At 45.1% G+C, this 52,584-nt stretch overlaps 1 protein-coding gene and 1 pseudogene across 4 annotated transcripts; one reads left to right on the top strand and one right to left on the bottom strand.

Annotated features, from left to right (window-relative positions):
* Positions 1-4,819: 4,819 nt before the first annotated feature.
* On the bottom strand, positions 4,820-37,814 carry dalrd3 (DALR anticodon binding domain containing 3). 4 transcript variants are annotated; one of them, XM_080218656.1, is made up of 14 exons: positions 36,980-37,516; positions 33,764-34,103; positions 31,146-31,447; positions 28,311-28,591; positions 26,325-26,377; positions 25,443-25,559; positions 24,335-24,405; positions 19,090-19,148; positions 17,667-17,749; positions 15,586-15,712; positions 14,121-14,179; positions 12,392-12,505; positions 10,129-10,197; positions 4,820-5,667 (listed from the first exon to the last, which is right to left on the bottom strand). In XM_080218656.1, exons 2-14 carry the CDS (start codon positions 33,803-33,805, stop codon positions 5,548-5,550), a joined length of 1,497 nt encoding a protein of 498 aa, XP_080074782.1. In that variant the 5' UTR covers positions 33,806-34,103; positions 36,980-37,516; the 3' UTR covers positions 4,820-5,547. The 4 variants fall into 4 exon arrangements, 3 of the variants coding, with proteins under 3 accessions (XP_080074782.1, XP_080074781.1, XP_080074783.1); XM_080218655.1 differs by lacking the exons at positions 33,764-34,103; positions 36,980-37,516 and adding an exon at positions 37,615-37,814; XM_080218657.1 differs by lacking the exons at positions 33,764-34,103; positions 36,980-37,516 and adding an exon at positions 32,965-32,989.
* LOC145341296 (cytochrome b-c1 complex subunit 8 pseudogene) lies at positions 17,784-19,081 on the top strand (annotated as a pseudogene).
* Positions 37,815-52,584: the final 14,770 nt, after the last annotated feature.

The raw sequence follows: 52,584 nt of genomic DNA, 5'->3' as shown, positions 1-52,584 counted from the left end.
GTTGACCTTTGACACTCTATATCTTTGTTCTACCTTTCACACATTCCAATCTCTTCATGGACACTATTAGCACCATCCTCAGCCTTTAACACCACCATTTAAATTCCCTTTGTCTTCCTGTCTATAACATCTTGTATATATAGCGCGCAAGAAACAATACTTTTCACTGTATGCTAATACATGTAACAACAATAAATCAAATCAGATCAGATCTTGGTCAATTACATAACCTCCACCTGAGGCATAAATCTCATCCTATTTTCTTTGTCATCAGCTCTGATGAAGGGTCATCTGGACTCGAAACGTTGGCTCCATTCTCTCTCCACAGATGCTGTCAGACATACTGAGATTTTCCAGCATTTTTCTGTTTTTATTTGTTTCTGTGATGTTGGTTGTGAGGCGAATGTGGGACACTGGGGAGAACCCTGCACTTTTTCATAGTACCACTAGGGGATCTTTGACATCTATCTGAGAGGACAGGCGAAGTTTCAGTCGAACACCCCATCCAAAAGACAGCACCTCCACCAGCGCCGCTCGCCCCTTCAATACTGCACTGAAGGGTGGCACAGTGGTCAGCAACACTGCCTCACAGCATCAGGGACTGGGGTTCGATTCCTGGCTTGGGACACTTTCTGTCTGAGTCTGCACGTTCTCCCATGTCTGTGTGGGTCCTCTCCGGGTGCTCTGGTTTCCTCCCACAATCTGGTTAGGTGAATTGACCTGAACAAGCACCGGAATGTGGCGAGTGGGGGAATTTCACAGTAACTTCATTGCAGTGTTAATGTAAGTCTTACTTGTGACCAATAAATAAACTTTTAGAGTGTTGGCCAAGGGTTTTTCTGCTCAAATCCCTTGAATGGGTCTCCAACCCACAACTTTCTGAGTCACTCAAACTTGCTACCTGCTGAGCTGTAACCGACACGCAAAGACGAGCTCTGAGCAGATAGTTCTTTTTTCAAAGAATAGTGCATTGCTGAATCAGACTGATATTGTGGGTGTAGATTCATTGAATTAATTTTCTGCTACTGTGGAAATTTAATCAGTCAAAACCAGCAACTCCTCCCCCATATAACAATTACTCTCAAACCCGGCCTTATCACCAGAAACAGGCTCACAGGAACAGGGGTGAGAGCAACTCGATAGAACATTTAATCCCTTACTTTATTATTGCGGTTAATTACCCGTTTCCATTTTTGCAGTAATGTTGGTGCAATGGGATGAAGTGGTTCGGCTAGCTGTGACAAATGAAATGCAAAAGCAGGGAGGTTATGCATCAGTTGTACAGAGCATTGCTGGGACTACATCTAGAGTAGACTACCTACAAGGCAGAAAGAGGCCATTCAGCCCAATGAGCCAATGAGCCTGCACCAACAACAATCCCACCTAGGCCCTATCCCCGTAACCCCACATATCTACCCTACTTATGGGCAGCACAGTGGTTAGCACTGCTGCCTCACCACGCCAGGGACCCAGGATCAATTCCTGGCTTGGATCACTGACTGTATGGAGTTTGCACATTCTCCCTGTGTCTGCGTGGGTTTCCTCCGGGTGCTCCCGTTTCCTCCCACAGTCCAAAGATGTGCATGTTAAGTGGATTGGCCACACTAAATTGCCCCTTAATGTCAGGGGAACTCACTGGGGTAAATGCATTGGGTTATGGGGAGAGGGTCTAGGTGGGATTGTGGTCAGTGCAGACTCAATGGGCTGAATGGCTTCCTTCTGCACTGTAGGATTCTCTGATTCTATGATTAGCAATTTAGCATGGCCAATCAACCTAACCCACACATTTTCGGACTGTGGGAGGAAACCAGAGTACCCAGAGGAAACCCGCACAGACACAGAGAGAATGTGCAAACTCCACACAGACAGTGACCCAAGATTGGAATTGAACCTGTGTTCCTGGCATTGAAGCAGCAGTGCTAACCACTGTGCCACCCTGTGTACAGTACTGGTCTCCTTACTTAAGTTAGGATGTAAATGCATTGGAAACAGTTGAGAGGTTTACCAGGAATGTTCCTTCCCTAAAAGACATTACAGGCACAAATCAGGCAATGTCCCCTGACCTGTATAAAATATAGAATGATTGATGGTAGGTAAGAGATGGGGCAAGGGTGGATGAAACAGTACCTTGATCACTTGTAGCAGCAGTGTATGCCTGTTGGTACACTCTATTTGATCAGGATTTTTTTTATGTCCAATTCAATCCAATCAAAGTCCAATTCAAAGTCTCAGCAAGAGTGACATTCCCGATCCAAACTGACAAGACAGGTATCCCACTTCCTGCCTTGGGCTTGATCTACATGATCTAAGCTGATTGGAGCAGGCATTGCTCCTCCTCCAAGGTAAAATATAATTTGCATCTTAGCCAAAAGGCCGAGATGCCGCTTTAAAATATTGCTTCAAATGAAGCCTCAGTGACTTCAACCAAGTGCAGGATGCCAAAACTACGTTTGATCTTGGCCAAGAGCCTGAGAAGCAATCAGTATTTAGGCTGACAGTCGTATCAGGCTGACATAATAAGTAGTCTCACAACAACAGGTTTATTTGGTAGCATACACTTCTGGTGTGTTGTAGCATGCTCTCTTTTAATTCACAGGTTTTAAGTGGGTCTGCCTTGTTGCCCAATGAGGGGCATACATGTGATGGGTTGTACTAGGGCTGCTCTTGGATGTTTGAGAACAGCCTGGTGTTTCATGTTGTTAGTGTGAGCTTAAACTGGACCAGATGCTGGGCAACAGCTCAGTGACTATCACTGTTTGCTGTGCAGATACCTGGATCTGGGCCAGTGTCTGTGGGAGTTTGTGCATTCTCCCTGTGCTTGAATGGGTTTTCTCCGGTTTCCTCCCACACCCCAAAGATGTGCTATTAGGCTGATTGGAGGTAATAAATTGTCCCTAAATTAGTTTCCCTCAATGTGGAATGCCATAATCATAGATAAGGGTGGAGGGGGGGACTGGTAAATGTTAAAATGGTGGCGCGGGCTCGTTGGGCCAAAGGGCCTGTTTCCCAGGCTGTTTTTGTTCTTTGTACTACCATCTGGTTATGTCTTAGAGATTATTTCTATAGTGTTCTTGGCCTTTATTCTTAGCATTGGCCTTTTGGCTAAGATCACGTGTAGTATCGACATGCTGTGCTTGGTTGGAGTCATTAGGTTACATTTCAGCTTCATTTGAAGCAATTTTTAAAAGTGGCATCTTGGCCTTTTGGCTAAGATGCAAATGAGATCAAGCCTTAGAGGAGGAGCAAACCTAGTCCGATCAGCTTGGATCATGTAGATCAAGCCCAAGGCAGGAGGTGAGAGCCCTGTCTTGTCAGCTTGGATTGGGAATGTCCCAACTTGGTGGGACTCTGAATTGGCTTTAATTTGACTTGATTGGATTGGAATAAAGTAAACAAAAAAAAAACTACCATCTAGTCATGATGTAGCACTGCAAACTGCTGGATCAAAGTGGAGAGGATCTCCAAGCAGATTGCACATATTGATACGGACATCAAGATTGTATCTTGTAATTGAGTTTGTATCTATATATTTTCTGCTTGTGAAGCAAATCCTGTACTCACCTAATGAAGGAGCAGTGCTCTGAAAGTTTGTGCTACCAAATTAGTTTGTTGGACTTTAACCTGGTGTTATGAGACTGCTTACTGTGTCCACCCCAGTCCAATGCTGACAATCCCACATCAAGGCTGAAGTAACAGTTGAGAAAACGAGAGGAAACCAGACATTTAAACACCTCTCCTGCTGGACAACCCATTCGAGACTCTTATTGGGTGTGGTGTCTCCCATCACTCCACTAATTAGCTGGCTTTCCCACTGGCTGGCCGCTAATTGGCTAGCTGTCAGTTGCTTTTATAGAATTTTGCAACACTTATATTCCTAACTTCATATTTAATGGCATTTAATTTCCACCAGCTGGGTTTGGTAGGATTTGAACCCATGTCCCCAGAGCATTAACCTGAGCAACAGGATTACCAGCCTAATGACATTGCCACTGTGCCACATTTCCCCTGACATGCTGAAACAGCAGGGGGCAGGAGCAAGTAGACTATGCACTTCCCATTCTGATAAAAACCACAAAACCCAGCCAACTGTGTCTTTATTTTGCAACATCCTTAATGGTCGTTAACATTTTGTCAAACAGTGTTTTAAAACTTGTGTGTGTTGCCTAGTCAGTGTTTGGAGTTATGAGCGTTGGTGAGGAAAGTTGGATTTCTTGCCTCTCTTTTTTAATGGGAGCTGTTGATACATCACTGTTAGCAACAGCTAGAGGTGCTGGGACTCCCAACTTACTGCCATCAATATCAGTCTCCCCAAACAGCTGAATGAAGCACCCAGAATTCCATCTAAATGGGGTGACACAAATAAGCTCACCTTAGAATGACACAGTGATGAGCACTGCTGCCTGACAGCACCAGGGATCCGGGTTCAAATCCAGCCTCGAGTCACTGTGTGAAGTTTGTGTGTTCCCTGTGTCCATGTAGGTTTCCTCCCACTCCAAAGATGTGTGGGTTAGATTGGTTGGCCATGATAAATTGTCCTTTAGTGTCAAGGGGATGAGCAGCAGGGTACAGGAATCGCATGGTTACACAGGGTTATGGGGACAGGGCCTGGGTGGGATTGTTGTTTGCACAGGCTTGATTGGGCTGAATGGCCTCCTTCTGCACTATGATGGGCAAATAGTTGGCAAATGCATTAACATCACCCTGTGATCAGTCCTCATGGTCACCCATAGCCAATCCATCAAATTGTGCCGAGTGTGAGATTGTCAACAGTGTATAGGAACACTCTGGGATTGGGGGGGGGGATGTACGTTGATGGGTTCTCACCAAAAACCACTTCCAAAGTTTAAAATTCACCTTTATTTTAGTTAAAAACTACATCTCTGAGCACAGAAAGTGGAATGTGTTCAGATCAATAGTACACAGAGAACTGAAATGACTGTTATTACGGTGTTCCCACTGGGTGGGAGTTCTCCTTTGGATAATGAGATAAACTGTAGAGACTAATTTCAGAAGTAGCTTTGCAACTGTGACTGTTGGAAGGTTCATTCTGTGACTTGCATCTGCATCTGATTCTGCTGAGCTGTGATATATGCTCCTGGGACAGATAGCGACCTGCAGAAGCTCCTGATCGCTGGTCTATGGGACAATAAGTCTAAAACAGCAAACTTCAACTTTACACAGGAAGTGCTGGAAATAAACAGCAACTCTGGCAGCATCTGTGGGGAGAGAAACAGAGCCAACGTTTTGAGTCCAACATATCTCCTGTTTGGAAGGTTAACTCTGTTTCTCTCTCCACAAATACTTACCAGATCAGCTGAGCTTTTCTGCCATTTTGTTTCAGATCTCCACAATCTGCACCACTTTGCTTTCATCCAACTTTTGACATCTTATTCACATCCGCAGGAAGTCCAAACAGAGATGTTATACTGACACAGGCTTGTTGAGGTGGCTCTGTTCAGAGCATTTATCAAGTCTGTGGCAGGGTTACTCTGGATGGTGGATTGCCCAGTTATTGGTTTCCACATTTGGGTGACCCATGCTGGACTCTCAGAGCTGGTTTGGTGGTGCAATGTGCAGCGTACCCAGTGCTGTGTGAAACACTTCTCTCAACGCTTTCATCAACTGTAGGCGAGCAAACATCTGGTTGAACAAGTGCTCCAGTGGTTCCTGTGGAGTGAGAAGCATGCTGAATAACAGTAAAAACCTATGCTGCACACAGCAAGTTGGCCAAAGCTAATCCAGAGAAACAGATTGTAGGGTTGTTACTTTTCACCACCTGTAACAGTGGGCAGATAGTCTACCACTCCAGGCTGCTCTATAACCCCCTGCTTGAAAGAGTCGGGGAGGCTGAGTCTGTGATGTTGATTGAAAGGGAGGGGAAACACATTGTGGCCCTTCCACACAACACTTTCTCTCTTCCCTGTCTCTTTCCATCTATGTTTGCCCAAGTATAATAATAACCAGCCTTCACTTCCTCTTAATGACACAGCTAAGAGTTACCTCATCATCTGAAGTGCCTCTTGCCTCTGCTTGGTCCTAGTACACCAGACAATAAGCAGCACAGTGGTAAGCACTGCTACCTCACAGCGCCAGGGACCTGGCTTGATTCCCAGTTTGAGAGACTGTCTGTGCGGAATCCGCACATTCTCCCTGAATCTGTGTGGTGCTCAGGTTTCCTCCCACAGTCTGAAAAACCTGCCAGTTAGGTGCATTGGCCAAGCTAAATTGTTGTTTAGTGTCCAAGATGTATAGGTTCAGGGAATTCATGGGGTAAATATGTGGGTTTCGTAAAATCCCTATGGTGCATAATGAAGTTATTCGGCTCATCGAACCTGCACCAACAACAATTCTACCCAGCTCCTATCCTTGTAACCCCATGTATTTAAGCCCTTAATCCCCTTAACCGATATATCTTGGGACACTGAGGGACAATTTAGCATGGCCAATCTACCTAACCCGCACATCTTAGGACTTATGTCATGGGTCTGTTTTCGGGAATAAGGCCTGGGTAAGTTTAAAGTATATTTATTAGTCACAAGCAGGCTTACGTTAACACCACGATGAAGTTACTGTGAAAATCCTCCAGTTGCCACACTCTGATGCCTGTTCGGGTGCACTGAGGAAGAATTTAGCATGGCCAATGCACCTAACCAGTAGGTCTTCCGGACTGCAGTATGAAACCCATGCAGACGCAGGGAGAACACACAGACTCCGCACAGACAGTGGCCCAAGCTGGGAATCGAAGCTGGTTCCCTGGTGCTGTGAAGCAGCAGTGCTGACACACTGTACCACTGAAGATATTCTGTTGGAGAGATGGTGCTGACTCGACAGGCCGAAAAGCCTTCTTCTGCACTGTACGGATTTTATGATTCTAAATAGTGAGAAACTGTTCCCTCTAAAAAACACACCAAGAACTAGAGAGCACACATTCCAAATAACAGACAAAAGGAATACCAGTGAAGAAAATTATCTCCAATTGCAACGAGCTCTTGATCAATTGGGCCAGTGGGCTGACGAATGGCAGATGGGAGTATAATTTAGATAAATGCAAGGTGCAGGGTTTGCTCAGTTAATGGTAGGGCGTTGGGGAGAGTTACAGAACAAAGAGATCAAGGGGTACATGTCCATAGCTCCTTGAAAGTGGATTCACAGATGGACACAGTGGTAAAGAAGGCATTCGGCACACTTGGTTTCATCGGTCAGAACACTGAATACAGGAGTTGGGACATCTTGTTAAAGTTGTACAAGACATTGGTAAGGCCACACTTGGAATACTGTGTGCAATTCTGGTCACCCTATTATAGAAAGAATAGTATTAAACTAGAAAGAGTGCAGAAAATATTTATTAGGATGCTACTGGGACTTGATGGATTGAGTTATAAGGAGATGCTCAATAGTCTCGACTTCACTGGAGCGTAGGAGGCTGAGGAGTGACCTTAAGAGGTCTATAAAATAATGAGAGGCATAGACAAGGTAGATAGTCAATATCTTTTTCCAAAGGTAGGGATGTCTAAAACTAGAGGGCATAGGTTTAAGGTGAGAGGGGAGAGATACAAAAGTGTCCAGAGGGGCAATTTTTTCACAGAGGGTGGTGAATGTCTGGAACAAGCTGCCAGAGGTAGTAGTAGAGGCGGGTACAATTTTATCTTTAAAAAGCATTTAGATAGTTACATGGATATAAAGGGATATGGACCAAATGCGGGCAATTGGGATTAACTTAGGGGTTTCTAAAAAAAAAGAGCAGCACGGACAAGTTGGGCCGAAGGGCCTGTTTCCCTGCTGTAAACCTCAATGACTCTATATGAGGAAAAGATTTTTCACCCAGAAGGTGGCTGGCCTTTGGAACAAACTTCTTGAGAGGCTGGTGGAGGCAGGTTCAATCGAGGTGTTCAAGAGGGGATTAGATTGCTATTTGAGAAGAATGAATGTACTTGAACACTGGGAAAAGGTGGGGGAGTGGGAATGGATAGAAAATTCTTTCAGAGAGCCAGTGCAGACTCGATGGACCTAATGGCATTGTAAAGATTCTGTGATTCCTCCTCTGCGTGGTTTGGCTTCAAATATTGTTAACTCTTGTGAAGCGTGTTGAGACATGTTAGTTTGTTTGGGATACGATATAAACCCTAAATCACACTGAATAACCTGATGATCATTTGACAAACTGAGTGAAATTTATCATCTTTTTGTTGCTCAGGTTTCCCATTTTGTACTTGTATTGACCTTTCAACAAAAAAACTAATTGGAGGAGGATTTTCACCATTTTCTCCCAACAACTCTGGAGTCAAAGTGATTTGCTTGGGTCACAGTGGGGTCCAGCTTTAGGACTGCAGACTTTGGCACGGTGGCACAGGGGTTAGCGCTGCTGCCTCATAGCACCAGGGACACAGGTTCAACTCTGACCTTGGGTGAGTGTCTGTGTGGAGTTGCATGTTTTCCCCGTGTCTGCGTGGGTTTCCTCCAGGTGCTCCACTTTCCTCCCACACTCCAAAGATGTGCGGGCCAGGTTGATTGGCTGTGCTAAATTGCCCCTTAGTGTCCTAGGATGTGTGGGTTAGGTGGATTGACCATGTTAAATTGCCCCTTAGTGCCAGGAGTATCAGCAGAGTAAATAGATGGAGGTACGGGGATATGGCCTGGGTGGGATGCTCTGTCGGAGAGTTGGTGCAGGCTCGATGGACTGAATGGTCTTCTTCTGCACTCTGGGTATTCCATGGATCTGGATCTAGTTTGTGCTTGGCTATTTTGGATTTCACTTTCTCTCTCCTCTCTAATTGCAAAACCCAGTGGACGCTCCAAGCTTCAAGCTTTTTAAAATTCGATGAGCACTGACAATCTAGCAACACATCTACTTGTTATGGATGACAGTGTAGTGATGGATGATGGGCTGATTGATACCATATCCAATGTGTGAACCCTTTACTTTCTAGGAAACCCTATCCCCACCCTTTACTCTTCAGGAAATCCTATCCCCATCCATGAGTCATGGCCGTAAGCAGATTCTGTTGTTGAATCTGATCTGTCAGCGGGTTCTGTCTCCAAAGGAATTTTTAATCAAAATGAGGAGTTGGGGTATGAATAATAAAGCTGCTGGAGTCCAGTATTGATATTAGGTTAAGACTTGTATCATCCTGACTGCAGCTAAACTACACTCCTGCTTCTGTTAACAATCCAATCTTTAAGAAAAGAACTTCTTCAAAATTCTTCTCGTTCCATCACTTAAGAAAAGTTGGACTTTTACTGGAAGCACTTCAGCAAAGGTTCACTGGATTGTCCCCTGGGATAAGGGGGCTGAGCCCTGATTTGAAGTTTATTGATCAGTGTCACAAGTAAGGCTTACATTAACACTGCAATGAAGTTACTGTGAAAATCCCCTAGTCACCACATTCTGGCCCCTGTTCGGATTACACTGAAGGAGAATTTAGCACAACTAGTGCACCTAACCAGCACGTCTTTCAGATTGTGGGAGGAAACCGGATCACCCGGAGGAAACCCACGCAGACACGGGGAGAATGTGCAGACTCTGCACAGACAGTGACCCGAGCTGGGAATTGAAGCTGGGATCACTGGCGCTGTAAGGCAGCACTGCTAATCACTGTGTCGCCTCACCTTGGGCGAGAGAGGGGGTAGAAGGAAGAGGAGATATTGGCTGTGATTTACGCTCCAGGGCGCAACATTTCAGATCAAAGATGTGTGGTTTAGGTGGACTGGCCATGCTCAAGTGTCCCTTAGTGTTAGGGAGGTTAGCAGGGTAAATGCATGGGGTTATGGGTATAGAGCCTGGGTGGGATTGCTGTTGGTGCAGGCTCGATGGGCCCAATGGCCTTCTGCACTGAAGGAATTCTTTAATTCCAAGACTCAGGAGAGTATCTGTGGTGCTGAGCCTTAGCCAGCAACTTCAGCCAATGGGAAACATGGGGGGAAGAGTCATGAAGAAAATTTAAAACTCCGGATAAGAAACTTAAGTCTTAAATAAAAAGGGGAAAAGAAACAATCTTCACAAGGTGCGATCAGTACTGAGATTTCATATCTTGACCCCGTGGAAATGCAGCTGCTTTCCTTCCTCACGCCATCCACTGTTCTGCCTGGTTACATAGTGATAGTCAAACATTTTATAACAGTGATACTTACTCCCAGGATGTGTACTCGGTTGTAATAGGAGCTGAAATCAATGCTGAGGTTTACTAGAAACTTGCAGACCTAAAACACAAGTTATAATGGGAAGAGAGTATTCAGTAATTGATCAATTCCAGTGCCTTCCACATCCTGAAAAGACCACCGTGTGACTCATGGCCACAACTGAAATGTTTAAAGTTTAAAATTTTAAAAGTTTATTAATTCGTGTCACAAGTAGGCTTACATTAACACTGCAATGAAGTTACTGTGAAAATCCCCTAGTCAAAAGTAAAGCTAAAGTAAAGTTTATTTATTAGTCACAAGTAAGGCTTACATTAACACTGCAATGAAGTTACTGTGAAATTCCCCCAGTCACCACACTCCAGTGCCTGTTCGGGTCAATGCACCTAACCAGCACCTCTTTCAGACTGTGGGAAGAATCCGGAGCATCTGGAGGAAACCCACGCAGACACGGAGAGAATGTGCAAACGCCACACAGATAGTCACCCAAGGCCAGAATCAAACCCAGGTACTATGAGGCAGCAGTGCTAACCACTGTGCCACCGTGACATCCCAAAAATGTAGGAAATACATCAACAAATTTGCGCATGGGAAGCTCCGACAAACAACATTGTGATTTTGTGCATAGAATCTGTTTTAGGTGAAGGTTGAGGGATAATGCTGACCAAGCTCTTCGCACTCCTCTGCAAGCAGTGCTTGATCTTTCATAACTATCCCAAGAGGGTAGCTGGGGGCTGGATATCACATCTCATCTGAACGATTGCACCTACAGCTGTACAACACTCCCTCAGTGCTGCATTGCAGGATCAGCCTCAGTGATAGGTTCAATTCCAGGGAGTAACACATGAGCTTCTGATTCAGTGGAAAGAGTAATACCACTGGGTCATGCCTGATATTTAACAATCTGCAATGAAGTTTAGCCCTTCCCGAGAGATAGAACACCACAAAGGCTTGAGGAAATTAAGGGAAGGAGAGAAAAATCAGTTGGTGAGAAACCTAAGAAGTTTTCAATGGGAAAAGGAGAGAGGGAACCATGGAATCCCTACAGTGCAGAAGGAGCCCATTCGGCCCATCGAGTCTGCACCGACCATAATTCCCCCCAGGCTTTCTTTTCCTATAACGCCCAGTATTTACCCTCACTACACCACTCTGACACTAAGGGTTAGTTTATCATGGCTGATCAACCTAACCCACATGTCTTTGGACTTTGGGAGGACCGGAGCACCCGGAGGGAATCCATGCAGACAAGGGAAGAATGTGTAAACTCCACACAGACAGTGACCCAAGCCGGGAATTGAATCTGGGTCATTGGAATGCTGTGAGGCAGCAGTGCTAACCACTGTGCCACCATGCTGCCCAGGGAACCAGAGGATTTAAAAAACAATTCTTTCATGAGATGTGGGCATCGTTGGCAAAGCCAGCATTTGTTACCAATCCTTAATTGCCCTTGAACTCTCTGGCTTCCCAGCTGCGTGTTTCCCACCGATGGGAAATGGCGCATTGTTGGCCAGCGGCGGGATGTCCTGGTCCCTCCGCTTTCAATGGGAATTCCTGCTAACTTCACCCCATGTCAGCGGGAAACCTGCGGAAGGGGATGAACTGCCGGCAGGACTGGAGAATCCGGCTGGCGTGAACAGCCAAGAGAATTCCAGCCAAAATTTCACTTCAGAGTCAATTGCTGTGGGTCTCGAGTTGACTCGACCAGATAAGAATGGCAGATCTGTCAATCAAATTTAAATTCCACCAGCTGCCATGGTGGGATATGAACTCATGCCCCCAGAACATTCGCCAGCGCCTCTGGATTGCTAGTCCTGTGACATTACCACTGGGCTGCCATCTCCATTAGGGAGAGCATTCCACAGAAGGTGATAATGACTGACAAGATTAACCTTGAAATAGATGATGATCAGTAATGATGAACTATACAAATGCTGTCACATTATATATAACTTCTGCATACTGTCATTTGAATTTTTATTTTACTTGCTCTGTACATCAAAGTTTGTAAGACAGCATTTTTTAATTCTCGAGCAGCCTGGATTCCCAGCATTCTAACCCTCTTGCCTCAGTTGGGTTTGTGTGGAATGTGATATTAAACATTGGTGATGAAGAGTTAGGCTAATTCGTAGCTCTCACAAAGAGATGGCACATGGGCCAAATGGGCTCCTTCTGTGCTGTGAGATTCCAGGACAAGAGCACTGAACCTATTCTGGTTTGAAATGAAAGGCTTGCTTCATTGTTTGTTGGTTTTACTTACTGTCTCAGTGTTGACGGTCAGACGAATCCCTTTAGCTGAATTCAAGGACTGTGTGGTTTGGCAAAGTACTTCCCGGAATGGAAGAATATAATTGTACAGCAGCAGCCACTCTCCCTGCACACAGAGAAAACTGCAGTTACGCCTACATAATAAATATTTGTTTTTTTTAACATCCCAGTTACATCCAAATATTGGTCTTAGAAATGAAAGTTCCTGGACTGAACTGTTAACATCCTTATACTTTTTTCCTCCCACGTCCTAATTTAAAACATTTGTATTTTGATTCCAGTAGACAAAAGTTTAGCAGTTGTTGATTTCCAGAATTCAGCGTCCATTATAAATGACATTATCCAATTATACAAGGGTTTGCACAGTTTAATGGCTTTGCCTAATGACAAATTTAGCCATAGATTTCAACCAGGTACAAAGTCTATGTTTAGCCTACTTTGTGCCTACTACTTTATATACAGGGCTATCTTGTTGTTTAATCTGATCATGCTGTCATAGAAGAATTATACAGTTCAGAAGGAGGCCATTTGGCACATTGAGTCTTCACCAACAACAATCCCACCTATACCCGTAAACCCATGCATTTATCCTAGCTAGTCCCCCTGATGTTACGGGTCAATTTAGGACGGCCAATCCACCTAACCCACATATTTGGACTCTGGGAGGAAACCGAAGCACCCGGAGGAAACCCATGCAGACACGGGGAGAACATGCAAACTCCACGCAGAGAGTGGCCCAAGCTGGGAATTGAACCCAGGTCTCTGGTGCTGTGATGCAGCAGTGCTAATCTCTGTGCTGCCCCTGTCACATCCTTTGTAGGGAAACCCCAGAACTATAAAGTTAGTTCTGATTCCTAGATGCTTCTTACACTGGAGCCAGCTGTAGTGAGAGGGATAGTGGCTATACCCACCCACATTTCACACTAAATCATGCCGCTTAGCTTGTTGCTCGTGCTGAGTTCTTGGTTTCTGTTGTTTGCCCCTCAAGGGCTCACTCAGGTCTGCCCATTGTCCAATGGCCAACTGAAGACTGTGGTGGAAAGAGTGATAGAGTAGAACCAGGTAGGTCTTTTCCCAGAGGACAGCAGGCTTTGGAACAAGATTTCGGTTTGTGTGGCAAGTGCAGGTTCTCTGCATATTTTACAAAGACAGATTCCTGGTCGGGGGGAGGGGTGTATGGGACCTGAGGAAGTTGTATGATCCTACACAGAGACAGTGTGTGCCCCAAACCTGGCAAATTAGCCTTAAAATCGGAGCTAGGCTGTTCAGGAATGACGTAAGGAAGCACTTTCTCATAAAAAGGGTAATGGAAATCTCAAACTTGCTCCCCTTAAAATACTATCAAGACTGGTAATCAATTGAAAAATTCAAAACTGCACCTGAGAATTTGATTAGGTTCCCTTGAGGGGTCAATGGTTGGGACGTGATCCTGTGTCTAATATCATGCACCCCCCCTACCTCCCTAATCCCCAAGCCCTATTAACAGATGTGCCATCAGGGATGCAGTGAGAAGTCTCACAGCACCAGGTTAAAGTCCAAAAGGTTAATTTGGTATCATGAGCTTTTGGAGCACTGCTCCTTCATCAGGTGAGTGAAGGAGCAGCGCTCCGAAAGCTCATGCTACCAAAAACAACCTGTTGGACTTTAACCTGGTGTTGTGAGACTTCTTACTGTGCCCACCCCAGTTCAACACTGGCACCTCCACATCAGGGATGCAGTACCTCTTCCTGAAGAGCAGAAAAATTCAACTGGGATATTTCTGGGAACTTGGGGTACAATCCTGAAAAAACAAGGGAAAAAAATCTATTTCACTTTTAAAAACCTCAAATGCAATATTTGGAATCTGACAACTGACAGGAATGAGGTGTACGGCAGATACATTCTAAGCAAACAGTCTTCTTTTAAACAGCCAGTGACTATTATCCAGTTATGATTAAAGTCCCAATCATCTGTGGGAGCCTAATTTTAGTGATGTTAATGTTCCCCTCCTTCCTTCTGTGACGATTTAGGAGTTTAAGTTTATTTATTAATGTCACAAGTTGGCTTACATTAACACTGTGAAAATCCCTTAGTCGCTACACTCAGGCGCCTGTTCAGGTACACTGAGGGAGAATTTAGCATGACCAATGCATCTAGGCATGGTATGGCACAGTGGTTAGCACAACTGCCTCACAGCAGCAGGAAGCTGGGTTCAATTCCCACCTTGGATTGCTGACTATGTGGAATTTGCACATTCTCCCCGTGCCTGTGTGGGTTTCCTCTGGGTACTCCAGTTGCAGTCTAAAGATGTGTGGGTTAGGTGGATTGGCCATACTAAATTGCCCCTTAGTGTCAAGGGGACTAGGGTAAATGCATGGGGTTATGGGGATAGGGCCTGGGTGGGATTGTAGTCGGTGCAGACTCGATGGGCCAAATGCACTGTAGGGATACTATGATTCTAACCAGCACATCTTTTGGACTTGGAGGTGGGTGGGGGGAGTATGGTGCGGAGAGTGGAAGAAGAGGGTGGGGTGATAAAAACTGAGATACCGTATTCCGGCTGTCTCCCTCAATAATCAACTAACTGTGAACCATTTTGATGCTAGTGTTATTTGCTGGCTATATGTAAACCATGGGAGTTTTCTACTATTTTATAGACAATAACTCTGAAGTTACATTTACAATTCACAATGCACCATGCAGTGGTACGGAACCAACAGTTCCTGCTGTCCTGGGTTTCTCCTTATATGGAGTTGTCCCCAAAGGGTGATCAAACGCAGACTGACGATCTTGTGCCTTACTACGAGACTTGCTAAAGGAAGGGAGATCCAGAACAGTGCTTCGATTCTTAACTGGACACCTGTCGACAGCTCATGAAACCCAAACCATGTCTGTTTATACAGAGGTTGGGTCATTAAAAGCTGCTGTCAGCAGCAGGAATGGAATACACCTGCCACCAGGAGCACTCCAGAGAATGTAAAGCTCATTTGAAATTCTGTTCTTGTTAATGAATTAGGTTGTGGTTGAAGTGTCGGGTGAACCGATGCTCCTATCTTTGTCCTGCTTGATGTATTTATTACCTTGCCCGCCTTGGATAATGATATCCCTGAAATTCTGGGGTTCAGGAGCGAACTGAATGGTTGTACGCCCCACAGAATAAAACAAACAGGCTGCCTGATTCCCTACCCGATAATGAAAGATTTGTACCTTGTTGAACGGACTTGTTGAAATGATCAAATAACGTTGCAAGCCTCGCACAATTGTACATTACAAACGCTCCACTCTTTGTTCCTTTGGTTGAGATGTTGACTGTTTGTGTCAGGTCCAGATTCAGCTAAAATTCACAGCAGGGATGAGAGAGAGGAAAGTGAATTTCTGAGAGAAATCATTTATGTTTTCATTTTCATCTTGGTTTTAATTTCTGAGATTGAAAATCGAGCAGCTGTGGCACTATAATATCCTTTAACAGGCAGAAGTGCATTACCAACCCCAATAATTTGATACATTTCCCAATGAAAGCTTTTTTCTGTTACAATGCCCCTTCAAGTGGCTTGCAATTTAATTTTGTTTAATTGGTTTCAAAAGAGCATACAATGCCTTTTAAAAGCAAAAGTTAAATGGCTGACTTTCAGCTTTACTGAAAGAACCTCCAGTTACCCTATCTAAAAGGTAAGAGATGGGCTACGAAGGATTGGGGTTGGGGGAAGGACTGTTCAGTCCATCCATTGTAAGAAGTCTCACACTGTAAGAAATCATCCCAGGAAACAGATTTGTCTGTTACAGTATTTGTATCTTAGAGACTGTTTGTCTCCACTCCCAATCCAGGCATTCACTTTGTTTGATCATTTTATGTAAAGAAATAATTTCCAATATTAGCCCTAAGTTTCCATAGTCTGAACCGGTTTTTATACCATTCGCTGTCTCAAAGATCTCTGAAGTGCACTTTTAGTTGCCTACTTGCAATGATGAATACACTAAATGTTGCCAAGTCCACTAACACCTTTTGCAGCATGGTGGCACAATGGTTAGCACTGCTGCCTCACAGCGCCAGAGATCTGGGTTTGATTCCCAGCTTGGGTCACTGTGTAGAGTTTCCACACTCTCTCCATGTCTGCGTGGATTTCCTCCGGGTCTCCAGTTTCCTCCCACAGTCTGAAGGACATAGTGGTTAGGTGCTTTGGCCGTGCTAAATTCTCCCTCAGTGTACACGAACAGGCATCAGAGTGTGGCGACTAGGTGATTTTCACAGTAACTTCATTGTAAGCCTACTTGTGGCTAATAAATAAATAAACTTTAACTTTGGTGCACTGCATCTTCTATTCATAAGAATCATAAGAACTAGGAGCAGGAGAAGGCAATTTAGCCCCTCGAGCCTACTCTGCCATTTGATATGATCATGGCTGATTCAATATCGGCCTCAACCCCTTTTACTGGTCCATTTACCATAATGCATCAACCCTCTTATTAATTAAAAATCTCTCTACCTTGTCCTTAACTTTACTCAAAGTCCCAGGTTCCACCACACTCTATGGCAGTGAATTTCACAGATTCACCACTCTTTGAGAGAATCAATTTCATTGGATCCTTACAGAACAGAAGGAGGCCATTTAGCCCATTGAGCACAATCCCCCCCCAGGCCCTATCCCTGTAACCCCATGTATTGACCCTGCTAATTTCCCCCCCCCCCCGACACTAATGGGTGACTTTGGCATCACCAATCCACCTTGGAGTGTGGAAGGAAACCAGACCACCTGGAGGAAACCCATGCAGACACGGAGAGAATGTGCAAACTCCACCTGAGGCCAGAATTGAACCCGGATCCCTGACACTGTGAGGCAGCAGTGCTGACCACTGTGCCGATTTCTCCTCATCCCTGTTTTAAATCTGCCAAACTTATGAATTGAATAGCAATTGCTGGGGCTTCCCTGTGGGTTGGCAGGGTGTGGGGGGGAGGGGGGGGGGCGCGTGGTGGGGAGTCCTGTTGGTCTGCTCTTGCAGATGAAGTGGGGGAGGGAGTCCTGTTGGCCTGCTCTTGTGGGTGAGGGGCGGGGAGGGTGGGGAGTTCTGTTGGCCTGCTCTTGTGGGTGAGGGGTGGGGGGAGTTCTGTTGGCCTGCTCTAGTGCACCAGCTAGCTGTGAACTGACTTTGGGCACTCTCCTCCTTCCCTTATATAAAAGTAGTGCAACAAGACTTGTAAGGAAAGTGAAGGGTGAGAAAGGCAGGGTAAGATACAAAGAGTTCGTTCCCCCGCCTTGTCGGCTATGTTTGGAACATGGTGGATTACTTACTGGACTGCGATGTGCTGTCGCTAACAGTTCAAACCTGATGGAAGCTGAAGTCATGTTGCTGATGATTTCATCCCAGGAGTCCCCTAGGGAGAAATGCAAGAAACTTAATGGGAAAACATGGTTCAAATGAGTCAATTTCTTCAGCAGGTTGCAATCCTGCCTACCTAGAATCTGATCCTAATCTCTGCTCTCTAGAAACCAGGCTGATTTCTAGTGGTTTTTTAAAAGGTTTCTTTGGTAACTTTTTAATCCACACATTAACCGGAGAACAAATTCCATTATTTTCTCTTTGTAACCCTAAAGGCCTCATTTTGTTTTTGCCTCAGTGAACAATTTTCACCCCCTCGTCCAGCTCTGTCATAAACTCCAATGTTGGTTGCAGAGATGAGCTTCATTACTCACTGCCTTAACTAGCTGAACTTTGAAGGAAGGTTATTTTAAACAGCTGTTCACGGTGGTTAGCACTGCTGCCTCACAGCTCCAGGGACCCGGTTCAATTCCAGCCTCGAATCACTGTCTGTGTGGAGTTTGCACATTCTCCCTCTGTCAGCGTGGGTTTCCTCCGGGTGCTCCGGTTTCCTCCCACAGTCCAAAGGTGTGCAGATTAGGTGAATTGGCCATGATAAGTTGCCCCTTAGTGTCTTAGGGTAAATATGTGGGGTTGAAGTGATAGGCCTTGGGTGGGATTATTGTCGGTACAGGCTCAATGGGCCGAATGGCCTCTTCTGCACTGTAGGGTTTCTATGTAATTCAATCCCCACTGGCAAACAGATTCTCTGGAAACCTTGCCACTGACATCCTCAGCAGTGGGACTGTTTTCACAACTGGTCCAAAAAAAACCATATTGAGACATCCTATTGTCGAGGCCACTGAAGCCAGGATTGAAAGAGAAGGAGCAGGGGTTGGGTCACACTCTTGACTAAGAGGGCAGCCTGTGGGAGAGGACGGACCGCCAGCGCTACCATTAGAGCCACAGCCAAGGAGACGGCAAGAACTTTGGGTTTAGTGGCTGAAAAATAGGTCGCCACTTTGGAAATTTGACCAGGTTATGATGCATTGTCACTTACACCATTTCTCCCTTTGAACAGAAGGCATTTGCAAATTATTTCTCCAAAGGCATTCCCAATATGTGGAGGCAATTCAGGGTTCAAGTGCTCCGGGTTGTTCCTCCCTTTGTGTTATCGTATCTTATTTATGCCCGAGGCAACCATGAACATGAACTGTCACTGAGGAAAAACCCAGCTGACTATGCAAATGATAAATGAACGGGGGTGTAGTATATGGAGGGTATAATTTCTGGGGATGTACCAAGAGTATTCCTGACCAACTGTTCACTTTAAGCGAAAACATTGTCTCTCTCTCTCTCTCTGTTCAAAAATAAACTATTTATAGTGTAAAAAAAACTGGACAGTAGAGCTTGTACCTTGCACTAGGTTTCCATACTTCATCACAGATGCTTCCTGCATTTGAGACCTTCGAAACCTGAAGGAAAGTGAGTGAAAGCTTTAATATGCAATTTGTTTGAAATTTTTTGCAATCTATAATTTCATCTGGTTCCAAATTATCAATGGTTTCAAAGGAATTAAATACTACCCATATTTTTAAGATGAGGCTGGGTTAAAACTTCATTTATATGAAGTAAACTGTGTAAGATTAGTGAAATTACATACTGCATCGCTAGAAAGGTTCAAATCCAATCTTTAATAAGAGCAAATTCACTTCTGTGCACGGTGGTTAGCACTGCTACCGCACAGCGCCAGGAACCTGGGTTCAATTCAGGTCTTGGGTGACTGTCTGTGTGGAGTTTGCACATTCTCCCCATGTCTGTGTGGGTTTCCTCTGGATGCTCCGGTTTCCTCCCACAGTCCAAAGATGTGCGGGTTAGGTTGATTGGCCATGATAAACTTCCTTTTAGTGTCAGGTGGATTAGGAGGGTAAATATGAGGGGTTATGGAGATGGGACTTGGGTGGGACTCTTGTTGGTGCAGGCTCGATGGGCCAAATGGCATCCTTCTGCACTGTTGATTCTATGATTCTGTAATACCCTCCAAAGGCCAGGGTCTATCCAATGCCAGAGATAATAGTTTAGATTCAAGAAATGAGAGCAAGAATTCGGCTGCATTAAGCCATGATTCCTGGACTAATGGCTCTATTCTCTCTCTTCTGTCAGATCTGCTGAGATTTTCCAGCATTTTCTGTTTGTGTTTCAAATTCCAGCATCCTCAGTAATTTGCCTTTAACCTGCAGTAAAGTAGTTTGGTTGCTCACTTTCTCAGACATGCTATGATGTACTGCCAATCTAGAAGTGGAATATTAATAGGCTTAACTTGTTAAATGGGGCATTTGAACATAAGAACATAAGAAATAGGAGCAGGAGTAGGCCATCCAGCCCCTCGAGCCTGCCCCGCCATTCAATAAGATCATGGCTGATCTGTCGTGGCTCAGTTCCACTTTCCCGCCCTCTCCCCATAACCCTTAATCCCCTCTCTTATCAAAAACCCATCAACCCGCGTCTTAAAAATATTTAGCGAGGCAGCCTCCACCACTTTAACGGGCAGAGAATTCCAGAGATTCACCACCCTTTGAGTGAAGAAGTTCCTCCTCAACTCCGTTCTAAACCGCCCCCCATTTATCTTGAGGCTGTGCCCCCTAGTCCTACTGTCTTTTTTGAGCGGGAAGAGTCTCTCCACCTCTATCCTATCCATCCCATTCATCATCTTATACGTCTCAATGAGATCTCCCCTCATTCTTCTAAACTCTAACGAGTACAAGCCTAGTTTATTCAGCCTCTCCTCATAGCTCAACCCCCTCAACTCCGGTATCAGCCTAGTAAACCTCCTCTGCACTCCCTCCAAGGCCAAAATATCTTTGCGCAGGTGCGGCGCCCAAAACTGCACACAGTACTCCAGCTGCGGCCTCACCAATGCCCTATACAGCTGCAGCAAGACCTCCCTACTTTTATATTCAATCCCCCTCGTTATGAAGGCCAGCATCCCATTCGCCTTCCTGACCACCTGCTGCACCTGCAAGCTGGGTTTTTGCGACTCATGCACAAGGACCCCGAGGTCCCTCTGCACCGTCGCCTGCTGCAGTTTTTCGCCACGTAAGTAATAATCCTTCCTACCATTATTCCTACCAAAGTGGACCACCTCACACTTGCCAACATTAAATTCCATTTGCCATTTCCTGGCCCATTCGCCCAGCCTATCTAGATCCTTCTGCAGACTTTCCACACCCTCCGCACAATCTTGGTGTCATCAACAAATTTCGACACCCTACACTCGGTTCCCTCCTCCAGATCATCTATATAAATGGTAAAAAGCTGAGGCCCCAGCACCGACCCCTGGGGCACTCCACTAGTCACCATCCGCCAATCCGAATAGCACCCGTTGACCCCCACTCTCTGCCTCCTATTTGACAACCAATCCTCTATCCACGCTAACACCCTACCCCCAACTCCATGTCCCTCGACCTTCTGTAATAACCTCTTGTGAGGTACTTTGTCAAACGCCTTCTGAAAATCTAGAAAGACCACATCCACCGGCTCTCCTCTATCCACTGCCCTAGACACATCCTCATAGAACTCCAGTAAATTTGTCAGACACGACTTCCCTTTAATGAAACCGTGCTGCGTCTGCTCTATCAAGCAATTCCCTTCAAGATGCCTTGCAATTTCCTCCTTAATGACAGATTCTAACATTTTACCTACCACAGACGTTAAACTAACCGGCCTATAATTCCCCGCCTTTTGCCTGGCACCCTTCTTAAACAACGGCGTAACATTAGCTGTTTTCCAATCCTCCGGCACTTCCCCGGAATCCAGCGACGTCTGGAAAATAACCACCAAGGCATCCACTATCACCTCCGCCATTTCTTTCAGAACCCTCAGATGCATTCCATCCGGTCCTGGGGACTTGTCCACAATCAGCCCCTCCAGTCTGTCGAGCACCGCCTCTCTAGTAACAGTAATGTCATTAAGACCCTCCAGTCCTACCACCTTTCCATCGCTAACACCCGGCAAATTATTCACGTCCTCCTCCGTGAAGACAGAAACAAAAAAGTTATTCAATACCTTAGCCATTTCCCAATCCCCTACCACTAGGTCCCCTTTCTCATCCTCTAAAGGACCAACGTTCACCCTAGCCAGCCTCTTCCTTTTTATATATTTATAAAAACTCTTGCTATCCTTTTTTATATTAAGCGCTAGCCCAGCTTCATAGTTTCATTTGGAGCACTTGATAAATCTTGCATCACAAGCATTGTTTCTCCAGGAATTGAGTACTTACTGCTCGTATTTTGAGCCCATTCTTAATCTTGGTCAGGTCACTTTTGTGTTATAAATATTGAGCTGAAGTGACACAATATACAGAAACCAATACATGTTTCCCTTGGTACAACACAGAGTTAAATGATGTTCTGGGCTTTCACCTCAGAGGACCAGGTTGAAACCCCAGCCCAGAACGAAAGCTGGCCTCATATCTTTCAATTCTATTCCGCCCATCTTTGCCTTTCATGTTGGGCACACTTTCTTTGATATAGTTAAAGAGAAAGAGAGGTTTTCTTTTTGTGTTTTTTCTCATTTTTGCTCTCCCGTGGCATGGTAGCACAGTGATTCACATTCATACAAAAACAGAAAATGCTGGAAAATCTCAGCCGGTCTGACTGCATCCGTGGGAGAGAATAAAGCTAACATTTTGAGTCTGGCTGACCCGCAGCCAATGAATTATTTGTGAAACGCAGCAGTCAGTTTAGACACAGCAAAATGCCACAACCAGTATAAGATGAAGGAATATTGTTGGCAGGGACACCTCTGCTTTTTGAGTGGTGCCTTGAGATCTTTTACATCCACCCACAGGGGCAGGCATGGCCGATTTAGTCTCAACCAAAAGGTACCACCTCTGACAATACATCTAAATTACACTAAATTATCAACTTAATTTTGTGCTTCAGGCAGTAAAGAGTTTTGTGTTCTTCAGATGCATAGCCAATATTATGCAAGAGAACTACAAGTATTTTGTGACTTTTATTTTGAGACAAGGGTTTACAATAATCTAATGTAATCTACTATACGCTTACCTTGTATATTATCATTAGTTCTTAGCCTGGGCTAACAGTTCCTGTTTGAAGAAGCAGACTCAATGGGCCATGTGTTCTTTCTCTATATTCTCTATATATGTGGTGGAGATGCTGGCATTGGACTGGGATGGGCACAATAAGAAGTCTACAACACCAAGTTAAATTGCAACAGGTTTATTTGGAATCATGGGCTTTTGGAGTGCTGCTCCTTCATCAGGTCAGCAGAGTCCAAAAGTTCCTGATTCCAAATAAATCTGTTGGAATTTAACCTGGTGTTGTGAGACTTCTTATTGCATTCTATATGTTCTTTCTCTATACTCCTTCTTCTGTTCCTTGTGTTCAAAGGACCACAATCCAATAAGATGTGCGGGTTAGGTTTGATTGGCCATGCTAAAATTGCCCCTTAGTGTCCTGAGATGCTTAGGTTAGAGGGATTAGCGGGTAAATATGTAGGGATATGGGGGTAGGGCCTGGGTGGGATTGTGGTCGGTGCAGACTCGATGGGCCAAATGGCCTCTTTCTGCACTGTAGGGTTTCTATGATTCTATGACCATACAGTTTATTCTTTTCCTTATTTCTTTAGTTTTCAGCAAGGTGCCATTCTTCAGCTAAAAAGATAATGTAAAGCAGTATCACACGCTCTTTACCATAGCACCCAGCACCATTAAGAACCTCAGGATATCCCACAGTGCCAACAAGCTACTTCTGAAGTGCCATAGTCACTGTTATAAGGTAGGGACCGTAGCAGCCAGTTGGTGCACAGTAAGGTGCCATAAACAGCAACGTGATGACAACCAGATAATTTGTCTGTGATCTGAGGGAAATAAGTAATCCCCAGCATAATTTTCAGGGTATATTTCCACATTAAACAGTTCAGCCAGAGATCTGTGACGTTGTGTACAAAGAATCTTGGATAAGTTTCAGTACATTACACAGGTATAGGCATGCCAGCTTTAAAAACAACTAAAGTAATGGGGAAAGACAAAGAACAAAGGAAAATACAGCACAGTTACAGGCCTTTTAACCCTCCAAGCCCGTACCGATTGTGTACCCACCCAGATGCCTCTTATATGTTGCTAATGTGCCTGCTTCCATCACCTCCTCTGGCAGTGCGTTCCAGGCATCCACCATTCTCTGCAGGAAAGCACATCTCCCTTAAACTTTCCCCCTCTCACCTTGAACCTCTGCCCCCTTGTAACTGACATTTCCACCCTGGGAAAAAGCCTCTGACTATCTCCCTGTCTGTGCCTCTCACAATTTTGTAGACCTCTGTCAGGTCTCCCCTCAGCCTCCGTCTTTCCAGTGAAAACAACTCGAAGTTTATTCAACCTCTCTTCACAGCCAACACCCTCGAGACCAGGCAACATCCTGGTGAATCTTCTTTGTACTCTCTCCAAAACTTTCACATCCTTCTGGTAGTGTGCTGACCAGAACTGCATGCAATATTCCAAATGCAGCCTAACCAAGGTTTTATAAAGCTGCAACATGATTTCCTAACTCTTGTACTCAATGCCCCAGCTAATGAAGGCAAACATGCCTGAATTGTGACATCTCTTGTAATTTTTGTGCAGATTAGCTGCAAAGGGACTTACTGGAAGTACTGAACAGCACTGATGTGAGAGTTTTTGCCAGTTATTTTCACTGGGCCACACACGAGGTGCTTCTGTGGATGAAAGAAAAATACATTGTTAAATATCAGATTTGATTTGATTTGATTTATTGTCACATGTATATGTATACAGTGAAAAGTATTGTTTCCTGTATGCTATACAGACAAAAGGATCCCACATATTGGAATGCAGCAAGTTAATTACAGAATAAAACGGCTTCAAACATGTTGGGTGGTGCATGGACCACACCAATATTCTTTTCACAGTGAGGGGTCACTTCAGGGCAAAATTATGAATATTGCAACCGGCTGCTCATTAGTTTTAGAGAGAAAAGGGAGTGACTGAAGTTATGAAACTGTTTGACCTTCATGTCCTGGTAGCTTTAAAACCAAATAGTTGTTGCGAATCCTCCACTTAATTCAAGTTTTACCCAGTGATTTGAAGGCTTTATCTGTACATCCATAAAGCTCACTTTAATCTTTGCCTATTGCCTGGTCGTACAGGCCAAAAGAAACAGTTTGACTCAAACATCTGAACCATGCAAATAACACGTAACTGGAATAGCCAACCAGACAGGGTGGAAGACAAACAGATTCTAGACTCCAAGTAGAATCCTCCAGTGCAGAAGGAGGCCATTTGGCCCATCCAATCTGCACCAAACACAATTCCTCCCAGGCCCCTATCTCCATAACCCTATGGATTTACCCTAGCTAGTCGCCCCTGACACTAAGGAACAATTTAGCATGGCCAATCCAACTAACCGGCACATCTTTGGGCTGTGGGAGGAAACCAGAGCACCTGCAGGAAACCCACACAGACACAGGGAGAATGTGCAGATTCTGCACAGACAGTGAGCCAAGCTGGGAATCAAACCCAGGTCCCTGGTGCTGTGAGGCAGCAGTGCTAACCACTGTGCCACCGTGCTGCCCATTGTGTGGTGAATATTACTAGTGGATGAGCTCCTGAATGGACTCCTACGTTCGAATGGAAATCCTCTGTGGCTCTACCTAAAAACAGGAGTAGGCCATTCAGCCTTTCGAGCTTAATCTGCCATTCAATAGCATGGCCTGTTTGTACCTGTTAAACTAACCTGAGTCACTCGATCTAGGTTGGTATTCAAGATTTGCCAGAGTAGGTCAATCTTCTCCTGTTGAAATTGCTCCTCACAGCCCACCACATGGATCATCAGACACTCCTCAGCATCCTCCTAAGACGCAAAACGCATTTTGGTTATTTAAAAAAAAACATTTTTACAACTAAATTCATCATAATTAGAGCCAAGGGCCGGAATTTTACCGGTACGCCTGGCCGAGGCTCATAAGATTGCGCCAGAGGCCAATGGAGAATGCTGTTCAGTGAGCCTCGGTAAAATCAGGACCATTGTATTTACACCAGTCCTTTGAAGGGCTGCACAATTATTCCCTATAGCCCTGCTTTCTCCTTAGAACTGATCCAATTCTCTTTCGAAAGTTAATAATCAATCTTCTTTCAAACAGTGGATTCCAGATCTTCACTACTCTGATTTTGTTCCAGCAAAATCCTCATAGCACCCTTCTGCGAATTACCTTCAATCTGTTTGCCCACCCATTATTATACAAATGTTTTACTTCTGACAAATCTAGTCCCCTGTTCCAGAGTGCCAGGCACCATGTCTAACCAAAAAGGTACCGCCACGTTCCACAACTCATGAAGTGCAAAGATGAACATGTCCAGCCGTTTTTCGATAGTTTACAGGACGAATCTATCCATCATGTAATGGCTGCGTCACTCAGAAACACACAGAGATGGCTGGTTCAGAAAGAGGGAAGTATCACCATCATAACATTCTGTGGCTGACAATCAATCAGTTGGAGGGAGCTTTACAAGAAGGCATTCCTCAGCAAACCGACTTGTCAATTAGAAAGGGAATCAACAGGGGACAGTTCAATCTGTGGAGCGTGTGTTTCACAGGGGAAGTTATGCTGTCACTGACCTGTAAGACAATGTCCTGAAGCTCTGCTATCTGTCTCAAGGCTTCCTCCTGCACTGTACAAAGTAGAATCAATTATAATAGTTAATATCTGACAGTGCTGGAAAAGTAAATAGCTTTCTGAGCTCATATACACAAAGAATGATGTACCCTAGCTGTCAACTTTTCACTTTTAAATGATCCGTTCAGTAGAGCCTGCCACAATTGTACCAGACTCCCCATTAGCTCCATTCCCAAACTAAAAGAGAAAATGCTGGAAAATCTCAGCAGGTCTGGCATCATCTGTAAGGAGGGAAGAGAGCTGACGGTTCAAGTCCAGGTCACCCTTTGTCTTTGGACTGTCAGCTCTTTTCTCTCCTTACAGATGCTGCCAGACCTGCTGAGATTTTCCAGCGTTTTCTTTTGCTTTCAGATTCCAGCATCCGCAGTAATTTGTTTTTATCCAGCCCTATTCCCAATCTGGATGTATAACTTATGCATTAATTATAAATTCATGTTGTAGCTATGGAGGAAATAGCTGAGTTTAAACAAAATGATACTGTGCCTTTAAGAAATGTACTTGTGTCGTGTTTTTCATAAAGGGACTGTTTTATACAGCAGCCCTGATTACTGTGCTGCTTGTCTGCAATCGGCAGTCCACATGCCGGGCAATTGTTTTGACCAAACTGATGAACCAAATCAAATTAATTGAGGGATAAATTGAAAGGGGCAGCTCAAAAAAGGGAACCGCCCGAAAACAAAACAGAAAGGAAACTTAAATCATCAAACTAACATGTGGGGAAAAGGATTGATAATGCACCCTAGCCCGTGGTGCCCAACGAGCATGGAAATCCTCAACTGTGCCCTCGGACACTGTGTACTCCCTCTCCAGGGACACCCGACCGTGAATGTAGCCAGTAGAGGGGCAGACAGTTGGGTTGGATAACACCCTCGGTTGCCCATTGCCTGGACCTATTGATGGCAAGTTTGGCCAGGCCCAGAAGCAGGATCACGAGGACGTCCACCGCCTTCCCCACTCCCTTCCATGCCGGGTGTCCATAGATCAGGAGCATGGGATTGAAGTGCAAAAACGTCAATAGCCCACATGCTGAGCATGCAGAAGAATAATTGCTCCTAATTATTGCAATGTTTATTTTAATCTGAGTTAAAGCAGCTTTGTTATTGTTGGGTTGTCTCCTGGGGTTTCAAAGTAGGGTTTAATTAGGTTGATTGACAAGAAGAGAGAATCATTTGCTAATGACTAGCCCTACAGAGACACAAGCAGGCAGTTGCTGTTTGAATTTGATCACAGTAGTCACTCTTTCTCTCTCTCTCTCTGGAAATTGAAACCTATTATCTACTAGAAAATCGGTACCTCTCTCCAGAGGTCTGCAAAAGGCAAGAGGTTTTTTTGAAGGCCACAAGTCCAATCTTATGCCAATCTGAAAGAAAATGCACAATCTGTTTAGGGAGAGGGGGACAGGGCTCACTAGAAAGCTGGCTGCTCAAAGTAGAAGGTGCAATTGCGCATTTGCAGCTCTCTGTTTCTGTGCAAGGGAACAGAGAGATGTGTCAGTCACCTTCCCCCTCCTGGAAAGCACCCATTTCGCCATCCCATGATCGCTGGCCTCCCTGGCCAACTGCCCCCAACCTGCCAGATCTCTGTGCAAGGCTGATCTCACTAGATATCCAGGGCCAGTAAGATCACGATAGGCAAGAAATCCGTCACAAATACAATTTTTTGCCTTATTTGCGACCTTACTGGCTCGCTCCACCCATTGACCGTGGGGTGAAAAGGTAAGCTTGCCTCCAATGTATTTTACATACAAGAGGAAAATTTGGGAACACCTATCTTCCACTTTGCATTTTTGAGACAGAGAGAGAGATAGAGAGAGAGAGAGAGAGAGGGCTTCCACATAATATTGTCTGATTCTTTCATTTGTGTTCCTATTTTACTAATAAATGAGGAAGGGAAATTTCAAACTTCCTTGTTTAAAAGTTAGGACTTACCTAGAGCGACATCCAAGTTGGTATCGTAACCTTCTAGTTCCTTCTCCTTCACAAACTGTCTTAAATGCACCTTGAAGACAACATCATGTGCCTGGCCTGAAGGGGCCTCGAACTTCCTGAGCTGTGTATAAACGGACTCTGACAAAATTTGCTTCAGGCTGGAGACTCTTCCCTCGTTAGACGTGCTCTGCCGGGCAGATGGCCAAGTGACTCTCAATAACTTTAGGAAGTTGCAGGTGGAGGTATTTTGGGGGAGATTTGGTGTTGTGTGCACTATGCAGCTAAAGGAAGAGCAGTGGGTTAGAAGTGAGAGAAATTCAGTCAACAAGAAAATGAAAGCTATACCCAACACAGAGTATTACTGAACATTAACCTTCTGAAACACTGGCTTCCAGAACTATAAGTACCCAAGGGCATGGTAGAAATAGCTTTTACACAGGAAGGTGCATTTGTATAGAACCTGTCATCAGGTGCATCAGAGAAACAAACATTGGACAGTGACAGAAAATGTAAATATGACTCAAGTGTGACCTCCTTTGAGGTTACCAAAGGACTGGAGTCTTAGAATTGGGGGAACGGCACCGTGGCACAGTGGTTAGCACTGCTGCCTCACAGACCTGGGTTCAATTCCTAGCTCGGGTCACTATCTGTGTGGAGTTTGCACATTCTCCTTGTGTCTGCGTGGGTTTCCTCCGGGTACTCCGGTTTCCTCCCACAGTCCAAAGATGTGCGGGTTCGGTTGATTGGCCATGCTAAAAAATTGTCCCTTAGTATCCTGGGATGCATGGGATAGAGGGATAAATGGGTAAATTATGTAGGGATATGGGGTTAGTGCCTGGGTGGGATTGTGTTCAGTGCAGACTCGATGGGCCGAAGGGCCTCTTTCTGCACTGTAGGGTTCTATGATACCTGTGTGGAGTCTGCACGTTCTCCCCATGGTTTTTTCCGGGTGCTCCGGTTTCCTCTCACACTCCAAAGATGTGTGGGTTAGGTTGATTGGCCATGCTAAATTGCCCCTTAGTGTCAGGGGGACTAACAGGGTAAATGGGGTTATGGGGATAGGGCCTGGGTGGGATTGTAGTCAGTGCAGACTCAATGGGCCAAATGGCCTCCTTCTGCACTGTAGGGATTCTAAGATAGTTGGGGTGAGATAGTTGAATGCACTACCTGAGCGTTAGTGCAGAGGGATAGGGGTGTACAAAGACAAGGTTCAGCAAAGCAGATTTATGAGCTGTTGTATGGCAGTAGGGGTTCACAAAGGCAGATTGGGTCAATATAGGTATTTCAATTCGGTGTGAGGTTGACCCAGACACGGACGTTTGTGTCAAATAGTTGAGGAAGCTGGAAGTGGTATAAACAAGGGTCTTGGGGCCAAGCAATCATATGGTCATCAAAATGAACAGTATTGCTGGTGGACACCACGTATGGTTTGAAGCTTCTTTAGGGAGACTCAAACTTGCACACTGTGCGCCTTGGGCAATTGGGAGGGAACAGAACCAGAGGCAAAGGATAATTGTCGCTGTGAAGGGGTCTCGAAGTATCAGATTTCTTCCCCCTTTTCCTGAATGCACCAACTCTGAGATGTAGTGCCCTGGGTATTCGAAGTCTTAGACTTTTGTGCATTCTGTAAATTGATAAAAATGTGCAGGATCCAAAAGAAGTGCCAAAATCTTAACCATTTACAAGTGATTCCTTTTGGTATTTCAATGCAATTGTTGACCATTTTAAATTAATTAAGCTGTTGAAATGTATTAATAATTGCAATGATTGTATTAATTAACATGAGAAGAAAGTCAAACTGGCTTGATGTATTTTAAAAATTGTTTTTAAATATTAGTGTCTTTCTCAGGAATCTAAGGAAATTTGGCATGTCTACAACAACTCTCACCAACTTCTTGCACAGATGTGCCAAAGGAAGCATTCTTTCTAGTTGTATCACAGCTTGGTACGGCTCCTTTCCTGTCCAAGACCGCAAGAAACTCCGAAGGGTCATGAATGAATCCCAGTCCATCCTGCAAACAAGCCTCCCATCCACTGACTCTGTCTACACTTCCCGCTGCCTCAGAAAAGCCAGCATAATCAAGGACCCCATGCACCCCGGACATACTCTCTTCCACTTTCTTCTGTCAGGAGAAAGATACAAAAGTCTGAAACCACATATCAACTGACTCAAGTACAGCTTATTTCCTACTGCCATTGGCACGGTAGCACAGTGGTTAGCACTGCTGCTTCACAGCTCCAGTGTTTGGGTTCAATTCCCAGCTTGGATCACTGTCTGTGTAGAGTTTGCACATTCTCCCTTGTGTCTGTGCCAGTTTCCTCAGATGCTCTGGTTTCCTCCCACTGTCCAAAGATGTGCAGGTTAGGTTGACTGGCCATGCTAAAAATTGCCTGTTAGAGTCCTGAGATGTATAGGTTAGAGGGATTAGCAGATGGATTTGGGGGTAGGGCCTGGGTGGGATTGTGGTTGGTGCAGACTCGATGGGCCAAATGGCCTCTTTCTGCACTGTAGGGTTTCTATAATTCTATGACTTTTGAATGGACCCACCTTATATTAAATTGATTTTTCTCTACACCCTAGCTATAATTGTAACATTACATTCTGCACTCTTTCTCCTTTCCTTCCCTATGAATGGTATGCTTTGTCTGCATAGCGTGCAAGGAACAATACTTTTCACTGTATAATAATGCATGTGACAATATTAATCAAATCAAATAGTGTCAGCTTGGAGCTCCTGCCTTGCGAGGTACAATCAATGATTAAGTTCCACAGACTGGAAGTCTTAAGGAGAACATTGTAAGTGACTAGGTTGAGATTATTTAAGTAAAACTCACCCTTGCTGCCTTAACACCACAGCAAGATGGTCGACTAGTAGGATAGTTCGTAAATGACTAACTGTAAGGGATTCCAGTCCTTTATTCCCCTGCAAAGCTACACAATTCAGAATCACACATTTCTTCTTTGCTGGTGGGACCTTCAAAGGTCTTGTGTAGAGAGGGAGATTGTTCAGGACTTGCATGAAAAGGGCAGGATGGTCTAGGCGGATCACAACTCCCTTGTCCGTTTGCTTGCAGTTCTGAATGTAGAGGCGCTGACGGTTCTCCGACAACAATCTCTCAATGAAATCTTCAGGAACCTGAAACCATTTGAAGACTAGGATTATTTACAATTGTTTTGTATCTCAAGGGCTAACAATGATTAAAGAAGAAAAACAAAAAAAAGTGAGGGCAGTTCAGCTGGTATCTACATGAGGAAAGATGGGCTGAAACTTTTGAGAGGACAACTTTGAAGAAAGTTTATCACCAATCTTGGCTTTTAAGAACCACAACAGCGATAAATCAGATCCAATATAATGCAGAGTCACATCAGGTGAAGAGGAAGGTTTTATTGGACCATCTGAAAAAGAAATGGAGATGTTTCTGTGGGTGGGGGGCAACTTCAGAGCTTGGGGCACTGAGTGGGGCTGCCAAATATGACTGATTGTATTCCTGAGGGTTTTATCATGTGACCCCATTCCCCCCCACCATTCTTCAATCATTAGTTGGACGGCCTTCCCATTCCAAATGGAAAGCAAAAAGACTAATTAGCCAATGGGATGATGCTTAACTGTCAGCAAATAGCCTTCAATTCCCCCATTTTCAATACTTTTGTATTTGGTAAAATGTTCAAAGAAAATAATAAAAAAAGTTCTATTTTAATGTCCCAACGACTTTTCTCTATGCTTGCACACAGCAAGTGCCCTGAAGATTGATCTTCAACTCTTGGAGATGCTAGGCCAAACTTGGAGGATTAGCAACCCCCATAACATTGGCAGCTGAAGGCATGACCAGCAATGGTGGAGTGATAGATTGACAGGAAGTACAAGAGTCCAGAATGGGAGTAGTGCAGTGATCTTTGGGGTTGCATGGAGGCATAGTGGTTAGCACTGCTGCCTCACAGTGCCAGGGATCTGGGTACAATTCCAGCCTCGGGTCACTCTCAGTGTGGACTTTACGCATTCTTCCCGTATCTGTGTGGGTTTCCTTCAGGTACTCCAGTTTCCTCCCACAGTCCAAAGATGTGCATGTTAGGTTGATTGGCCATGCTAAATTGATCCTCGTGTCAGGGGATTAGTCGGGTAAATATGTGGGGTTATGGCCTGGGTCGGATTGTGGTTGGTGCAGACTCAATGGGTTGAATGGCCTCCTTCTGCACTGTACAGATTCTATGATCGTGGAGGGAAGGAGAAACATGGTAAATAATTGAATCTCAGTCCCTATAATTATTGCAAAAACAAGCTGCTGTGTGGACCACATTTGCTTTGGGCCTCCACGATATGGTTGATTTTGGTTACTGCATTTCACTGTGCAGATCAGGAGGGTTTGATCCGGCTTTGTCACATATTTATTTGGAAGGTGAGGTCAGATATAACAACTAGTCTGCATCCCAGGAAAAGGGGGGAAAGTGGGAACGTTAGCTAGGGCTTTTGCTCCTGAGAAAAGACTTGCATTTATATAGTGCTTTTCAGGGTCACAGGACATCTCAACACACTTTGAAACAGTTTTGTAGTGCAGTCACTGCTGTAATGTAAGAAACACGGCAGTCGATTTCCATACAGCAAGCTCTCACAAACGACATGGTAATGACCAGATAATTAGTTTCTGCAATGCTGACCGATATTGGTCAGGACATCGGTATATCTCCCTTGCTCTTCTTCGAAATAGTGCCAGAGGATATCTCACACCCACCCAAGCAGGTGGATAGGGTCCACAGTTATCTCATCTGAAAGATGGCACCTCTGACAGCGCAGCATTCTGTACGACACTGAAGTGTCACCCTTGATTTTTGTTCTCGGGGCCCTGGAGTGAGACTTGAACCTACAGACCCAGAGGCAAGCGTGCTACCAAACTGAGCCGTGGATGATACAACTGGGTAGTGATTTCTTGCTAATCTGTGATAGACCTCTTTGGCTAAATTGCTGGTGAAGTGACACTTCAGTCGAAGTGACCAGAGAAGTTTTCTTGGGTTGGGAACAGAAATTTTCAAACTCTGAGAAAAACAAGTCAGAAATTAAAACCTACAGTCAAAGTGTAATCGCTATAACTGGGCCTAACTTTGTTCCCTTGGTCAGAAGTGCTTCAGTAAACAAGCAATTGAAAACTCCTGCAATATAAAATGTTCACAGTTTAGTGTTCTGTGTTGTTATTAAATGTTCACTTCTGGTAAAACTTGAGCTGTGTTTGTGGTGCCAGGTGTTATTTTATTGTCACAGGTCGCCACGCCATCCTCCTCCAGGATGCTTTTTATCAAACATTTCGCCATGGCACTACTTAAAACTACTTTGATAAAGTATTTAGTAAATTTGTTCTGTAAAACATCCTTTCACACTATTGTGTGAACTGATGACCTCTTCTAGCACTTTGCATGATTTATGAGTGTCAGGTAATTAGTAATGATCAAAATGAAATCACACATTGTGTCCTTCAGGCTCTGCTGTGTTGGGTTGAACCATCATAGGCTCAAGTGCTGGTGTTTTTTGCACTGCCTATGTGACAGCATACGGATAGCACCTAGGCATGAAGGCTGGTTAATCAAGTCTTGATTGGTTCACTTCCAATTCCATTGGCTGTGTTTCTGCTTCCAGCTCTGCTCTAACTGCTGCGTCTTGGTTGGAATACATTGTGGGGAGTGTCACACACCTCCATTAATTCCCCTAAGTGTCCTTTCTTCATGTGTGATCCAACATTGTGATGTACTTTTTCTGTAGCTCACTGACTTAAGTTCTCACCGAATGGCCACACATATGCTGTTATCTGCAAAAGGCACAGGAAAATGAAAGTCATTAAGCTCCCAGAGGATGACAGGTTGTGATTTAACCTGAGGATCACCACACCTCAGGTGGGGATAAGGTTGAGAAGGTGGCACCTTCATGAATAACCTCAGCCAGTACAGGAATTGAACCCACAGCTGTTGGTATCACTCTGCATCACTAACTAGCCATCCAGCCAACTCAGCTAAACCAATCTCCCCAAGTGAGAGTTTGTTTGGGATTTGAACTGGGATTTCTCACAAACTAACTTAACAAAAGCTCCCAAGTGAAAATCATGCTTCTAGGCCAAGGAGTCAGTGCAAGGGGTATAGGACACCAAGCAGCAGGACCCTACTTTTTTCTTTTCTTAGCCTATGGGTGGAGGGCAAATGTAACTTAACTGCAGCCCTTTGGATCACTTTGGTAGTAAGAACAGAAAAGCACAATGTTTTTAAAAAGGCATGAAACTTGTAAATGTTGAGAGGGACTAAGGTGCATGCATACAAGTAACACAAAGTTAATGAACAGATGCAGCAAGAAATCAATAAAGCAATTGGAACATTGGCCTTGGTTGCAACGGGTTTGGCAAGACCGCAAGTGGGGTACAGTGTGCTGGAGAGGCATCAGGTGAAACATTTCCTTAAATTCCTCCATTCTGGGTTTTTTTTTGAAACCAGGCATTATTAGGAACAATTGACCTCAGTTGCACAGTGGTTAGCATTGCTGCCTCACAGTGCCAGGGATCTAGGTTCGATTCCTGTACTTGCGTCACTGTCTGTATGGAGTCTCCATGTGCTCCATGTCTGTGTGGGTTTCCTAATCCAAAGGTGTACAGGTTACATTAACTGCCAAGCTAAATTGCCCATTAGTGTCCCAAGATGTGTAGGTTAGAGGGATTAGCAGGGTAAATACATGAGGTTACGGGGGTAGGGCCTGGATGGATTATCAACAGAGGCTTAAAGGGCTTCTTCTGCACTGTAGGGATTCAATGAATGCTATCTTTGCACTGTGGTAGGAAACTGGAACACCCAGAGGAAACCCAAGCAAACACGAGACAATATACAAACTTCAGTGACCCGAGGCTGGAATCAAACCCAGGTCCCTGGCACTGTGAGGTGGCAGTGCTAACCACTTTGTCATCATTTCTTGATATCACATGGAGTCAAACTGGTTGGAGATTGGTGTCTGATGCTGGGGACCTCAGGAGGCATCTGGAATGGATCATCTATTGGACACTTCCAGACATGTACAATTTTTGCCACCGTGGGAAATATATTTATCTACTAAGCCAAGAGGCGAACTCGGGATACTGATATCAATATTTGCAAAGGTTAAGACTTAAATCCCAGCCATGTGTCAGATTGCCTCATTGAGAATAACTAGTTTTACTTCATTCACCAAAGAGTTGAGCAGACTTGTTTTGTGTATGCTGTAGCTATCATGATATTTGCTGTCGGTGAATCCTCTCATTAAATGCTGTGAATTGAAAATGCAATGGTAATAACATGTATTTTTTACTGGGATATGAAACCATTATGTTGGAGATGCCTCAACCTAGGGAACACTGAGCCATTTGAGTAATGCTCACTTATCTTGCACCTGCAATAGCAAACAGCATCAGGTATTCCACCAGAATGCCAAGTGAAATGATCAGGTTTGATTGCTTTTCACTTAAATACAATCCAAAAATAATCCCACTGGCACAGAATCATAGAAATCCTACAGTGCAGAAGGAGACTATTCAGCCCATCAATTCTGCACCGACCACAATTCTGCCCAGGCTCTATCCCCATAACCCTCTGCATTTACCCTAGTCCCCCTGACACTAAGGGACAATTTAGCATGGCCAATCCACCTAACTTGCACATCTCTCGTGACTTCTGATTCTCCCCACAAATTACATATCAACAAAATTTTTCTATTCTAATGTTATTCAAAGCATTCACAGCTCCAACACCTTGCTGCATAAACTCTGGTAAGCTACATGTTCTGCTATTGGAGGGACAGTCCCTGGCTGAGGCACTTTATCCACAGGGCACACTGCCTCCTTCATAAACTTCATTCCTGAACTACATGCAAATCAGGAGTCACATAACCAAGCATTGCCCTGCAGACAGTTAACCTGGGTGGAGCAGTGGTAGGGCAGGTTCTGATCTGTGGGAGATCAGATCATGTTTTCAACCAGTAGGAGCAGGGGATTTGCAATGAGGGGCTTTACCTTACACAGCTCAAGCACAGTGACTGCAATGCAAATACCTCGCGCTTCCCCACTTCCACCCCCAAGCAAATCTCAGGATATTCCTAGGGTAGCATGGTGGCACAGGTCAGCGCTGCTGCTTCACAGCGCCAGGGACCTGGGTTCGATTCCTGGCTTGAACCACTGTCTGTGCGGAATCTGCACGTTCTCCCCATGTCAATCTGGATTTCTTCCGGGTGCTCCAGTTTCCTCCCACAGTCCAAAGGGCGTGCTGCTGAGGTGCACTGACCGTGCTAAATTTTCCAAGTGTACCTGAACAGGCACTGGAGTGTGGCCACTAAGGGATTTTCACAGTAACATGATTGCAGTGTAAATGTAAACCTACTTGTGATACTGATAAATAAACTTAGAAATTTCATGGAGCTTTCTTGTGAAATTAACCTGAAGAGAAAATTTCCCTGACCGCAAAGTGCTGAATAAAGCTTGAGTGGCTGCTGGCCACTGGAAAGAAAAGCGATGGCTGTAAGCAAAGCCGTGCAGATGCCCTGATAGCTGAAATCACCATGTGCCTGTAAGCCTCATGTGAAGTGGCTGGGTCCCTGGATTCGGTTTACAAAACATGGTCAAGAGGTTTTCTCCCCAACACTGCTCACTGGTTTGATTATTTCAAATTGATGACCCACCAAACATCCAGTGTTTCTTCCCCGCTCAGAGGAAATAAATTGCCCTGAGGACAAGGAGGCCATTCAGCCCTCAGAACTATTGCTGTCACGAGAAGATTTTCAGGCATTACGCTCTATCCAAACTCTTCACTTTCAGAAAAATAAATCTTCACGTTTTGCATTCACTGTTCCAGTGGAGGTTATCCAAGCGTGGCCTTAGGTGTTGCGTTGCCTCATCATAGGACAGGCACTGTGGCTAGCACTGCTGCCTCTCAGCACCAGGGACCCCGGTTCCATTCCTGGCTTGGGTCACTGTCTGTGTGGAATTTGCACATTATCCCCATGTCTGCATGGGTTTCCTCTGGGTGCTCCAGTTTTCTCATGCGCTTTGAAAGACATGCTGGTTAGGTGCATTGGCCGTGCTAAATTCTCCTTCAGTGTACCTGAACAGGCGCCAGAGTGTGGCAACTAGGGGATTTTCACAGCAACTTCATTGGGGTGTTAACGTAAGCCTACTTGTGACAGTAATAAATAAACTTTAACTTGTGGTTTTGGCTAATCTGGGTTGGTGGAGGCTCTCTGACCTTTGCCCCTTGAACTCCACCCCCCCTTCCCCCCACCAAAGGCTGCGGCCTAGCTCCGCTCGGCTCGCCCACCTGGCCCCGCGGGTAGAGTTTGCTCAGGGCCGCTCTGGGCGCTATCCAGTCCCGGCCTCTCAGGTTGCACTCGCTCTTCTCCTTGAACCAAACCCGGCCGCCCTGCTCTGGGCCCGGGCCTCGCAGAGCCGCCTCCAGCGCGGCCGAGCAGGCGGAGAGGCTGAACTCCGGAGCGACGGCCATGGCAGCCTCCATCCTGCTGACCCCCAGAGCAGCGCTTCCGGGTCACCACCAACATCCGGTCCCACTGGGTTACCATGGAAACCCCTCCCCAGCTCCCTCAATGAAGCAGCTCAATGGACTGTCAGCATCCCAAAGAATTCCTTTCAATCCCTTCAAACCCAATGGACTGTCAGCACCCCAAAGAATTCCTTTCAATCCCTTCAAACCCAATGGACTGTCAGCATCCCAAAGAATTCCTTTCAATCCCTTCAAACCCAATGGACTGTCAGCATCTTAAAGAATTTCCTTTCAATCCCTTCAAACCCAATGGACTGTCAGCATCTTAAAGAATTCCTTTAAATTCCTTCAAACCCAATGGACTGTCAGCATCCCAAAGAATTCCTTTCAATCCCTTCAAACCCAATGGACTGTCAGCATCCCAAAGAATTCCTTTCAATCCCTTCAAACCCAATGGACTGTCAGCATCTTAAAGAATTCTTTTAAATGTCTTCATGCAAAACAAAAAGAAAGGAAGACTACGCAGGATGACCATAGTGAGTTGCCCATTTGAAGAGCAAGTGCAGATGCAATGGGCCGAAAGGCCTCATAATGGCACTGTAACAACTCTGTGATTTTTGTAAGGTTTATTGGTGATGCCATATGCTGAGAGACTTACTGATCTTCCATCATAAAGTCAGAAGCGGGATTTTCACAGTAATGTCCCAGGTACAACCATCTTCGATCGCTTCATCAGTGACCGTCCCTTCATCATCAGGTCCGAAACTGGGGATGTTCTGTGTTGGGGAATCAGATCAGAAACTCCAAGGTATATCATGAAGTTAGCTAGATGCTAACTTTTTTTTTGAATTTGGCATCAGGATGAGCGTAAAGTCTTTCGCTCCAGGTATGGTTCCGTTAACCCACTAGGAAGCTTTTATTAAAACAAATTTTATTTAAGAACACAGTTAGAATATAACAAAAATTAGCATAACTTTTACCAATTTAAATACTTAAACATGATAAATTAATTTTGAACAGCTAGTTATCACTTTAATTTCAATGTAAGCAATATCCTCCTAGTCATACATCCTTCTTCAGAATCAGTTTGCACCAAAAAGTGAGATGTTCATGTGGATGCTAGATTTCCAGCCTTTTAACACCCCTGGACCTAGATCTAGAAAGAAACCTGTCTTCTGATTTCGATACAGCAGTCTCCAGAGAAACATCTAACCTCCAACAGCAGAACTGCAGAGAAAGTGACTTTTTTTTTGGCAGATCCCAGTCTCCTATCTTCAGAGAGAGGAAGAGCTACTTCTCTCTACAGCTCCCAAGCACCGACTGAACTGGGTTTCTCTCTGTGAGCCTAACCCCACCCAATCACATGACTTTTCCTGTCAAACCCTAATCAAACCCTATTCTAAAAAATCCCAGGGGAAATCACTAACATAACAACCCTGTATTGGTCCAGATTAAAACAAACATTCCAGATTAATTATGCCATTGCAGTAACAACAGGGAATGCTGGCTATAGACTAAGAGGCACTGATAAATGGAAATGACTGCTAAAAATAATGCTGCACAAGAAATATAACACAAATACATTTCTGTAAGGCACAGTGTTGTCACAATTGCACAATGTTCAGCACCACTCGCAAACAGTTCATGCCAATATATATCAAAAGCTGCAGAATATTCAGACTTGGGTTGATACGTGGCAAGTAACATTTGTGCCACACAAGGGCCAGGCAATGACCATCTCCAACACGAGATAATCTAATCATCTCCCCTTACCATTGTTGAATTCCCCACTATCAACTTCTTGGGAGTTATCATTGAGGAGAAACTGAACACAACCAGCTGGATAAATACTGTGGCCACAACTCCTGACTCCCCAGAGTCTGAACACCATTGGCAGTGTGCGATGGAAAACTCCCCGCTTGCCTGGATGAAACCAGTACCAGCAACACTCAAGAAGCGCAACACCATGCCGGACAAACTGCTTGATTGGCACTCCATCCATCACCTTAAACGTTCATTCCCTCTACCATCAATTCAGTGTGCATCGTCTGCAAAGTTGATTTATGAGGACAGACTGAGGGGCTATACTCATTGGAATTCAAAAGAATGAAGAGAGATCTTATAAAAACATATAAAATTATGAAGGGAATAGATAAGATAGAAGCAGGGAGGTAAATAAACACTGTAGAGGCCGGCACGGTGACACAGTGGTTAGCACTACTGCCTCACGGTGCCAGGGACCTGGGTTCGATTCCCAGCTTGGGTCACTGTCTGTGTAGAATTTGTATGCTCTCCCTGTGTCTGTGTGGGTTTCCTCTGGCTGCTCTGGTTTCCTCTCACACTCCAAAGATGTGCAGGTTAGGTGGAATTGGCCATGCTAAATTGCCCCTTAGTGTCGGGGGGATTTGCAGGGTAAATACGTGGGGATAGGGTCTGGGTGGGATTGTTGTCAGTGCAAATTCGATGGGCTGAATGGCCTCCTTCTGCACTGTAGGGATTCTATAAAGGGGAATCTGGTGAAGGGACACCGGCCTTTGAGGAGTTTTTTCACATGGCTACCGATTTCAGTTGAACTGATAGCCAGCCAACTGACCTGGAAGTGGTGCTGTCAGGGGTCAGCAACCATTGGGTGTTACATGCCATGTGAGAAAATAGTTCTACTCACATTTAACCATGCCGTTCCAATGTCACACCAATCTATTTCTTTCACCTACTTATAAATTTAATCTTGAATGTTGACATGGTTTCTGCCCCAGCCACTATCCGTGAATATGAAGTCCGTAAGTGCAGCTTTGGTATTGTCTATCGATTTGGAAGTTAAGACTGTAAATCTCATCTTGGCAAACTGAACGTTAAATCTTTATTGTGGGATGAACATTGGCTATAACACAGGGGGAGAATATACTGTTCCATTGCCCAGTGTTTGACCATGAGGATGTGGTAATTGAATGGACTTAAGTCTGGATCAACAGATTTTTGGTGTCTCAGGCAATTGAGGAGTTGGGGAGCAAGTGGGGGGGTCTTAAAGCCAAGATGGGACTAATGATGGAGCAGTTTTTCTTCCCTGGTCTGGCCTACATGTGGTTCTAGATCCACAAAAAGGCAGCTGACATTGAAATGACCTCACAAGCTTCTCCATTCTAGGGCAGTTACTGATGGAATGAAGATAAAATGAAAATTGTCAAGAGCGTAAAGATTCTAGGTGCCCAGATCACCAACAATCTGTCCTGGTCCCCCCATGCCAATGCTTTATTAAGAAATCCCATCAATGCCTCTACTTTCTTAGGAGGCTAAGGAAATTTGGCATGTCCATTATGACTCTCAACAATTTTTACAAATGCACTATAGAAAGCATTCTTTCTGATTGTATCACAGCTTGCTATGGCTCCTATCCTGGCCAAGACTGCAAGAAACTACAAAGGGCTGTGAACATAGCCCAGTCCTTCACGCAAACCAGCCTCCCATCCATTGACTCTATCTACACTTCCTGCTGCCTCAGAAAAACAGTCAGCATAATCAAGGACCCCACGCATCCCAGACATTCTCTCTTCCACTTTCTTCTGTCAGGAAAAAGATGCAAAAGTCTCAGCTTGCATTCCAACAGACTCAAGAACAGCTTCTCTGCTGCTGTCAGACTTTTGAATAGACCCACCTTATATTAAGTTGATCTTTCCCTACATCCTAGCTAAACTATAACACTACATTTTGCATCTTCTCCTTTCCTTCCCCCCTATGTACTGTATGAACAGAATGCTTTGTTTATAAAGCACGCAAGAAACAATTCTTTTCACTTATACTGATACATGTGCCAATAATAAATCAACTCAAATCAAAGGAGACAAAACTGGCCATGCCAACAATGTCCACATTCCATGAGAAAATACATTTTTGAAAATGCTTTTGTTCCTATTTATTTCTTTTCTTCCACGACTCCTGAGTTCTGGTTGAGGTGGTTCACTGCAGGTGAGAAGAAGCCAGGTGCAAAAAGAAAATCTTGGCAATCCTTCACCATACTGGTTGGAACAGGTTGAGGATTTTTGATGACTTGGACTGTAGATGGTCATGATCTGGAGAGACCAAGGAAATGAGAAGAATTGGACTGGGAAGAAGCAAAAATTAAGAAGGTGTCGCTGTCAAATTGCAGAGCATTAACAAGATCTCTGACAAAGGGTCATCCAGACTTGAAACGTTAGCTGTATTCTCTCTCCACACATGTTGTCAGACCTGCTGAGATTTTCCAGCATTGTCTGTTTTTGTCTCAGATTCCAGCATTGACAGTATTTTGCCTTTATATTAGGAAAAAAGACTCGCTGCTCCATAGAGTTCTAGTGTCTTGTGTTTAACAAGGAACTGTAGCCCATCCAAAAATCCTCTCTGAAATGCTTGAAATAGATAATTTGGAAAGATACTGGGGGCGAATCTCCCATTATGCTGCGCTGCCTTTGTAGTGCAGCAGGCCGGAAGACTTTAGTGGAGGCCGTTTCATAGGCTCTCCGCTGGGTGCCACGGCCTCTGCGCATCTTTGGCATCCAGTTTTCCAGCGCCGTCAGCTCCATGCTGGAATTTGGCACGGAGCTGGTTAAAATATTCAAATTCTCATTTCAGTGTAATTAGCGGGCCCAGGTCTGAAGTCTCCGGGCCTAAGAGCTTCTCCTTCCCTCATCAAGAGTATTTCACATCAGCAGGGTTTAGTATAGCTCCCCACGTGGGAAGGAGGGGGCTTGACCCCATTGGAGTGGAGGGGGGGCTAGCAATTGAGGCCCCCTCCACAGGGTTAGGCGCTGAGGGAGTTGCCCTCTGGGCATTGCCACCTTGGCAGTGCCAGCCTGGGCCCCTGGCACGGCCTACGAGGCAAAGTGCCAATGCTCAGGGGGCATCTTGGCACTGACCATCAGGCATAGGACAGAGCCAAAGGGGTGGGATCTAATGGGACAGGGCTGGATGGGGGAGGGGTGATCTGTAGGGGCAGGGGTCCCATTGCCACTCCTGCACTTGGACTGAGTGACAACAGAGGGAGGGAGGCCAGCAATTGGGGCTGGCCATCGGTCAGCCTTCTGCAAGGAGTCAGGGCCACCGGGGGGTGGGGGTGGGGGGGGGGGGGGGGGGGGAGGTGGGGGGGGGATGGTTGGGACTGTCGGGGTGGGTGTTGTAACTGTGTAGGGGGGAGGATCAGGAGATCAGGGCTGCAGTGGGCTGGAGGGGGGGCAGGGCTGCCAGTGTGGGGAGGGGGGATGGGCAGGAGAATCAGGAGACCAGGGCTGTGGTGGTGGTGGGAGGGTGGTTGAGGCTGGCCCAGAGGGAAAGGACGAGTGATCGGGCAGTAGGCGGGTCACACGACCGACAATGTGGGGTCATGGGGCTGGCAAGCAGTAAGCTGGCTGGCAATCGGGAGGTCAGTAACACGGACCCACTGTGCATGCACCGAACTTGACAGATCAGCACATGCGCAGGGGCCCATTCAGCACTCTGCTGCTGGCCTCTCCCACAGGAATAGGCTCTGCCCACAGCTTTTCAGTGTGATTCATGCTGAAGCACAGAGTGTGGGAGATTCATTTCAAAGCTGAAAAAAATGATTTACTCTAGTTTTTACGCTAATTTGACACTTAGAATTTTCTGGCAATTGCCCCCATTTTTTTGGGACCCAGAATATAGATTTTGTGTGAGCTGCAGGAATTTTTTGTCAATTGCAGACAGTGGTCCAGCAGCACAGTACGACTTGAAGTGCCATTGTATACGGATTTACTTTTCATTTCTCCATTGTAAAGCTGGCCCTTACTATCAAAACATGTAAACTGGTCTATAGCTGCATCTTGCTGCTTTATTTTCCTCCCACCTGCCGACCCTGACCCTGACCCTGACTCTGCCATCTGTCATGGGTTAAAGATTGATTTGGGGTATTTCCATTTTGTCCTGTGTCTGTTTGCCAGCTCAGTGTCGTTTTTGGTCCCGAGTTCTGCTTCTGGCCACATCTATCCTGATTGTTACAAAACTGCATAACTTCCACCTTCACAACACTGCTGACCTTGCCCTTATTTCAGCCCCTCTGCTGCTGAAACCTGCACTCATGCCCTTCCCACCTCCAGTTTCAACTAGTCCGATGCTCGCCTAGCTGCACACCACCTTGAAACAGCAGCTAACCTGAAACCCTGCCCTTAATCAAAACTCTGCCCTTACATTGTTCCACATCAAGTGCTGTTTACTCTTCATCCCACGTCCTAGTTGGCTTACACATTGGATTCTGCTACCCCTGTCAATGCCTCAAATTTAACATTCTAACCTTCTGTTTTGAAGGCCTCGTTCCTCTCCATCTCAGTAAGCCCAGGCCTAGAAACTTCCATCTTTATTTTCTACTCCTCTGACTGTGTCATAAGAACATAAGAAATAGGAGCAGGAGTAGGCCATCTAGCCCTTCGAGCCTGCCCCGCCATTCAATAAGATCATGGCTGATCTGAAGTGGATCAGTTCCATTTTCCCGCTTTCTCCCCATAACCCTTAATTCCCTTGTCTATCAGAAATCTATCTACCCGTGACTTAAATATATTCAGCGAGGTAGCCTTCACCACTTCAACGGGGAGAGAATTCCAGAGATTCACCACTCTTTGAGTGAAGAAGTTCCTCCTCAACTCTGATCTAAACTGCCCCCTCTTTATCTTGAGGCTGTGCCCTCTAGTTCTGCTATCCTTTCTAAGCGGGAAGAATCTCCAATCTCCTTTCCCATCTCTCTTTCCATTGTACCGTCATTGACGGCTGTGTCTTTCACCTGAAGACTCTCTTTCGAGCCCACCTCCCCCCCTTCAAATTCCTCCCTTAAAACTTAAGGCTTTGACTGCTCCTTCTTTCTTTTGCTTGGGGTTTCTTTCTCTTTTTGTTTCCTGATCAGTCCAAAGACGTGCAGGTTAGGTGGATTGGCCATCGGTGACAGGGAGATTTGCAGGGTAAAATATATGGGGTTACGGGGATAGGGTCTGGTGGGATTGCTGTCTGTGCAGACTCGATGGGCCGAATGGTCTCCTTCTGCACTGTAGGGATTCTGTGATTATGATCATGCCTCTGCAAGACTGCTGTTTTGTCAATCCTGCTTTGTGCAAAATAGATCTCCTGAAACTGAGCTGTTTCTGAGATGTGGTAAGGTGCTACACGGATGCAAATTAATTTAAATTCACATTGAGCACCTTGGTACTTAATCATTTATATTTGACTGGGGAAAGAGAAAGATGGAGAAGGGAATGGTTTCACCTTTTTTGTGCAACTGTCATGCACATTCTCAGGAGAGAAATAAAAACTGTGTATTGCTCATTCACTTTGGTTCATCCAGATGGTTTATTTATGATGGGTTCTTTGTTGAAGTTATTAACAAGTTGAACTGGAGGAAAATGTGAATTGAATGGCATCTGTCTTCAAAAGGCACCCATTCTTGTACACTTATGCTTTTCCAATCCCTCCCCTACTGTATTTTTCCCCTCTGGCACAATCTCAAAGCAGATCCAAAAACATTGGGCAGAATTCTCCCAAAAAACTTCTATGTGTTGTCCCCTGTGGGAAAACTGATGAGGGGGTGGCACGGTGGCACAATGGTTAGCACTGCTGCCTCACAGCGCCAAGGACCCAGGTTCGATTCTTAGCTTGGATCGCTGTCTGTGTGAGTTTCCTTCCGGTGCTCTGGTTTCCTCCTACACTCCAAAGATGTGTGGGTTAGGTGGATTGGCCATACTAAGTTGACCCTTAGTGTCAGAGGTCTAGCTAGGGAAAATGCATGGAGTTATGGGGATAGGGCTCAGGTGGGATTGTGGTTGGTGCGGACTCGATGGGCCGCATGGCCTCCTTCTGCACTATAGGGATTCTAAAATTCGTGCTGGTAGGTTTGATGCGATTCAATTCACAATCCAACCAAATTTGGACGTTGTTTTGGATCTGGGGACATTCTCCCACTCTTAGAATTTCTTTTGGGATGGGGATCAGAAGACACTGTAAATGCCGGCACCTCGGAGATTGGGGTCTTTTGAAGGGTGCCTCGATCTCCAGACAACCCTCAGGGTTTGCATTGCCAGCAATTTCCCCGACTACCTTCAGCTTCAGTGGCCTCCAAGCTCCGCCTGGTGTGGCCAACATGACCTGTCCCCGTTTGTGGAAACCGGTTGTGATCTGTGACGGGTTCCCATTGTGCCTGAGAGTCGGAGAATTGCAGGAACTGGGAGAATCCGGCTCCAAGCTGACCCTGCATGTTCAAATGAATTTTAAAATATGCTAATTTGATTCACGCCTGGGGAGAATTCCAAAAGTGGTTATCACTGGTGTTGATCCCTCTCCTGCAATTCTCCGGCCCTGGCACGATTTTCGCTTTTGTGTGCGGGACCAGAGACTCTTCCTCCGTGGCACACAATTCCTCTTTGACTTTCAATAAAGAGACATGGCAAAGGCTCATCTGTTCCCACAGGACACAAAAAATCCCAGATTCTCTTTTGCTGAAGATCAGGGGAGTTAAAATCGTAGAATCCCCTCAGTGCAGAAGGAAGCCATTTGACCCATCGGATCTGCAACGAACACAATCCCACCCAGGCCCGTAACCCCCACATAATTATCCTGTTAATCCCCTGCCACTAGGGTCAATTTAGCATGGCCAATCAACCTAACCTGCACATCTTTGGACTGTGGGAGGAAACCGGAGCACCCGGAGGAAACCCATGCGGACACAGGAAGAATGTACAAACTCCAGACAGACAGTGCGGCATGGTGCCACAGTGGTTAGCACTGCTGCCTCACAGCACCAGGGACCCGGGTTCAATACTGGTCTTGGGTCACTGTCCGTGTGGAGTTTGCACTTTCTCCCTGTGTCTGCGTGGGTTTCCTCCGAGGTCAGAATTGAACCTGGATCCCTGGCGCTGTGAGGCAGCAGTGCAAACCACTTATTGCTTTGATTAATATTTATCCCTCAATCAATATCACCAAATCAGATGATCTGGCCATTAGCACATTATTATTGAATTGAGCTTGTTATTCACAGATTTGCTACCCGGTTTCATACATTACCACAGGGACTAAACTTGAATAAGTATTTATCTGGCAGGGGCGAATACATGATCAATAGAATCATAGGATCCCTACAGTGCAGAAGGAGGCCATTTGGTCCATTGAGTCTGCACCTACCACAATCCCACCCAGACCCTACCCACATAACCCCATGCATCTGGTTTCCCTGACACTAAGAGGCAGTTTAACATGGCAAATCCACCTCACCCCTACATCTTTGGACATTAAGCAGGTGGTTTGCCCAGGACAAGGCTACCCCATTGCACTTGGGTAGGGGGGTGGAGGGGGCTGGCTGAAAGCTGTGAATCATGATTTGCCTAAGCTACAGGGCAGTTGGTTAGAATTAAAGTACCGAATGGTACCAAGACAGAGAGGTACTTCATTGACTGCAAAATAGTGTTGGGCAAATCGAGGCTGTGAAAGGAATTATATAAATTTAAGTCTATGACTCTAAGCCTTTCTCCGCCAGGGAAGGGTGGATTTCGTTTGTACAGGGGGCATGATGAAGATGAGTAAGTGCCCTGGAGCTTTGTATGACCAATCTTGGAGAACTGGGGATTATTTTTTCAGAGCTTCCGACTTGGAAGATGGTATAATTGGAATAGAGTTTATAATCAATTAGGATTTGGTGGCTTCCTCTCACCTTATGAGTTTTTCTGAATGAGTTACATGCGCTTTACCTGAACAAAGCTTTTTAACAAACAGGATATTGATCCTATGTTACACCCTGAGCGTGGGAGTTCAGTATAAAGAAAACATGGCAAATGTATTTACATAAAAACGGAATACAAAATTAACTATTTAAAACATGCAGTTGGCATGTTTTCAAATGAAAAAATTGTTTTTGAGCCTTTTCTGATCAGTTGAATTTTTATTTAGTTTGACTTGGATCTGCTGTAGAAAAAATTCATTTCACTTGAACATTTTTCTTTTTGTAAAACCCCCCTTCAAGCCAGCAAAGATTTTAAATCACAGCTTTCAATCAGGTTGGCATCGGCGCCTGTTCCAGAACTGGTCATATCCTGTACAGGGCTGTAAACTGTCTTGGAAGAATTTTAAGAAGGATGTCCACATCTTTCAAGGCCATTTTATTTTTGTCTGGAACTAGAAGGGAAAGGCTACATGTCAAAGTGACATTGGCAGCTGAGACAACTTTCTGAACGTTCTACCCTCGTGGACGGACCCCGACAACAAAAGTTGTTTGAGAGGCAACCGACATAGGCTATTCTCATTGATCTGTGGCCAAGTGATGCCTTTTTGGGCGGCACAATAGTGAGCAACAGATGGCCAATCAGCTGTGCACCTTGTTTGTATCCGATCTATCTTTGGCAGAAGTTCAACCTATCCCTGAAAGCCAAGTGTGTTTGAGACACAGCAATGAGTAGGAACTTGTTGGAGTATGTTTAGACAAATGGTATCACGAGGGTAATTTCAACAATACTGCTGCATAGAATGCATTTGAATACAGGCATACTTGGCATAAACAGTGCCCACAAACCACCTCTTTGCACCTAAGTAAAGGAAACGTATTCTCTGGCAGAGACCTTAACGTTTACAGAACCCCTGTGTATATCTGATTGCCAAATGTATAGTTTACTGGGTGCTGGGGGCGTCACGGTTATTAGCACTGCTGCCTCACTGTGCCAGGGCCCTGGGTTCGATTCCGGCCCGGGGTGAATGTGTGGAGTTTGCACATTCTCCCTGTGTGGATTCCTCCGGGTGCTCCAGTTTCCTCCCACAGATGTGTGGGTTAGGTGTGCACTGACCATGCTAAATTGCCCCTTCATGTCACAAGATGTGTAGGTTAAGTGGATTAGCCATGGTAAATGTGTGGGGTTACAGGGTGGGGAGAAAGGGCCTAGATAAGATACTGAAGGTGTTTCATGTTGTGGAAGAACCTACAACGAGGAGGTCACTGTTTAAGAAGAAGGCGTTGTCCATTTAAGATAGAGATGAGGAGTAATATTTTCTCTCAGGGGGTCATGAGTTTCTGGAACTCTCTTCCTCAAAAGATGATGGAAAATCTTTGAATATTTTTAAGGCAGAGCAAGATAGATTCTTGATTAACAAATGGGATGAAAGGTTATCATAGGCAGGCAAGTTCTGGGGTTGAGGTTACAATCCAATCAGCCATGGTTTTATTGAATGGTGGAGCAGGGGTCTCCTGCTCCCAGTTTGTATGTTGTTACAATTGAATCTTCAATTTGGTTTTCTTCAATTCCTTTTAAATTGAGGTTCTTCACTCAGATTAGGAGATCAAAACTGCACACAATATTCTAGGTGTAGCCTCACCAAGGCACTGTATAATTGCACAAGACATTCCTGCTCCTGTACTCGAATCCTCTCACTAATGAAGGCCAACATACCATTAGCCTTTTTTACTGCCTGCTACACCTACGTGCTTACCTTCAGTGACTGGTGTACGAGAACACCCAGGTCTCTTGACATATCCATTCAAATAATGATCTGCTTCCTGTTTTTTTCCTATCAGTTTCGATAACCTCACATTTTTCCATGTGACACTGCATTTGACATGCAAGTGCCCACTCACTCAGCCTGTCCAAATCACATTGAAACATCTCTGCATCCTCCTCACAGCTCAGCCTTCCACTCAGCTTTGTACAAAATCTCTACAGTACAGAAGGAGGCCATTCAGCCCTTCGAGTCTGCATCCACCCAGGCCCCATCCCCACACACCCCATGAATTTACCCTAGCTAGTTCCCCCCACCACTAAGGAGCAATTTAGCATGGCCAATCCACCTAACCAGCACGTCTTTGGATTGTGGGAGGAAATCGGAGCATCTGGAGGAAACCCACGCAGACAGAGGGAGAAGATGCAGACTCCACACAGACAGTGACCCAAGCCGGGAATTGACCCCGGGTCCCTGGTGCTATGAGGCAACAGTGTTAACCACTGTGTCACCGTGCCGCCACAGAATCATCTGCAAATTTGGAGATATTACATCTAGTTCCTTCATCTAATTCATTAATATACATTGTGACTAGCTGGGGTCCTAGCACTGTTCTCTGCTATCCAACTATGATTTGCAAAATGTCTTATCTTTGTTTTGTTCATTTAAGAACACTTTTCCTGATTAATAACTTATACAAGCAGTAATCTCTCATTGCAAGGCTGTTGAATGGTTATTGATTTTTCTTCCTCCTTGGTTCCTATAGGCCTGTGAACTCCAGAGGCCGATAATCTGAAATAAAAACAGAAAATGTTGGAAGCATCCGGCAGGTCTGGCAGAGTCAGTGGAAGGAGAAATGGAGTTGACATTTCGAGTGCACCCAAGGCTAAGTCTGTCTCTGGGAATGTTCTTTGCGGAATGCAACCAAACCAGCTGAATAATCTAGATCCTAATGTTTGATTATCTCTGTGTCTTTGCCTCAAACTGCCTTTGTGTGCTAAGAAGTATTTAACCACTTCCTGGTCTTGCAGTTAGCTTTCTGTATACGTGGTGCTGCCGTTTTACCAGTGTGTTGCGAATCCTAAGCACAGTGCCAAGATCTATTCATGTCAGATAAACAAATTAATAGGGTCATAGATTTATACATCCATATCTCTTATCCCCAATGCTGTGCGCATGCACCATTGTAACTGAGAAACATAGACTAGAATCCCTACAGTGCAGAAGAGGCCATTCAAACCATTGAGTCTGCAGTGACTCTCCGACAGAGCCTCTTACTAATTCCCCACACATTTATCCCGCTAATCCCCCTAACCTGCACATCTTTGGGCATTAGGGACAGTTTAGCATGGCCAATCCACCTAACCTGAACATCTTTGGACATTAGGGTCAATTTAGCCTGGCCAATCCACCTATTCACAGTCTGAGGATTCAAGGAAGACCATTTAGGACGGAGATGAGGAGAAATTTCTTCACCCAAAGCCTAGTAAACCTGTGGAATTCATTACTACAGGAAGTTGATGCCAAAACATTAAATGAATTCAAGAGGCGGCTGGATATAGCACTTGGAGCGAATGGGATCAAAGGTTATGGGGAAAAAGACTATTGAGTGGCACATGATCATAATGAATGGCGGAGCAGGCTCAAAGGGCCAAATGGCCTCCTCCTACTCCAATCTTCTTTGTTTCTATGTTAACCAGCACATCTTTGGACTGTGGGAGGAAACTGCAGCACCCAGAGGAAACCCACGCAGACACAGGGAGAACGTGCAAACTCCGCACAGACAGTGATCCAAGGCTGGAATTGAACCCGAGTCCCTGGCGCTGTGAGGCAGCAGTGCTAACTACTGTGCCACCCTTAACTAATAAAAACAAAAAAAAGCACCATCATATTGCTTCCCCTGTCGGGTTTGTAGATCCAATTATTTCCTCCTCTTCTAAAGGAAGAGAAAAGACTTACCATCTCAGGGTGTCACAAGGGGCTTTTAGAAGTGTTGCCACTGTTGTAATGCAGGTAATACAGCAGCCAGTTTGTCCACACATTTATCCTGCTAATCCTCCTAACCTGCACATCTTTGGTCATAGAGACAAAGGTCCCACAATGAGACAATGGGTGGCATCTTCTGCTCTTAAAATGCAGAAGAGTGAGTGATGGGATTGGGGTGGTTTAACATGCGCAATTTTGTGCTAATCAGCTAATTATTTACACTTCCGTATGGAGCAGGTGAATCCTGTGACGGAGCAGGCAGGAAGTCATTCAGCCCTCCATTATCTCAAGAGGTTGAAAGTTTAAGAAGTTTAAAGTTTATTTATTGGTGTCACAAGTAGGCTTACATTAACACTGCAATGAAGTTGTTGTGAAAATCTCCCAGTTGCCACTCTGGCATCTGTTCAGGTACACTGAGGGAGAATTTAGCATGGCATAACCAGCATATCTTTTGGAGTGTGGGACGAAACCGGAGCACCCGGAGGAAACCCATGCAGACACAGGGAGAACGTGCAGACTCTGCACAGACAATGACTCAGACCAAAAATCAAACCCAGGTCCCTGACGCTGTGAGGCAGCAGTACTAACCACTGTGCCACCATACTGCCCCAAGGTCTGGGCACTGTATTTAAATGGCACTCTGTCAGCCTCCCTCTTTTCTCCCTTCAGCTTGGCCTCCTAGGTCCACTTTCCGCTCCATCCTAAATCCCTTCCCACTTTCTTGTAGCTTGCACCACTGGCACCCAATAGAGTAAAGATATGAATGGTCCCAAAGATGGCAAACGCAGATCACAGAATAAATGAAGCTCACCAGGTACACGGCAGTGAACTAATTATTTGCTGGCAGGCAACTTGAACTTGACGAGAGATCTTTATTATGGTGAGGCAGCCTTGGTGACATGCATTGCAGAAAGGATTCCTAACATTTAAAATTCCAAGAATAGAATTTGCATAGAATTTGAAGCTGAACTTTGGCCTCTTTGGCCTTGCACCAAGTTAACTTTCCCCTCTCCTACTACACTTCCTATTACTGGCGGGACTGGAAGATTCCATGCAATGACCAGATCGTGCATTTCTTTTTCAAATATGCTGATTGAAGGTTTTAAGCATTGAACAGGATATTCAAGAGTATTGATAGTCAGAGGATCTGGGTGTACAGGTACTCAGATCACTGAAAGTGGTGAAGAAGATAGTCAAGAAGGCAAATGGCATACTTTCCTTCATCAACCTGGGCGTTGAGTTTAAAAATTGACAAGTCATGTCGCCGCTTTATAGAACCTTAGCGAGGCTGCACTTGGAATATAGTGTTCAATTCTGCTCGCCACACTACCAGAAGGATGTGGAGGCTTTGGACAGGGTACAGAA

The sequence above is a fragment of the Carcharhinus amblyrhynchos genome, chromosome 3 (genome assembly GCF_965287045.1).
Source record: "Carcharhinus amblyrhynchos chromosome 3, sCarAmb.v2.hapA, whole genome shotgun sequence".
NCBI lineage: Eukaryota > Metazoa > Chordata > Chondrichthyes > Carcharhiniformes > Carcharhinidae > Carcharhinus > Carcharhinus amblyrhynchos.
This window is presented reverse-complemented; position numbering and strand designations above follow the sequence as displayed.

Bases quoted from the DNA above. Each gene is read 5' to 3' on its own strand.
- dalrd3 (XM_080218655.1), bottom strand. From the start codon at position 37,809: ATGGAGGCTGCCATGGCCGTCGCTCCGGAGTTCAGCCTCTCCGCCTGC. The intron at 17,750-19,089 runs GTACAAGCTCTA...ATTTCTCCCTAG, and splicing joins GTATGGAAACCTAGTGCAAG to GGGACTCCTGGGATGAAATC. The intron at 5,668-10,128 runs GTAAGTATCACT...CTCACTCCACAG, and splicing joins ACCGAGTACACATCCTGGGA to GAACCACTGGAGCACTTGTT.